Consider the following 71,900-nt stretch of genomic DNA (forward strand, 5'->3'; position numbering starts at 1 on the left):
TCGAATAAAAGTCAGTCAGGAATAGTGGGATAGTCCATCTCCACACACTCGACCTCTACATCTGAATGAATGCTGTAAAAATACGCCCTCGCGTGACAGCAGGGAGCGACATCCTGCTAATCTGAAATGTTGGTCCTAGAAGAGATGAGAACAACCACTCAGCAGGTAAAGGATCCAACAACCACTCAATGCATCATACAATACAATCACAACGTCATATATGTCACTCATGCATCCAAGCATACTTACCTCGAAGCCATGCATATACCATCCTACATCTTCATCACAATCATAACACATACATGTCATCATGTCACAGGTGATCATCATCATATCATATATGCATATCATCATGCCATAGGTGATCATCATCATATCATATCATATATGCATATCATCATACCATAGGTGATCAATCATCATATCATATCATATATGCAAGTCATCATGCCATAGGTGATCATCATCATATCATATATGCATATCATCATGCCATAGGTGATCATCATCATCATATCATATATGCATATCATCATGCCATAGGTGATCATCATCATATCATGTCATATCATATATGCACGATTCAATTTCCACTTTTAACTTTCAATTGATCACCACATCACTTTCCGGGATCATCAATTTCATCCCATACTTTACACTCGCACCCCATCCTGGCATCGCGAGAAAAACCTCCGGCATTCAGCCATTTAAGGCCATCGGGCATCCGGCACCCCACATTCCGGGCATCTCGCATCCCAACTGGCATCACAAGGCATCCTTGGGCAAAGACCTCCGAAAATTATGAAATTTTACCAGGTTATAGTTAAGACACTGAAGTAGATTTTTCATGAAGACTTCTAGGCCAGATTCATTTTAGATAACTTCCTATAGTCGTCCGAAGCTTCTGGTCCTCATACCGAAACGTCCAGTGTAGTCATCTCCAAAATACCGAGTTTTTACCCATTATACTTCTTCGTTTCCTCTGAAATTTGGATATGTTTTAACTCAAGAGGTCCCCTACAACTTTCATGAAGGGATCTAAGTCAAATTTCCAAAGAACAGTCACCATATGGGTCCATGAAGTCTCAGGTGTCCAGTACCACGTCTCCAGATTTACCGTCTTCAAGAGTAAGTCGATTCACTAGGCTATACTTGTTAATTTTACTTCAAATTTTAGTATGTTAGTCTTTAAGACGTTATCTACAAGTTTCATGCAGAAGTCGAAAGAGATTCTTGATAAAAATCAACATTCAACCACAGATCTACCACAAGGTCAGCAAACTCGTTCCAGATCTAGTGTCTTCGTAGGATGAGAGTTTGACCCATTAAATCTCCATAATTTTGTACCAAATTTTATTACGTTGTATTTTAAGATGTTGGCTACAACTTTCATGAAGGAATCAAAGTCAAAATCGAACTCAAAACATGCATGCAAGCTCTCACAAGATTCTGGCTCAGGCGTTCATGCGAAAACAGCAACATCACTCAAGAACAAGTCATTCTAGCTTCGGTTTCTCCCTCCTAATCACTCAAAATTCGACACTACTCCAAACATACATGCAACACACACATGCAAGAGTAGAAAGCAGCCCCAACTCTGCCTCAAAGACCAAGCGGACAGCGGCGCATGAACGGCACCGGCGACGGACGGACGGCATGCGGGTGGCGACGGGCGACTCCTTCTCCTCTCGGCCTCCCTTTCTCACAACCCACTCTCTCTCTCTTTCTCACTTGGCTGAATACCACCAACCAGCCACTCTCTCTCCCTCCTCTTCCCTTTTATTCCCCCAAATCTCCATCATTGGCAATGATTACTTGCCACTTCCAATGGCCAATGCATGAAGGCCTCTTTGCCACTTGGCAACGCCCATGCAATGGGCCATGGGCCGGCCACCCCTTTTGGGCCTCACTTGGGCCGACGACAGCCCTCCATGGGCTTCTATTGGGCCGGCCAACTTGGCCCATCTTAGGCCCATCCATCTTGGGCCTAAGACCCAAGCTTAATTACCCTAAAATCAACCCTTTTAAAATTACTTAAATCCCTATTAAATTGAAGTACTAAATTACAAATTAAGATAACTATACACTTGAAATTATAATTCCATAAGTTCCAATTTATCACACACACATGGCCAAAGATAAAACTTCATTATCCATTAAAGGCTTGGCCATACATCTCATGCAACTCATGGACTAAGAGGCTACAAAATACAATAGCGGTACTTTTATCGCCTATTCATAGCTCATGGCATATTTAGGGACTTTTATGAAATTCCAGCATGCCACAATTCTCCCCTCCTTAGAGAATTTCCTCCTCGAAATTAGACACCACTCGTGCCTTCTTGAAACAAATAGGGGTACTTTTCCTTCATCTAATCTTCACTTTCCCATGTGGCTTCCTCCATATCATGATGTCGCCATAGTACCTTAACCAGAGGATCTTCTTAGTCCTAAGAATTTGTTCCTTTCGATCCAATATCTATACAGGCTCTTCCAATGTACCTCACTTTCTCATCCACTTTGATGGCTTCATGATCGAGTATGTGACCAGGATCCGGCTGGTACTTCCTCAACATCGATACATGAAACACATCATGCAAATTTCCCAACTTAGGAGGTAGCGCTAAGCGATAAGCTACATCCCCTAACTTTTCGAGTATTTCAAAATGTCCAACAAATCTTGGGCTTAACTTACCCTTCATCCCAAATCGAGATATCCTTTCATTGGAGATACCTTAAGGAATACATGGTCTCCCACGCTAAATTCCAAAGGCCTCTATGCCTATCGCGTAGTCTTTCTCCGCCTACTTTGAGTTGTTTTAAGTCTTTTCTGATAATTTTAACAGCTTAGGTGGTAACTTGTACAGTTTAGGTCTTGTCAATTTCCTTTCACCTACTTTTCATTGCAACGGACAGGAGTCCTACATCTCCTTTCATATAATGCTTCATAGGGAGCCATACCTATACTTTTCTGAAACTATTATTATAGGCAAACTCTACCAAATGCAATCTTTCATCCCAATTTCCTTTGAAATCAATTACACAAGCCCTCAACATATCCTCTAATGCGGATTACTCTTTTTCATTTTTCCATCTATCTAGGGATGGCAGTATGAAATGTGCTTAGTTCCTAATGAATTTGAAGACTTCGCCAAAGTTCAAGTAAATCTCAAATCAATCCGAGGTAATAGTCACTAGGACACCATGTAGGCGTACTACTTGACCTACCTATATATCCGCATATTTATCCATTGGGTAGTCCATGCGAACCACTAGGAAATGAGCCGATTTAGTTAAACGGTCCACTATTACCCGGATAGAATCATGACCACTTGATGTCCTTGGCAGTCATTGCACAAAGTCCATTGTTATATGCTCCCATTTCCATTCTGGTATGTCTAATGGTCTCAAGAGCCCTGCGGGTTTGCGATGCTTCGCTTTTACTTGCCGGGCACGTCAAACATTGAGAAACATGCTTAGCCGTATCTGCCTTCATGCCATTCTACCAAAATTGCGCGTAAACTCTTGTACATATTTGTACTGCCCGAATGAATACTATAATTACTCTTATGTGTCTCCGACAGAATTTCCTTCTTTAATTCTTCGTTATCGGGGACATAGAGCCGTCTCTGGCATCTTACCACTCCATCTTGAGAGACATGAAATTCCGGTCTTTTCCCAAAGACCAAAGCATCTTTCACTTTCAAAATCTCTCGGGTCAGATCCTTGCAAGATTTTAACTTTCTGAATAATTTCGGGTTCTATTCTTAATGCACTAAGCATACATTAAGACAATCCATTTCAATTTAAATTTGAGTCCTGGGACTTTTAACAACCCCCATTCTGCCATCCTTAAACTAGCTATTTCCACAGCCGACTTACATTAAGAGCATCCGCTACCCTATTCGCTTCCACGGATGGTATCTTATCTCACAATCATAATCCTTTAACAACTCCATCCACCTCATTTGTCTCATGTTCAACTCCTTTTGTGAGAACAGATATTTCAAGCTCTTATGATCCGTATAAATCTCAAACTTCTCCCCATAATAGTGTCTCCATATCTTCAAGGCAAACACTATAGTTGCTAGTTCTAAATCATGCGTTGGGTAATTCAGTTCATGGGGTTTCAATTGTCTAGATGCATAGGTTATAACCTTGCCATGTTGCTTATTTATTTGTAGTTCGTCTTGTGGAAAACCTGGCGTTTCACGCTAAATTGAACCGAGCATGTGGAGGTTTTGACCCCCAGCAGTTCATTTGTTGGTGGAACATAGATATAAAAGAGGACAGGGGACACAGGATCCTTGTCTCTTTGCTAATGTCGAGTGTCACTTTGTTTTACGTATATCAAATCCCTATCCACACTCTTATCTACCCGTAGACCGTATCCAACGGAGGGTGCTGGTTATCCTATACCTTTAAGATGTGTGCATTCTAAATAGATAAGTGATCCCTTTAGAGATATTGATACAAACTCATAGTGCTATATATTGTGTATAGGCACCTAAATTTTGATATAAGATGTGACCCAAGTTGACCGAAAATATTACTTAGTTAAAGTTCTATTGAAGAGTACGTTTGGATCATTACCCATCAAGAGTTTTGCAATGATATCCTATTTGCCCGCATTGGACTGCCAAATCTTAAAATACCATATCTTTTAACTACCACCATCTTATCAAGAATTGTATGATCTAATCCAATTGATTAGTTACACTTGTTGACCAACTCATAAACCTTTGATGTCGTAATTATGGCAATAAGATTTTTAACAAAGTACTTATCATTACTTTTGATGACGGTTATATGCTCAACCCGATTTTCAGAATATATCAATCCTAAAATTTTCTCCAAAATCCAACTGCATTTTTTGAAAATTTCACTGCAAACTTTTAGAAGAGGGGGACCCAAGTCGACGGTCAAGACTAAGCCCAAGTAGTGCTACTAGGACTTAGGCACGACTATTGAGGATCCACGAGCGTCAAGGTCTCGGCCCGAGCACCACATACCTAGCCTAGCTGTTGTGGATCAAGTTTGGGCACTAGTGTCCAATCATATATTAAAAAATGATTTTTAATTTTTAAAATAAAAAGTAAATTTTCTTAATTTAATCCTATCAATTATGAAAGATGTTTCGATAACTCATTTTTCTTAACAATTTAAATGTCGGAAAATGAGAAAAAATATTTTGTAAGGCAACAAATTTTCTAGAGAACAAATGATCCCAATCACCATAATGCAAACTTCATTTGGCTACTTTATCTGCACGTTGACCCAATCGTTTTCTACAAGCAAACGTGCATATATATAGGTTTAATACCCCAAAAAACTCCAAAATGATACACACATAACAAATTTACTCCAAATTAACTTTTTTATCATAAAAAAAAACCCCAAACTGATACGCATATAACAAATTTACTCCCAAACTAATTTTTTAATGACGAAAAACCCCAAACCCATACACTTATAATAATTTTACTGCAAACTAATTTTTTGACTGCCAAAACCCCCAAACCGGTATATTACCTTCCGTTCAATTATATTAATACCACGAGAAACCACGAAACTGGTATCCGTGACAAATAGATTGTAAAACCTTAAATTAGTATATCAAGCAATCGTCATGTATCATCTAAATCAATAGTTTGATAGTAAAATTTGATGGAAATAAACATAAAGTAAATTTGTCAAGTATACCAATTTGAAGTTTTTGAGGTAAAAAAAATTATCATTGGGTAAATTCATCATTTGTACACCAGTTTGAGTTTTTATATTATATTAACTCTATAATTTAACCACGCATCCTGTACGGTAGAGACGCATCTTCAAATCCTTTCAGTGTAAGAGTAAGGGCCCTACAAAGATCTCCCTCATTTGTGCATAATTTATTTTTGGAAGGTGAGCACTTCAAAAAAGAAAAGGTGAGATTTCGGTTCTCTTTTCAGCGTTTATTCACACTTGGTTTTATTTCAAAGTGTAGGATGATACCCACTTCTGCAAAAGAATGCGCATTCAAAATCACAAGTGGAACATAATCTTCAAGAAATTTCAGATGAACAACTTCGGAAGCTCACTACAGGAACACGCTTCGGAAGCTCGCTATAGGAACATGCTTCGGAATCTCGTCCTTGCAATCAAATTTGGTTTTTGCGAGTCGAATGAAAAATACTAAATGCAGGACCCACAAAAATATTGCATCGATCCGAGCTTCTCGACCGGGTATGAGTCGATAAGTTAATCTAAGAGAACCGAAGAAAAGGCTCATGCCCTTTGATTTGATCGAAGTTGCCGTCAGAAACCAGTATCTCATTGTCGACACGCTTGAATGATGACAGGTTATGGCTTCCCTTGGTAACCATAAGAATTTAAACCGCATCCAGGACAGGCATAACTCAAGCGACTAGCAAACTTTTATTGAATCTAACGCGGTTACATAAAGCTATCACTAGCCAAAAACCATGAAAAACATCAGGGGTGAAATTAGGCAGCCATGCGTTTCAGGACCATGAGAAGATCGATAGAAGTATCGGTTCTATTGGCAAGGTTAAATCACATACTCTAAATATGGACAATTGAAAGATTCCCTCAGATCAAATCAAAATAATTTTCGGAAAAATGACAAGTTACAGACAAAAATGAGCCGCTCTGTGTATCGAGCAATGTTCACCAACAATTATGGTTAGCAACATCTGAAATAGTTAATTAAAATTCACTGTTGTAAGAACCCAAGCAATTGAAAAGGTCATCATCGCTTTCATCAGACTTCAAAGAATTATGAACCTCAGCATCACCTTTACCATCTTCATCTCCTATTTCCTCATCTTTCTCTAGCTTTTCTGCAGGCTTTTCTGCTTCCTCCTGCACCCAAGAAGCATATCAATAAACAGCCTGATTTACCAAAGACAAAACTGCAGCTTTTACGGCATCGATATTTGAACTCCAACCCTGTGGGCTCAACAACCAATTGCTAGGGTTGCTACCACTTAAGATGCACATACTTCACCTTTAGTGTTACATTTAACGACTTCCCTAGGATTATGACCCAACTAGGATTGAGCAATAGTTTAGCAGGTCAAAAAGCAGACTGATTTCGTGGCCGCCTGTGCATCCAGTGACAGTAAATAGTCGAACTTATTAAACTGATTCACTGATTTTTTGTCATGGAATAATGTACAAGTCAGCGATGAGCCAGGGGAACCAATCCCTCTATGCAATGCAAGTGATAATAACAGATGCCACTCACCCACCATTCCATTTGTTGTATGAAATATGAATTCATCATTTACTGTATCAACCAGATTGTTACCTAAAATACGAAACTTGTACAGCGTGAGACGCAAACCTTAGCCCTCCACTTTTAAATGTGCACACTTTGCATCTGACCTACATGATTTTGTGGCAACATTTCATACGGGTATACCATTTATCGTCACTGTTTTCATCAAGCCATCAACAACCACACAGATGGCGGACAAACCATTAGAACAGGTTGAACTGTCAACTCAAACAATTACTTGACCAAATAGTCCACAGATCTAGTTTGACAGCTGTGCACAGTTCAGTTTAAAAGCTTTTTCCTTTATACATACATTGGATTCAGGTGATGACTCCCCATCCTCTTCCTCAGCTGTCATGCTTGCCGAAACATCTATACTTGACTCTTTCCCTGCTCGGGCAGCAGCTTGGAGACGCTCAATCACCAATTCAAAATGAGAATGATCTGCAGAAATAACATGATATAATGGACATTCGCTTACCTAACATCTGATTTCCTGCTAAAATAAGAAAAAGTATACCGAAGGTCTAACTGAACAATTTGATTGTGGTCGGTAGGGGAATATCACACATTGACAAGTCAACGCCTGACGAGCCAAAGAAGAAACTCCAACATTGCTTAAGACAGGCAACCCATGACATTTTTAGACAAGCACAATTCTAACGCAATAGAGAAAGACAACTAGTTTTCAGTAATGATTGTCGATGAGAAGTTCCTGAATCTGGTATATCCCATGCAGCCCACAAAGAATGACTAAAACCGGGGGAAAAGAGCAGTGTAAAACCATTTCAATTCACAGCTACGCTAATGCACAAAGAAATTGCTCTAGTAATGACATTATGCTTGAAGAAGATCGTGCATAAAGATTCAAGAGAATGGATCTCTACTTGCTGTTCCAAGTAAAACAACTGGCAATAATGTCAAACGTATTATCGTTCCAACCATCCACATCAAAATAAAAAATCCCCGCGAACAAATACAAGTGGAGTGGTGTGAAAATAACGAGAGACTCTGCACCAGGACAGGGAGGTCAAAGAAATTACTTGAAAAAATGAGCGGACATTAATAATGGCAGAGAGAATGGGGAGGTTATTGTGATAATCTGTTATACAAGAATATTATGTCTGAAACTAAAGATGTAAGAATGATAGAATTGACATGGCTTACTGGCAAAAAGATAGAAGGTGTCATGCATGCATTGCCATTATCTTCACTGTGAGGATTTTAGTTGAATAATATACTATGAAGCGCACATAGTTTTAGTGGTTTGTCCATTTTTACAATAGGAAGTCAGAAAATTATATGTGTCGGGTATAGTTAGTTCACAGGGTATATATAGTAAACATAGCTAAGCTTGTTTAGATTTGATTAAATGATTACTACATATATAGGTCAGTGATTTTATAATTCAAAGTTTAAAGGATCTCTCTATTGATGATCTATCAAATTTACTTCATATATTCCATTTGGTTTTTGAAAAATTAACTTTCCTGGTTAAATCGGTTTTTTGGTTTCACTGATAAAGGTAGAGATATCAATTTCGACACAAAGATTAAGGTGTAAAGAGAATAAATAGTTCAGGACCATCCATTATCTTGTCTTCATTAATGCCACGTCATTTTCTAACATTTTTCTCTGATAGCTATAAACAGGGAAAAAGAAAATGGACAAGGAAGTGGGAGATGTCTCACCTTTTGCACGGCTGGCCAAAGCTTCAGAAAGCCCTAACCGATTTTGACGTTCTTCTTTCTTAAATTTCAACTTTATTTGCTGGCGTGTCAATTTGGGGAAGAGTTCCTTAATCATTGAGAGATCCGTTCCAAATTGCCTTATACCCTGGAACAAGTTGTGAGGCATTGTGCTAAGTATCGAACTGGTGATCCAGCAATGGGCTGCATTTATGTCTCAGATATAAAGGAACTCTAAACCCTAATCAAAACTGACAATTTTGCTGAAGAAATAATGTACCAATTCTCAATTTAAACAAAAGCGAGAAAGAAAGAGAAAAAACAGAATTTATTCCAATAAAGATAAAATAGTCTTACTCTCTAGGTGCTGATTTTTTCAAATGCTCAAGCAAAGAGGGGGATTGGGGAAAAAAAATTACCAGGCAGTTCATATGCAACTAATTCCCTTCAGAAGATTTCGATTTACAAAGCAAATAGAATGTGTTGTAATTTGATTCCACGCACCTTATAAAACAATTCAGTGTCTTGCTTTGACCACCTAGTGCGAGGTGTTTTCTCCATGAAAGACTGGTAATTGAAAAATAGAGGAGCTGGTTCAGCACTACTGCTGGCTTCGTTTCCTTGCTCAGAAGGAAAACTCTCACCTTCCTTATGAGAAGCATCTCCTTGAGTTGATTTGTCAGAGCTGCATTGATATGCAATTAGACTCCTAACCGCAATGTACTCAGCATAATTTCACTAAGCGCATAATCAATGCAAAAGCCATGTTCCGGGTTTCTATTATCTCTATTTTGGCCGTTTAGCATATGCACTACAATCAAGTCAACTTAATTTTTCTGACTGTTAGTCTCGGCATAGGACTCAAATTAAACTGTAGAATCTAAACAGACTCCAAAATTTCTACTTTCAATGAAGAAGTGGCCCCGTTAATCAGCTTTTGATTTCTCTTCCATTTACTTGGCATTTTGCTAGACATATTAATTAACACTCAAATCAGATGTTATCATTATTATACAATATCCTGCTCTGAAAATGCATCAACAGACGATTGCGTACATCAGAAATTAAAAACAGTATATGCAGCTTTTGACTCCTTCCAAGATCTCAGAAGGTCGCAAAGATATTATGCATCATGAGGGCATGATGCATCATGTTCACAGCAGACAACCCAGTGCCACAGGGTAATGTTCACTCTCTTAACACAAGCTGCCACATATTTTGTTTCTCAATCAAAATCTGTTATTGGAAAAGAAATTGCCAGAGTTTATCCAATAAGAGCTTCCAAGAAACTATGTATAAAAACAATCAGCTAAACCAATTATGAACAAACTTCAGCAATAACTTATTGCATTGTCAAATAAAATAGTAGAGGCAAATATCACAGTGGATTCAGATACCTCTGATTGCTTGAATTAAGTTTTGATGGTTTTGCCTTTTTGACCTGCAAAACAACACATATAAGCACCAGAATGAAGAATAGCAACAAGTCTCTGGATCAGAATTCAAAATAACCATTAAAAAACTAAAGAATATTATTTTATACCGTTAAACGCTCCTTATGTTCTGCAAGAAGAATTAGATCCTTAATGGGCAACTTTCGATAGTCAATTTCATCCTCCGGGGTTTGAAGCAGAACCTTATCCACTATATAAGAGGTAATGATATGCATGTGGTGAGAGGGAGAGAGAGAGAGAGAGATATCAAACAGGAAATTCTCAAACACCCATAGATGTTATTACCACATCTTTTGCCACGTCGAGTAGAGTGAGAGAATTTCTTGCGAGGTTCTCCAGTACTTTTTTCAGATGCTTTATTGGCCTCTTTCTTTCTTTCTTCTCTCTGTTTCTTAGCCAACGGTCTTTCTGGCTTTCTTGGAGTATTTCTCTTCTGAGAGGAATTCCGTGGCCTATATTCATCGCCTTCATATGGTTCATCTCCATTGGAGGGACTATGAGAATGAGCTTCAGCTGAGTTGTTGCCATCAGAGTGAGCCTCGTCATCAGATGCATCAACAAGTTGGCTTGGAGTAGGACGCTTTCTCAACTGCCTTGATGACATGTTCCCTTCACTCACGGTATTAGACATACAGGATTTATCTTGGATCAAACGAATATCTGACGCAGCCCAAGTTTCTATATGGTGGTCACTCTGCACAAGCCAGTTAAAAGATTAAGTAGGGCCTGAAGATAAAATCAGATATGCACGTTAAAGCATTTTAATAGTAAACTAAATCTTCATCAAATAGCTTAAACTTTCACCTAAATTGCATGTATTATATTAATTTTTACATTGTACCAGATCAGAAAGTTGTGATCACTTAAAAACTAGAGGTATTATAATCAATTTCAATGGCTTGATCCTGACCAAATTCCAGCTTACATGTGAAGTGAAGATTTAAAAGCATGTCACCATTAAACCATGCCTTCATAAGCCAGCTTAAACTTTGTGCACTCATGCTTTCTACCGTAGAGATGTATGCTCATATGCCAGACTCATACAAATAGTATCAAAAAACAAGACTCCTGTATAGCTGAATCACTAAATGTCTACATGCCAATGTGCTTCATTGCTGTCTTGATACAATTGAAAACCAGCACTTCAGTCAAATGATTACCGAATCAGGAGGCACATCAGAAACATCCACCGTATTTGTTGAGATGAGTGTATCTGAGTGTGATGGTTCATGAAAGGTTGGATTTCCGAAAGTACTACCTTCCAGCATAACGGATGAGTAATCGAAAATATCATCAGGTATGGAGGCAGGAGCTGAGCCTTGATCAAGATGGGTTTCACACAGAACTAGATCCTGGGGCAGATTACCAGGCTCAACTTCTGAATTAGTGATGCAAAAAGTACGTTTCCCTTCTCCACTTTGTAATTCAGTCTCCAATATATATTCTCTCTCAGACCTTCCTAGAATTAGCAATTTTGCATAAATTAGACAGCAGATGCAGCAAATAAGTGGCAAGTGAACTGCACTCAATAAGCAAAGCCAATACCAATGCCTGATGCAGTGATTCTCTCACACGAACCTTCTGTAGGTTGCACATCAGGAGAAGTCTTTGTTCCCTGCACAGAACCAACATTTATTCACTAAATTAAGATCAATTATTCCATGTTAAAGAGAGAAATCTGCAAACATGTACAGGTAGTCACCTCTGTTTCTGACCTGTCCTTGTCAATACAAGAATCCCCACTAACAGAAGCAGCACCTCGCCCATCAATTGCCATGTCTTGGGTCTCCTTTTCACAGAAACTAGAATGGATGTGAGGTTGTGCAGCATCACTTGCACTGGCTCCGATTGATTCAATGTAATTAGAAGCTGGATGATCTGAATCTCTTGTTCCATTTATGTCCCTTGAAGGAAGAATGGCTGTTGTTTTCTGACAGCGCTGTTGTATCCACCTGACTGGTGTCACTAATATCTGCAGACACAAACTTGTTTCTATGATCAGCATCGGCATCAACTTTATTGTGGGACTCATTTGCCTTGCAGTCAGTGAATGAAAAAAAGTGATATGATCACCATTATTTCAACAACCACAGGGAAAATGAGTCCCACAATAGATTTGATGCTAATGCTCATCATGAAAACATGTTTCTGTCTGCAGATATTAGCAATACTAGTCAAGAGAATGCAACCTCACAAAACAAAACCCAAAACTCAGCTAAGACATGGGCATTTGTAAAACATCAAGTGTGATAAAATTGGGGCTTAGGCTTGGGTTCAAAACTTGCCACAAGCCTTGAGCGTGATAAAATTGTGAAAAGTGCCACTTGGTTCAGACAAACATTAACTCAGTTTGATATACAGAAAAATGACAAATAAAATACATATCATAGTTCATACCACTGGTTGCAAGTGGCTGGGGGAGTATATCGCTAATGAGATCATCATCCATCCCTGCATCCATCTAAAGCCAAAAGCATCTTCTAGGTTAGAAATCTATGAAGCATTGTAGTGCAACACATTTAAGTCAGTTATATTTTGTCCAGCTCACCTCTCCATTAAATTCTTCAAAGACAAAAGAATCCTCAACATTTTGATTTGGCACGACCACATCAGAAGGTAGGGCATCTGAGGTACCAACATCCAGTTGAACAAGTTCAGATGAAGTATTCACCAGTCCCATGTGGTCCACTGCCAGTTGTGAACTTTCACTGCTCCTAGGCACCATTTTCTCAAAGCTATCAAGTGAAACCAAAGGTGAAGCATTGGGATCTGTCAACCTATCATCTTTTGGACCAATGTTCTCCGATGACTTTGTCGTGTCTGACACGGCAGTACTTGGTGATATGGCCTCTTTCTGGTCTTTACCAGGAAGGATTGAAGTCCCGATGAAGATGTTGGCTTTCTCAATGCCAGTCTTCCCTTGGGTTGAAACTTTCCAGCAGCAGTACCTAGCAAGAACTTGACATTAACCCCCAAAATCATGCTAGATATCAACATAAGTCACATTAAAGACAAAAACCTTCTTACCTCGCTTTACTGCAGGTATAGGAAATAAATCTTCAAAAGGATCCATTTTGACAAGCTTCAAGTCTGTTGCCACAGTCAGAAATATCCTATAAACTAGTCAGAACTTGCATTTCTTAAAAACATAGACAAGCTTTCTTCAAGAGGCTCTGAAAATAAGCATTGGATGACAACTGGAGAAAGACCATAGACATAAACAAAGAACGTTTCTAAAAATTCCCAGAACCATGATTCCACCTGGAACATATATATTTTTCATTCTCTGAAAATCCCCAAGAGACAACCAAAAATGGCCATATATTGCAATTCCTCTTAAGAATCACCAAAAGCATAATGCGACTTACCAGTAATTTTCTTTCGCAAATACCTCCTATGTCATATAATGGAAACAACCTCACAGAGCCACAAGCACGAACAGAATTAATCTCAGAGGCAGGGCAAGCTACCTCGGCATCAGCAAAGAACAGACACAAGAAGCTATTTCGGGTTGCCAAATGGTAGAACACCTCGAAACCCAATTCAACAATGCCCTTGCCTCGCCACAACTAACAGAACTTCCCCGAAACTCACAAACCGACTTTCCAACGCTCGATCTCAAGCTCTCGATTCAACCTTTCTTATTCTAGACAAAAGAAAACTAACACGGTACCGCAGGCCACGTCAAGTCGCATAAAGCCCCCAACTTTCTGATCCTAGGTATGCCAAGCCATCATCATCACCGCTCAGTCTCAAAACCCAAAAAGAGAAAAGTTGGCATTCGCTCAATGAGGACAATCCAAGACCTCCAATTCCACAAACCATGACTACAGACAATCCATAACATCATCGCTTCCCCCCCACCCCCCAAAAAAAAAAAAAAAGCTCTCATCGCGCCTAACGAATGCATCATACGTATATCGACTTGGCCAGACTTGCCCAATTCTTGCAGAACTTTCTCCCTTCAGACGCGTTTTTTTTTTTCCTCTGAAAAAGCCTCAGAAACCACCAAGAAATACCATACAGCGAAAGAAGAAGCGAGAAACCGTGTATCGGAATTTACCTAGCGGAGCAGAGGTGCGCGGTGAGTCGTGGCTAGGGTTTTACGCTCGAAGCCGGCGGGATTCGAAACGAAACCTGGACGTGGAAAGAACAGCGGATGGAAACAGAGCTGATTCCGTGCACTTCCCGAAGAAGTCGTCGTCGTCGACGATTGACGATTGACGACCGCCGGCGAAGACGAGCGGCGTACTACGGCGGCGGCGGCGGCGGCGGCGGCGGCGGAAAAGGAGCTCCTAGATTTTCTTCGCCCGACCGTCCGTCACCGCGCGCGCGCGCTCCCCCCTCGCTTCTCTACGCGGCGTGCGGGTTCCTCTTCAGTGGCGTTGAGCGAAGGAAGGAGAGAGAGAGAGAGAGAGGAGGGACCGAAATGGGCTTCTCTAAATGTGGGCTGTGGGCTTCTTTTGCGCTTCATGGGCTTTTCAGGTTCCTAATTGCTACTCATGGGCTGAGGTTTGCAGTAAGTGGGCTTCATTATCATCTCGTGGCTTCTTTGGTGAGCAAGCTTGTGGGTGTAAATTGATGGGCTACAATTGCTAATTATATTGAAACATTAAGCATATGTAATCAATAAGTATACGAACTTTTTGACTAAATAAAAAATTAAGGATCCCCAAGGCTAATTATTATAAACAAACATTACAAGACAAAGTAAAAATCCTAAAATTTTATAAACATTAGTAGCAAACATGGATCTAATATTAGTCTCATTCCCACAACTGCTACAATAAGCCATTCATTTATCTAAAACAGTTAACAAATCTTTTTCTAACACTAGTAAAAACCGATTCCAAAACTGGTCCAATCGATCTGATTCCCGAGTGGGACTTTACTTGGAACTGGGAATTAGACAGGTTTCAACCAATTCCTAGAAAATGGAACACATTCCTAGACCGATTCAAACACGAGCCTATTCCTAGATCTATTTTCCAAGTGGTCTGGTCTGGTTCCCAAGTAAACTCAATCCGGTTGCACACCCTTATTCAACATTACTAACATAAATACACAATATCTTGTGTATGCAATATATTGACGTTTGAAAGTTTAAGTAAATATGTTATTTCAATGTAATGAACACGACACGATCATTTTCCTATATTTGTTGTCATATTTTATCGTAATTACTGGGCTAATATTGGCAGTAATGTGAGGTTATTTACTGATGAACATGGTGAAGACGTGTGCAATAGCATGTGCTTTAGATAAATCAATGGTGGACTAGAGAGAAAAAAAGATAAAGCCGTAGGGAAAGGCCTACTTGCAGGTATTGAATTACGACTCATATCAGAGCACTCACCCAATTTATGGGTCTAGTCGGTCTACAGGGGTCTCAATTTTATCTCTTGGCATATGTGATGGGTCAATTGAGAGATTGACATATGTAGAAAGAAATTAGACAGTTGTAATTTTCAACTAACGGGCAAATTCATGAACATGAAGAAGAACTTCAAGGGGGCTAGGGAAAAAATTAAAATTCTTGAGTTGTTGCTGGAGATACCTGGCGAAATAAATGTGGAAGTTTTAAACGAAGTAGAACCATAAAGGAGGAGGGAAGAGCACTAGCAATAGCCAATGTGAAGATAATGCGGAGTTTGGGAGAGAATACTTTGAGTGCAGTAACTATAATTGGAGTTCTATCATGAGTGATAAGTAGTTAGAGAAAGAAGTGGCTGTAAGAACTAAGAGCACACATGATGAAACCCTGTAGACACTTATTGGATGGGAAAATTATCCAAATAGTCCTAAACATATTGTACTTTTGTCAATTTAGTCATAAACTCTTCAATTTTCTCAATTGATTCATAAATATTTTTATGTTTTGCTAATTGAGTTCATCAAGTTAATTTTAGTCGGAATCGCGTACGTAGCATGGACGATATGACGTGGATAATTTTTTAATAATATTTTTTTATTTTTTATTTCTTTTTTTATAACCCTAGTGAACCCTCATTGGCTGTGGGTGAGGGCTAGCAACCCTCTCCTAGTCTGAGTGAGGACACCGTTGCCTTCGCCGGCCACGGGCGAGGACCTCTGCACCCTTGCGTAGATCCAAGCGAGGGTTGCAATGCCCTTGTTGGCCAAAGGGCAAGGGTTGCAGCCCTAACTTGGATTTGGGCGAAGGTCAATGCCCTTGCCTATGGTTGAGAAGAGTTGGCCCACGACCTTGTTGGCCTAGGGTTAAAAAAAATAATAATTCAAAAAATATTAAAATATTATTAAATATTATCTACATTAGCACTAGCCATGGCCTATAAGATGGTTGGCTTTGACATGAGCGATTTCTAATTAAAATTAGCCAGATCGAATCAAACATGAATAGGTTTAGGACTTTTTATATCATTTTCCCCCATTTGATGGCCTTAAGCAATTTGAGGAAGCCATCCACAGATATGCCGTCATCGAAAGAGTTAATAATGATTTTATCAAGAACAACAACATGAGAATAAGGGCCAAATGTAAGGTTAAAAATTGTGACAGGCTTATTTATGCTGCTAGAGATAACAACACAACCTCGTTTGTGATAAAAACCTTCAAAGATGAGCACGTGTGCACCTGATCTCTCCAAGTGAAGAGGATTGCACATACATAATTGGCACCACATGGCTCAGAGTTTCCTTTCTCATTGGTTAAAAGGGGAGGGGAGATCAGCAGTCACGACACCTTTTATGCGTTACCACTGATGTCCTACACTATCTATAGAATATTCGACTTAAACCATAATTAATCCACACCACATAAGATATGAAAGTTCTCAATTAGCGAGCTTGTCATTATAACCTCATTAAAATGCTAATAGTTAAGAAATCTCTTCACATATAAAAGTTCGCTCACAGTGTGACTTAAACTCACGACTTTAAAAAAAAAGAAAAAAAAATAGGTGGTTCTGTGTTAGGCCAATCACTTTGGTGGTGGCGTTCTAATTCTGGACTTGGGAATTGCCTGCTATGTCCGTATAGGATATATTATATACAATGCTATATTCCGACAGACAGATGCTCAATGTGATTAATATCATAGAATCAAGAGAATCTCGGTGACTTCATTTATAATTACACGACAGATCTCTGTGTAAAAATATTAATCTATAATGTTCAAATCGGGTAAATTCATGAACCCTGACCTCATATCTGTGCATGCACCTCCTTACTTCACGGGAATCAAGGACAAACAAAGAATCATTTCAAACCGTGTCCTCAATAAATAAGCTTGAAAGTACATGATAGATCATCGATCTCTTGTCTGGGCCTAATATTGTTAATTTAGACTAACCATTCCATGAAAATATTTAGGGTATTTTTTTTTTTTTAAAGGGGGCGGGGGCGGGGAAGATTTTGTTATAATTTATTTATTCCACGTCAACATTGAGTTGAACAAATATGTGGGATTGGTAGTGGTGTTGAGGGAAAATGTACATAAAAAAGTCCTAAACCATTACATTGATATCATTTAGTTCTAAACTTTTTAATTAGATCAATTCATTCTTTAGTCTTTTTACATTGATACCAGTTGAGTTCATCTGACAAATTTATGCAAGAAATTGTTGACATGGAAGTCAGCTATCCTACATTGCATAACTAGTGTTAATGTGGACATTTTATAAAAAATTTCAATATTTTTTTAACTTTTCATTAATTTTCTTATTATCTTTTCCTTCTTTTCTTTTTGGTTTCCTTTCTCTTTTCCTTTTTCCTTATTTCCTTTTGCTAATTGCCAACCTCCGTGATGGTCGACACAAGTCACTGGTTGTCGGTGAGGGGCGAGGGCCAAAATGCCTTCACTAGTCTTTAGCAAGGGCTAGAGAGGGCTGGGCAAGGGTCCCTTCACCGGATCCAATGGGAGGACCTTCACCCGACCTTTGCCATAGCTCGCTAAACCATCGCCATTGCCAGAGGTCCATGAGGGCATCCTAACCCTCATCATGGCCTCCTCAACCTATGGTGATGGCAAGTGGTCTTGCCCAAGCTAGGCAAGCCCCTCCTGTGGCCGTCAATCTCCACTTGCCATCATAGAGAGTGGCGACTAGTGAAGGAAAATAAGAAAAAAAGAAAAGAAAAAAAGGAAAAAAAAAAGAAGGGAAAGAGGAGGAAAAGATAAGAATAAAGGAAAATAAAATAAAAGTTAATAAAAGTTTAAAAATATTTAAAATTAATTAAAAAGTCTACATTAACGCCAACCGTTCCACGTATGACAATTGGCATTTACATCAACAATTATCGCAAACCTTGGACTTTTGAATTACGGGTGATATGGAGTAGCTACAACTTAAATTGAATATTTTCATAGCAGGTCAAGGACCTTTATGGTAGAGTATAAACGAAGTCACTAGTGGTGGCCACCCTTCTTGACCTATTAATCTATCCAAATATAAATATTTCGACAATTGTTTCCTTCAAAGTCAAGTATATAAGCATTATTTTGTGTATAGGTATATAATTCGGGGGGTTTTACTCAATCCATTGCATAGTTGGGGGAATATGTGGTGCCAAGTAGTGGAGGCATAGTGGAAGAGTCGTGCGAAGTTACATAGAAAGTAATGTGAGCTCTAGAAGCAAGAATAATGGAGGAAGTCGTGGTGGTTAAGTTCACCAACCGAATCCCATTTTGCCAAAATAATGAATCGATGCTTTGCTTTACTTTGGTTTGGATTGCTACTAATGTGCCCTACTACTGCCGATGCTGGCGTCTGTCGTGACGATACAAAGCTCTCCTGCGCACCCTTGAGAGAACCTCACTTAAACATAGACTCTCCAATTTCCATTACCACAAGGAAAAAAAAAAAAAAAAAAGGAATCGAGAAAATCCCAATTTCTCCCGGCTCAGTTAGAAAGACAAGAGAAGTTACTGTTCATGTATTTTTCAATGGCATAATTCTGTTAAGTCCAACCTCTTGATCTATACAGGTAATTCTGATTGAGAGCCAAGTTAACATAGTCGGTGGGTTTTCCTTTTCTTTTTTCTTTTTTTTTTGGTCAAAATAGTTGGTGGAATTTGAATAAATGACTTTCAGGTTTTAAATCGAAAGTTTCTCAAGGATGCTTGGATAAATTATGTCAATCCTCGAGGTTCATAGATATTATCCAAATAAAATCAGCTATAACGCTGATCGTGAATTTAGATCACAAGAATATATTGAAACTGTGAGCAATTTTTGTCTCTAGAGACGCACAACATAAAATTAGCGGGCTAACTTCTATTTCTCTCTATTACCATTGAAGAAAAGGACAAAAAAGAGAACAAGAAAAGTCAATCTTGCTGTTAGAAGACAACACAGGACACCAGCCGAAGCATAAATGCACATGTTACTTGAAGAGAGAGAAAGAGAGAGAGAGACAGAGACAGAGAGTGGAGCTCCTTGAAGCTGCATGTGTATTGCTGATGGAAGTCAAAAGCCCATTAAAGATTGGGAAGAAAAAGAATCAATCTTTGTGTGTTAATGAAGCACCCGGACTTTTATACACACCCTCGAATCGACCTTACAGAAAAATTACTTAATTCTTTTTAAATAACTATACACATACAAGAAAAATTATGCCGTAATATATCTAGGTAAATTTATAAAATAACTTCGTGAGCATATCATATATGTCACGGTACACTAAAATTGCTAGATATGATGATGAGACAAAGATGATATCTAGATAAAACTTTCACAATATATCGATACAGATATAGTTTATTGTAATGTAACAAACTTACTGAATAATATTATTATGTGATTTGTGTTGAAAACTGCAGGATAACTTTCCTAATATAACTGATAAAAAAAGCTCCCCTGATATAAAGTGGATGGATGAGTGTTAGATTAATTCCTCCTGGTTATCCAATCCATCTGAACATGCTTCTGTGGTCCACTAGATTTTTGCTGCTATGCTCTCCAACAGCAAGCACGTGTCCATATGTTAGTTCTTCCCCTCAATGAGTGTCCTTAATTATTGGCAGATCATAGAATATCGTCACCATTATTGGATGTTATTTTTGTATTGGGAAGACAACCGGGTACTATCTTTTACAAGCAAAATGAAATATATAAAATGACAAAAGTGAAAGGTCAACTGCCCATGATTTCACTGGTTAACTAATGGTATCTTTTGTAAGAAAATCAAAGATCTAATACCCTTATATAGTACTTAGAATACCTAGACTCAAACCAAAAGCACATACCTTATTTAGCCGATTGTCATCTCGATCGATACAGATGAAACCGTATGAGTCTGACTTAAACTTTCTGTCCCATGGATGGATAAACCATAAGTCTTTCAGCCTTAGAATTGGAGAGAAGACCACAACCTATATGTCTCTCTAGTAAAGTATTATCCTACACAAACCGTTCAACCGCGTTTTTTTTATTGAAACCAAGGTGTGCTAAACCAATATAAGTTGATCACTCGAGTATATATGACCTATCTAGTATCGTCTCGTATGTTCTATTTACTTCACAACAGTCTATCTATCACAAACTTTAGATGTTATGCTGCTAACCCTTATAAGAATTTCCAACAATCTCCATTAGAGTGTGCCCTGTTGCATCTGTTTTTTTTTTTTTCACAACGAAGTATCATCATCACTTTACTTTAAACTTTATACTCTAATACAGGCATGAGCTAGAACTCACTAGCGCGAGATGGAGTGAAAGATGTATCGCAAATATCTAAATATTAAACTCAAGTACAGTTTTTGCATGAGTAATTTATCATTCTTTAATATAGATGGTGTGCTTAGTTACGTCCCTATCGGAAAAATTTAGCAGGTCGCATTGAGATCTGCAAGAATAGAACGGTCAGCTAGCTAGCTTCCGAGTTGGTAACTTGGTATTAAATTGGTGGGACGAAATGGGTGGCCAATCAAGCAGGAATTGGCGAAACTGACTGGAACCATTTATAATATAATATAAGCAAAGAAGGAAACGGAAAATGGAGTGAGGAGCACATATTCTGGTCGGGGGTTCCAGGCTTGCAAACCAATCCTCCAGCGAGAATCGTTGGCCAAAAGTAAGGAGCTTGCTTCGAAGCCACCGAATAGTCCCGTCCCATGCCCAGAAAACCAACGAATAACCCACCGCCCCCGCCGCCGCCGCCCCCCCAGTTTACTTGTAACCTTAGAACATCGCTGAAGTACGTCAATTAGTCTCTTTTATATAAACCATAAAATGGTATCTGACCCGGTATTCATCCACCTTGACTAGTTGACCTTCCCGAGCGTTCTAAAAGGCAATACCTCGTATCAGCGTCTCGATGTATTTAAGATTTTACTATTTAAAATGCTTTAGAGGGATTTTAAGCTTTAAGACCAAGAAGATGAGTAAATGGTATCAATCATCTAAACCCAAAAGAGAAAATACTAGAAGCGGATGCGATGCGATGTAACCAATCAATGGAATATGATATAATTGCACACATGCTCATCAAGTATGATGAAATTCATAGCACGCAAAAAATAGTGATGATTTTGACTATATCTATCGCATAAAATGCTACTACCCGAGCCAATACCCTGTTGTTTGGTCTTAAGATGGTAATATCCCTAGTTGATTAATATACTTTTTGAATTTGTACTGTCTCATACGTCGGCCTTATGTAATGGATATGACTTCCAAGGTTGGTAATGCGAGGTTGGCAAGGCAAAAAAAACATATTTGCACCGTCTCACTTGCACCGAAGAATAGAAAGCGGCTTTTAGACTCAAGCTCACACCAATCATTGCCAATATATATAAATCAACCCCACCACCACCTTTACAGGAACTCTCTCTCTCTCTCTCTCTCTCTCTCTCTGGATCATGACGATGGAAGTTCAGGTGTCCAACGAATCGCCGGATCGTCACCAGACAAACACCGATGCCACGACCGTCAAGTTCAAGGGCAAGCGCACCAGGCGCCAACGCCCGCCGTCTCCCCTCGCGTTGACCATGGCCTGCAGTAGCAGCTCCGATTCCGAAGCAAGGACGGCCATCACCCGCCAGAAGCTCGACGACGACGAAGACTCCAATCCCACCACGACTGCTACTGCTACAGTGTCGCGCCACTCTCCCGAGAGCACCAAAGAAGAAGAGGAAGACATGGCCAACTGCCTGATACTCCTGGCCCGCGGCCAAGGACCGATCGCCCCGAAAGACAAGGTCGAAGCGTCATGCACCTTTTCGTGCAAGACTTGCGGCCGGAGCTTCCCGTCCTTCCAAGCTCTCGGCGGGCACAGAGCCAGTCACAAGAAGCCCAGGCTTAACGACGAGGACAAGAACAACAAGCCCATCCACGTCACGATGAAGGGCAACGATACCGGCGACAAACAGCGGATCGTTGATGCATGCACGGCTCTTTCTCTGCAAATCACGCCTGCCGGAGGCCCTGCCATGTTGAGCTCCGGGAACAAGTCAAGCAACAAGGTACATGAGTGTTCGATATGTGGGGCCGAGTTCAGCTCGGGTCAAGCACTGGGGGGTCACATGAGGCGGCACAGGCCGGTGACGTCCGGGTCAGGAGCCAGCAACACGGAACCCGAGATCAAGAAGGGAAGACAGGGCCAAGGGTTGCCGGATTTAGATCTGAATCTGCCGGCGCCGGCCACAGAGGAGGAAGAACGGGAGGCGGCCGCCGAGTACGCCTTCGCGTCCAAGGAACAAGTTCTCGTCTTCTCCACGTCTCCTCTGGCCTTGGTGGATTGCCATTACTAACAAGCAACTTTGTGTTATTCTTTTCTTTCTCTCTTTCGCTTCTCGATCTGCCTTTTGGCACCAAAACTCCGCTGTGGAATTGACGTGATTCATTTATTTATTCTTTTTCAAAGAAGAATTAGCACGTCTTCTAACATTGACATATACACTCTTGCTAGAGATACAGCACGCTATGCTTTTTTAATTATCAACAAAAAATGGGATGATACTAACAATACTAGGAAAACTGAAGACCCGTCAGCCAAAAAAAAGGGATTGGGCCTGGCCTGGCCCAGGGGACCTGATGGGATGGTGCAAGCCCAGAATTTTTTTTTGGAGTGGGCCGAGTCCAGTACTTGGGCCCACGTAGACTAGGGCCATGTGAACCTAAAAAGAGATCCCATGGTCATTGTGTTAGAGTGCGATTTATAACTATTTTATTCCTAGACATAATTTCTGCCTGGACATAGATTTCCTAGATGAGTTTTTAAACAAACATCATTGAATAATAATACAAAATTATATGTTCAGAAGAAAAGTTCATTTGATAATGACACAAAATTTCTCCCTCGCGGTTAAGTTATAGTAAACAACGAAGGGCAACAAAGGATGATAGATGACCACTGGAGGCGGCGAGCGGCGATGAGTGAGTTGCCGGTTAGTAGCAAGAGCAAGTGATGAGAAAAGTTTTTATTTTTCAATTCTACTTTAGAAATAGAAAAGTATAAAATTTTTACTTTTTATTTCTATTCCAAACATATTATTGGACTAAAACTTTGTTTCCAAAAATAGAAAAATAAAATTACTTACTCAAACGAATTTCTATTCCTAGCCTATTCTTGGGAATAGAAAAAATAGATCTGGTTAAAAAGAGAATGGTTATCATGTGCGCCTTTAATAACCATAAAAGAAAATTTGAAAAAATTATCGAAAAAGAACACCTCTCTCCTTCTCATTTTTACTGCTCTCTCACAAATTATCACTCACTCATGAATTCTAAAAAAATTAGAGTTCCTAACAACTTTTCGCTTAGTGTATATGATCTCCCTCGCTAGTTTGATCTTGAAATGGAACACAATCGATAGTAAACCCGCTTCCCAAATGCTTCCCAAATGGCGAGCCAATCCCTCCAGGTTGGTAGTGATACTTCAACTCCTCCGCTGCCTTGGTGGCGCAAGGAACCCCCCCTACATGCTCACTCCATTTGAGTAACAAAAAGAATGCTACGACAATTACCACGGCAAGACGCAATAACTAGATGATTATTCAGAAACACAGGGGCAACAATGGGCCACCACCCCCTCTCCAAGGTGATGCCGACACCCTTCCCCTCGGCAAAACCCTACTTCTGACGTTGATTATTGACAAACCTCAATTGATGTCTCGTAGACTTCGCAACAACAAATGCTTCCGTTTGGAAGAGACTTGAAATCAAGGCCCTCCTTGATGGTATGAAGTTCGCGGTATGGGCAATTTGTGGGAATAAATTATCCATCCAAAACAGGAGGTGAGACATGCCATTTGATGAGGCCCCAATAGAAACATAACGCTCAAATGTTTGAGCTCAACACAAGTTTAGCTAGTGCAATGGGACACGCCGGTAGCTTGTTCAAAGAGCTGAAGATTTGAGGTTTGTGTAGTATGTGCAAAGCATACTGCCATAGCATTTTAAATTTATTCCGTAGTTAGTGAACACGAGGAATTACGAGAGACTTCGCAAAGAGAAAAGAGTATGATTAGTGCATCTCCTATCCACAAGTAACTTTTGAGTCTCATTGACTTCTGATTCACGAACAAGTCAAATTGGCTCCGCATATTCTTATGTCCCAGTCCTACTGGATCTGGTTAGTTCAGGAATTGAACCATCAAACTATGTTGTTTAAGATTTTGCCATATCCGCATAATTCAAATAATATATGCGCAAAATTCATGAGAGCAATCTATGACTTTGGCATATCAAATGAAGTTTTTTCCATTACTTTAGACAATGCTAGTGTGAACAGGGCCGTCACTAGAACTATGTTCACACAATTCATGCCAGTTTGCAAAGATATTTTCTTCAGTGCACGATCCATGTGCCACTTAATTAATCTTTGCGTGCAAAATAGATTGCATGAGTCGCACGATTCCATACATTGTATACAGAGGTGGGGCAAGTATATTAGCTCCAGCGCATCATGGGTACAAGACATGGAGGTGTTGTGCATGCAAAGTGGAAAGGAACAAAGAAACTGCCCGCAAACGCGAAAACTGGGTGGAATTCCATTTATTTGAGGGAAAATTATTGAAAAAGTTCTAAAAATATTGTACGATGACCAATTAAGTTATAAATATTTTAATTATGGCAATTTGATCTTAAAATTTATGATGATTTGCCAATTTAAGCCTAAACTTTGCAATTGTGCCAATTTTTTATGGAAAATAATTGTGCCAATTTTTTATGAAATAATTCTGTCAATTTAGTCTTAAATATTTTATATGATTTGTCAATTCAATCCTAAACTTTTTGATGATTTGTTAATTTAGTCATTCCATCCAATAGTGATTGTAAATCACTAAGGTGGACGTCGATGTCCTACGTGGCACAACAAATATCGACGTGGACAATTTTTCACATTTTTAAATTTTTTAAAATTTTGTATAAATATTTTGAGTTTTCTTTTTTTTTTTTTTTTTCTTTTATTTTACCCTTCAACCTCCATTGGTCACCAAGCCTTGATGGTGGCTGGTGGAGGAAGAAGGGAAGAAAAGAAAGGAAAGAAAATTAAATATTATAAGAAAAGTCCAGAAATTTATTTTAAAAAATGTTAAAATTTGTTCATGTTAGCATTGATTGTGCCACGAAAGGACAGTGACGTCTACATTGGGACATCATATTTCTAATCAAAATTGATCGGAATGACTAAATTAGCACATCATCAAAAGGTTTATAACTAAATTGACAAATTGTAAAAAAAAATTAGGATTAAATTGGTACACTTGAAAGGTTTAAAATTAAATTGGCAAATAATCAAAAGAGTTATGATTAAATTGATACAATTGAAAGGTTTAGTATTGGAAGAATTGCCTTATAATAGTTTTAGGAGTTTTTTAACAATGTTCCCCTTATTTGATGTTGAAGAAGGCATGTGACCAGATGAAGGTGCTAACGTTATATTCCACCTGCTATGACGGAACTATCGGCCTACAACCATCAATGTAGTCAAACTCTAGGGTAGTTAAAGTCTTTAGGAACTCAATGAAAGTGTTCAATGATGCAACGGAGGCTAAATCCATAGGTGTTATCCGCAGTTAAATTATCCATTGAGAAACCAAGCATTATCATTCTTGCTCTTTATTTAGCCCTAAATCCGCTAATTGATGGGTATGAAAATGGGGGTCATGTTTTCAATTGAAACCTAATTTAGCCCCAAACCCCCTAATTGGGGCGAGGATTGAGCTGAAAGAACGTTGTGTAAAACGTTTTTAATGACATCGCTCTACGAGCAAAGTCATATCGGATGGTATAATCTTAAATTAAGGCCACTTAAGTTTCTCGATTAAAGAAAATCACTAATGTCACTTAAGTGAATGTTTTTAAAAGTTTTAGTACTTAAATGATCGTTTGAAAAATTATGATCACAGAATGCATTGGTACAAAAGTTATGATATGTTACTATCTTTTTCCCCATGTTAAAAAGGAAACTGCTAGCTCACTCACAAATAATCAATCCACAAGCTTTTTTGTTTTTTCTTTCCCTTTTTTTTTTTCTAGTCAAAGAAGTAGCTTTGACAAAGTTTGGAAACAGTATATAATAAATCCCATAGTTGGCAATGGGGATCAGTTAGCCAATTAACGGAGAGTATATTTTTCCAATGAGCTTTAACTATCCAATCCACAGTCAGATTAGCTTTACATGGCTCATATGTCACGGGCCTAGAAATGGACGACCCGAGAGGTTCCCCAAGGTCGACCCCAACTCGCCCGTGGACTTCCTGCTATCACTTGGATTCCCACCGAGCCTTCTCCCCGAACATTGCAATGGCGGGAACAACCGTCATTAAGCTAAGATTACGGGAGTCTGTTCCTTTCATTTATGTCGGTAGATGGTAGACGACATTATGTCGGTAGTTGAGGCGGTGCGATCTCGTCCGCCGATAAGATTCTAGATCAATGGATGTAATCCGAGGCCCTCAACTATAAAAGGGGTGTCCTCCTTCATTTGTAAACATCCACTACTTCCGCAATACAAAGCAAGTCTTCTATCCAGAGCTCTTCTCTCTAGATACTTTCTCTCTCTACGATCCGGGTAAGGCGAGCGAGTGAGCGTTCGACTGTGTAAGGCTTGGCTTAGGCGCTTTGGCGATCCATTCCGATCCTAGAGTGCCTGAGTCGCCGCGCGGTCACGATCTCAATCGATCGGCCCGTGACAAGTGGTATCAGAGCAGGAATCCCTCCAGTAAACAAGCGAGCAAGTCGGAGAATCGGACTCCTCGCTCAAGTGCGGGTCAAGCAGATAAGTCCTAGTGGATGGGTGCTAGGACGAGTCGGCTTCTCGTCGAGCGGAATGCGGGTTAGAGAAGAGGGCGAACCTTGCTGAATGGGGATAACGTTCTGGATCGATCGGTGAATTCGAAGAAGAGGTCTACTGTCACGTTTTCAACAAGAAAAGAACCTCCATTGGTCTGCTGGGGTCAAGATGCTGATTAGGCTGAAATGGTGCTGCCAAAAGATGCGGTTGGCGAAAAATGCCACACTTGCCGGAAAGCGAAGGTGACTGAAAGGCCGAGCGGCTGAGATCAAAAGAGGCCACCAATGGAGCAAAACCTGTTTTGTTGGGCGAGTGTGACCGTTCGATGTGAATTCCCAAAAGTGGCACATCAATGGTTAATTTACGCAAGGAAGCGACAGAGCAGAGATCGCAACGAGGGCGTTGCGAAATGAGTGGGGGAGAATGTCACGGTCCGTGAATCCTCCCGTACTCGTGACACTTGTGAGTGGCGCTTGGGGTTATCTAGTGAAGAGTGAGAGGCGGAAGGGTAAAACACAACTGGTCCGTGGGAGTGGCGTCAGGACGGTTGGTGCTAGGAGTTCTAGGTTAGAAGGTTATATCACTTAGGAGCTCTGAAGACGGGGTAGGCCTCCCGTGCACAAACTGGTCGAGAGCGATGCCGCTCTCCCGACGAGGCCATGGCAGCCGAAACTAGTTGTTGTGCCTAAAGAGAACGCTGCCTTACTCGATGGACCAGACGCCCGAGCGAAGCCGGGCGTGGTAGGATCTCGCACGAAGAATCATTCACCGTATCGTTCGTGGAACTTGACTAAAGAAAGGGCTGGCTGGCGAATTCCGCTCGCTAGGCGCCCGCGGGTTGTTTCCGAGGCCAAGGAAACTCTCGGCCCGTGACACATACCTAATCGAAACTCCATTGAATTGGGCCAAAATAGATTGCAATCTTCAATAATCATTTGCACGGTCCATTAGCTTTGAACCCGACCTAATAAGCACTCCATAATTGATAAACGATTTGTAACTACTTCCACTTTCACGCACAGATCAACTGAAGTCTTCAATTTGTGTGTCTTTGCCAGCCTCGACAAAACCACACAAAACCACACAGAGGGCTAGGGTTTTGATCGCAAGTGCTAAAGAGGCATGATCTTTCATGGCGAACCCATTGGTGATAATACCTTCAAAGTTCCTGCAGATTTCGGCTATGGACCCCTTAAGTGAGTCACTGGACCATGAGCCATCCACGTTATATTTCCAAACTTTCCTCTCAAGTGGAACCCATCACACTGGTAGCTTGATTACTTTTTTCCTTCAATTTCTTGCTTGTGGGTTCCATCTTCTGAATGGTTTGTTTTTTGCAAGTGCTGCTTCCATTATATCACTTGGATTTGATGGCCAGCCTTTGAAGATCAAGGCATTTCACTTCTTCCAGATAAACCAAAGGGTCCCAGCTAATGGCTCCATCGATGGTGGGTCACAACCTTGGGTGAGAATATCTAGTATCCGCTTGTCAATGCTTTTTAAATGCTATGGGAAGGAATCAATTTTGAGTCTTGGATCTAACCATATATCTTTTGTCCAATGAGACAAGACCAAGAGATGCTCTAGGGTTGCCAAAGCTTGATGGCATACAGGGCAAATCGGGTTAGGTAACATTTTCCTCCTATATAGGTTTTCCTTCGTAGGAAGTGCATTATTGCATAAACTCCACATAAAAATCTAATTTTCGAGTGGGTATGGAGATTTTGTATCACGTTCCATTGTGTATTTAGAGGCTAGTATGATGTGGAGGCCTAGTTTTTGTTGGTATGGGTGTCTTCTGTATGGATTTTGTTATATCCACTTTTGATCGAGTAAGATCTCAATCTATTCCCATTCCAAACTTGCTTATCAGTTCTCACAAAAGGGCCAAGTGGAATGGCAAGAATTTCATGCACTAGGTTCTCTTCAAAGAGCATTGACATCTTTTATATAGGGAGAATTACCAAAAAAGTCCTAAACCTATTTCAATTGTGCCAATTCAGTCCTAAACTTTTTTTTTTTTGCCAATTTAGTCCTAAACCTTTTACAATTGTGCCAATTCAGTCCATTCGGCCAAAATTACGGCCGTATTTATTGACGTGGGCGCTGGCCGACCGTGAACCATTTTTAATAATTCTTTTTATTTTTTTCGATTTTTATTATTATTATTATTATTTTTTTCTTCCTATCTTCTTCTTCCTCTAGCCGGGCGCTGGCCGGCCGGCCGGCGAAGGTGAGGGCCGGCGAGGTCAACCTCGCCGGCCACCGGCGAGGCTCGCCCCGGCCACCGGGCGGCGGCGAGCCTCGCCCGGCCAAGGCGAGGCTCGGTCTCGCCCAGCCATGGCGAGGTCGAGCCTCGCCGGATCTGGGCGACGGCGGCCTCGCCGCCACCGGCGGGGTCGACCTTCTTTGCCGTCGCCGGATCCGGCAAGGCTCGACCTTGCCATGGCTGGCGACGGCGGCCTTGCCGTCGGCGGGCGAGGCTCGCCGCCACCGGCGAGCGGCGAGCCTCGCCCGGCGACGGCGAGGCCGCCGTCGCCCGGATCCGGCGAGGCTCGACCTCGCCATGGGCCGGGCGAGGCCGAGCCTCGCCTTGGGCGGGCGACGGCGGCCTCGCCGTCGGCGGGCGAGGCTTGCCTTCGCCGGGTGGCGGCGGGCGAGCCTCGCCAGTGGCCGTCGAGGCTGACCTCGCCGACCAGAGGAAGAAGAAGATAGGAAGAAAAAAAAAAAGAAGAAAAAGAAGGAAAAAAATTAAAAAATCGAAAAAAATAAAAAAATTATTAAAAAATCGTTCGCCGGGCGGGCGGCGTCCATGTCAAGACCGGCCGGCCAATTTTGGCCGGATGGACTGAATTGGCACAATTGTAAAAGGTTTAGGACTAAGTTGGCCAAAAAAAAAAGTTTAGGACTAAATTGGCACAATCACAATAGGTTTAGGGCTTTTTTGGTAATTCTCCCCTTTTGTGTATCCCATTGTTTAGATTCCTGATTGATCAATTCAGCCACAAGATGAGGTTCCCCTCAATTTATTGAGCCTCCAAAAAGTCCCCAATTCAACGACTTGTCTTCTTTAATTTTAATCTTAGTACCATCTCCCACTTACCACATGACTTTTTGATATAACGACTCTTTATCTTTTTGTACGCTTTGCCAACCCTTTGTTTGCATTCCAAAAATCCCCACTTGGGAAATATAGTCCTTTTGTCAATTGACCCCATTAGGCTAAAAGGGCTTGTATTAAGTCTCAACGCCTACTTTCATAGCATGGCTTTGTGAAAAGCAACAAGGTTTTTAAAACCCAAGCCCCCAAAATCTTTTCTAACTTTCAATAGCTCCTATTTCTTCCAGTAAACCCCAACTTTTGTATTGCATAAACAACTTCACCTAGAGATTCATGAGCATTGCTTTATCACTAGTGAGCTGTAGTTTGGACAAGCATAATTGCTGCCACCTCTCTTTTAATTCCTCCATCTCCAAAAAGTCGATCATCCCCATACCAATCCTCACAACTTCCTTGCCTAGCCCCATGCTAATCAGCTGCAATACAGAAGATTCGTTGGCCCAATTGCTATCCTCAAACTCCTTCAACGACTTTGACAGGTGGTTAACTTTTAGTTATTACGTGTCTTCAATAATGTAATAGTGGAGTCCTAGTCAATAGGAAGTGGCTTGTTTTTTTTTTTTTTTTTTTTGGTCAAGTGGCTTGCTTTTAGGAGTTAGTTTCTGCACATGTTCTAGTTAGTGGGGTATGTTGGTGGGTCTTTGTTGTTGTTGTTGTTGTTCTGTAGCTATTTCCTTGCAAAGTGGTTTGGATGTTCTGCCTATTTAATAGGCTTATGTTCTGTTGAATTTTGTGACGAGAGTTACAACAACAACTCTCTGGTGTGTTTTCTTCTTTGAGTCTATTTGATTAAATTTCAACAGTGCTCAACAATTATGCCAGCGCTTTCCAAAGCCTTAATCTTCTTCAAAGACAAGTGCACTTTCACACTGCCATTCCCACCATCCTAGAGGACAAGGGAATGTTTAGAAACCTTCTGATCATGGGGCTTCTTCCACATACGCCCTACCTTACACCTTGAACTTGGCTTTCACTTTTCTAATCTTGTTGAAGATTTGCGATTTGCTGGGAGAGAAGTCAAACCTCACTGATTTCTTGTCAATAAAATGTTTGAATATGTTGACGTTGGTCAAGGGCTCTAATTGCTTCTTCTTGCGGAATTTGGTCATTCCTTTAAGGAGCTTGATCTCATCATTCTCACTCTAGAGGTGTCCAATCGTCACCAAGCCCTCTTGATATGTTGCGTCGTGGCCCTAGCCCTGGCTCCATCGTTAGCGTCGCTACCCTTCCTTCGCCTCTCCGTGGGCCACTTCTTCAACTCTTGAGATCTGGTCGGCTCCTTCATCGGTGTGACCTCTTTGTCGCCAGCAACAGCGTTGACAATGCGAGTCTTGTCTTTAGACTTTGATACATAAGACGACTCCGAGTCTGGAGTCGGCTTTTTCGTTCATGAGAGTTTTAGGAATTTGTGCTTTATTGCTTCATCATAGGACTTGAACGGTCCGGACGATTCTTCTCCTCCTTCGACGTTGCCATCCCTCTTCGCATGCTGCCTATCCAACTCTTTGCCGACGATGTGTCCTTAATTTTTGCAGCTTGTCTGATGCCAGATTCTCTAGCACTCGTCTTTTTAACTTCCTGTTCATATCTAATCGTACTTCTTTTTGGTTGATTGGTCATAAATTCTACTGAATACCCTGACTCTGTTTTATATTAAGGCCAAGCTTTGAGAAGGATTTATTTGACTTGAAACATTTATGATGTAGTGTAAAGTGTATCGAAAAAATCGCAACATTAATTGAAGTATGATCAAATTGAAAAGAAAATTTACAAAATTTGAGGAGAAACAATCCTATTCTAATTGAATTAGGCCAGTTAAACCACATAAATGCAATTTATTGGCTTTACATTGACCTAATTGATTGATCATTATGAAAAATAATGGACCTAGACCATGGGTACACATAATTGAATATCATAGGTTGAAATGGATAATTTTGTAATTCCTTGCTCGAAATTGCAAATTAGGTGAAATTGAATTCAATTAATGTTGTGATACACCTATTCGACTAATTGCCCATACTTAGGATAATATGTTGTATCCAAATTGACCTTGAATTGACGTCACAACTTTTAGACCAAGAATGAAGTGAGGTCTAATATCAAAATTGGACCTTGATTTACGAAATTAAACTTTAGTCTCGAGTAGGTCTACTTGAATTTCTTCAATTAAAGCTCATCAACTCAGTTTTCCTATATTCAAGAGAGTGAAATTCCTTAAATTGGGAAGTTCTCAAGTGAATTTCTCAAAATTGACCCTAAATTTGAACTTATCTCAAGAAAATGAGTGCAACAAAAGTGTCCGTTTTCAAATCATGAAGGATCGATTCGGACCCCCTAATAGGACTAAAAATGGTAATCTGCCTTTCAAAATGACCGTTCTCGAAATTGAGTGAGCGAGTGAATGAGAAATAGTCCCTAGATCAAATGTCATAAAAAGAACTAGATTTCATTATGACCAAAGTGAAAGTAAGTTTTTTTTGTCAAATTCGAAAATAAAATCGAAAAATTTGGAAAACAAGGTCCTTCATTAGTTTTGTTAAATTTTCCTCACTAAAGTGAAATTGACACTAAAATAAGGTGTTTTAATTTTTTCAATTTTTTTTATCAAAGGTTTGACCAAAAGTCAACAATTTAATTGATTTTTCTTAAAATGTTGATTTTTAAGTCAAATCTTTGAAATTTTTGAAAATTAACTTGGTTAAGATTAAATTAAGACTATTTGACATCTTTTTCGTGCAAAAAGCCCGGATTGACTTTTGGTCAAGAAGTTGACCAAAAAGTCAATCCAAAAGTCAACCTTTCGGGTTAATTAGAAATGATTTGGAAATCAATTAAAAATGGCAAAATCAAAGAAAGAAATGAAAAACGACAATTTTTATTTATTGAGAAATGGGCTTTGTCTCGATTGGAGACCCTAATCTTGACTTTTTATCTTTTAATGACGCCTCAACTAAAAATCATGTATCAAAACCTCTAGAAGTCAATCAATCCGACCTCCTCATTCCGTCATACAAAGCTTCTGCACATTGACAATCAATGTACCATTGGCCAGCTAGTCAGTAAAATATATTACTAGTATTACATCATAAGTGACTAAAGTGCAATGCAGCTACTTGCTTCTTATCGAGCAATAAGTAACGAACTGTTACTAACATCATAAGTAACATCTGTTATTGATATTACTTGAGCAACATACCTTACTTGTTTCTCAAAACAAAGCAAAACACATGTATTTAATGTTTTCAACCATATACATTCATCCTATTTACCTTCACTACTAGCGCACCTTATCATGCCATGGGTAAACCTAGGCTCTAATACCAAAAAGGATTATCACATCCAAGCTATGGCATCATAGTCTACCACCTTTCTAACACAGACATATTAATCTTTCACTTTTTAACACGTGCATAAGACGAAATTAATCATCAAGCATACATTAATCATCAAGGATGAACATTAGAGAAAACACAGGCATCAATTTTTTATCTTATTTATTATTTATATACAAGGGTGATCATAGAGTTATACTAGGAGATTAAAAGGGCACACTACTCTCACCAACTATCCATATGGCCATCAACCATGCCCTTAAACTATCTATAACCTGTCACCCAGGTACACACGGTTTGATCTCAAAAAGTGTCAAAATTGTGCCTCCAAAAATGGATCCCTACCACCTCACATAACCACTCTCACTTACAACTTCCCATCGATACCATCATCAATGGTGCTACCGCCATCGTCCTACATAGGGAAGGGTAGAGGACCACTTAGATATCCTCTAATATTGGTGTAGAGCACCATAAAGTAATAGGTGATGCCATTGGTTGGTGGACCTACAATAGTGTGGTCGTGTAGCAAATAAAAGAAATAGTGGGAAAATGAGGGTCAGTGAACTCGAACATCTACCCCTCAATCTCTACTAGGGCGTTGTAGTGTGCAATGGGGGCGACAGGAATCACATCCATGGCTAAAGATCTAAAAAATATAAATAACCACAAGAGTGAGCTAAAGCCCAGCAATGGAATCGTCCAAAGCACTATACCATACAATCAGCCCCTCACACGTATGTCCGATGGATTTCAGATGCGCAGTAGATTTCGAAAGAATTGATGGATTTCGGCTATTAATAAATGAATCACATTTGCATAAGTTCCTCATATTATGAAATAGATTTTGGTTTATGCATACATATGATTAAGTGAGGTGTGAGTTCCTTATGTTATGCAATGAATCTTGACTTACACTTGCATATTATTGATTGAGGATTTCTCATGTTCTAATCAAGACACAGCTTTTGTTTTACTATTGATTTGCCATCAATAAATGTTTTGGACAAGTTATGTGCTCGTTGAAAGGCGAGGCATCCTCCTACCCGAAAATTAGTGGGTTTACATAATGAGTTATACTCTTCTATTGTCTTTTTTAGACATGTACATATAGATTCACCGTCCACATGCTTCATGCATTTTGGGGTGCCAATGAGCATGGAAGTTGCAATTATGGATATTCTTAGGGAGGATATCATATACCGAAGGGTCGCTACTACTATTTGGGTTGAGGAAGGCTACGACAACCTTGTTCCTCACAACTATTGAGCTTGGCATGTGTGGTTGGATGGGGACCCTGTCGGACCTCTTTGAGGATTCCGTGGGCTACCGGACTAAGGGAGGACACTGGCCCGCCCAACAATCTAGTAGATGACACCTAGGTAGCCAGTTCTCCTAAGGAATGAAGCTTTTGTTAATATCTTGCTAGAGGAGATAGGCGTCCCCCGAAGCCTTGTGAATTTTTGGAAGGGATTGATTTGCTTATGTAGTGTCTAGCTTGGCCCGAGCACATAGGCTTGTAAATATGGGAAGTGAAATATATAAATATAAGTAGTTTACCATGTATATATGGTTGCATATTTGTTTTCCTACTACTTATTGATGTTATGGTGATTGGATGTTGTTGTATTGCTTCAACGTGTACATAACTCAAAGATAATAATAATAAAAAAATATGGGTCGGTGACATGCCTAGGATGTCATGAAAGTAACCCTCGTCACTTGTCACAACCTTGGGAATGGAGTTGAGATTGTATAACTCTAGGGATAGAGTTAGGATCGTGACACTAGTTGTATTGACTATGCATGATGTCAACATTTTAATAAGGAAAATGATAATCATAGCATGCATCGGAAGTGTAATCAAACTAGGAGTGTTGCAAAAATTTTAGACACTATCTATAGACAGAATGTCAGACATGATTCTCCTAGAAAGATGCAATCTTTTGCTCAATCACTCTGCAAATTGAGATAAGGATCTTGAATATGGACATTGCATATTATGGTAGTGCTTGCACTATTGTTTTGATAAGTATTTCATTTCCCCCTTTCATTATTAGCTTTACCTTCCACCCCTTAGGTTTTATATTCACTCTTGCTAGGACTCATGAGAACATTTCTTTCTTCAATTGTCCCCGATCTAATAGAATACCGATATATTTTCCAAGCTTCTCAATGATCGAGAGTCTAAATTCTGCTGCCATGTTCCTCTTTAGTTGTTGGGGGTAGCTACTATTGAAGAATATGCCTGACTTGTTTAGGTTAATAACTTGCCCCGATGCAAAGCAATATTGATTCAACAGGTTTCCCAAATTTGGCATTCCTTCACCATTTCCTTCCGAAAGGATATTGCATCAACAACGAAGAATACGTGCAAAAGTGTTGCAATAGCCATATCTTAAAAAGAAGTTTTGAGGTGGCATTGGTCTAGAATGATTATGAACCATTGACCTCAAAATTGAACCCCGCGATCTCATTTGACCATAGAGTGAATTGGTTTGCGATCAATCCGAGATTGACATCCTCCCCGAACGAAGAGACGGGGGAATCTTTGATTCAGGGTTTTTTCGATCCGCTCGGATAAATTTCTCCTTCTTACATGTGAGTTCCATGTGAAACCCACCAATCGAGGCCCGGTTTGGGCAACGAGAAAACCAAATACCCTAGTCCTCAAACAACCAAATGCAATTAGGGCCCAACCCGATCACTCAGGACCATAAACCTGGCCCAAAAAGATACAAAAAGTGAGCAGATATTTAGGCGTTGCCGTGGGGAGATTTTTCACCCTCCTTGTTTTCTCCAATAAGAAGAAGCAAGAAAAAGAGAGCTCTTTTTTCCCGTTCGAACTGCAGAAGCGAGCCTCTCTGTCCATCCATCCATCCACTCCGGCGGCGAAGCGGCGGAGGGAATGGCGGTCCCGGGGCGGCGCAACGGCCTCATGGAGGACGACGAGAACGAGGACGACCAGAACTACGCCCTCTTCGAGCAGGACGGCCTCCTCGACCCCGACTCCTACACTCCCCCTCACCTCCGCGACCTCTCCGCCGCCGTCCAGGACGGCGACGTCGACGCCCTCCGCCTCGCTCTCGGTCTCTCTCTCTCTCTCTCTTCTGCAAATTGGGTTGTTCGCATGGATATGCGGGTCGACTTGGGTCTTGCTTGTCTTTCCGTTTCTTGGGTTTTCTTTTCTCGATTGTGGGATCCTCTCTCTCTCGCTGGTTTAAAAATTTCGCCTGCTAATTGATGGATTTTTTCTTTTGGCTGCTCGATCGATTCTGGGAAATCACGTAATTCGTTTCCCGGCAATTGCGATGGATTAGTTTCGGTAGTTTGTTCTAAGCAAATTTCGTAGTTTGCTTAGTGTGTCCGCGAACCATCTTTTGATCGAAACCCGAGGCCCGTCGTACTTGTGCGAAGATGCAAATTGTCATGCTGTGTAGATTGGAGGGGGTTTAGTGGTTGCAGTGTCGCATGTCGGAGTTGGATGCACCGGTGAGAATGGCATGGGCAAGGACAGAGTTCAGTGCTCACCGTGGCAAAAGGGCTATTGTAGGTATTGGTTGGTGGTGTTGCGCCCTGCAATGAGATAACAATCGGTCTACTGAATTGCAGTTCAGAAACATGCCTTGGTAGTTATGGTGAAGATGCTGTCCATAGGGTTTGAAGTTCAGCAGTCAATGTTGGCAAGATTAGTTGTTGTTGGTTGCACTGTCGGTATAACTGACACTAAAAAGATCATGAAAAGGTTTAGGAAGAATTTCTCAAGCCAAAGCAATGTCTTCTTGCTGTGGAAAGTTATTTGTGATGTGCAGATCAAAAAGCAGTCATAATTGTTGGAGAATTAGTGGTGCAGCTGGTCTTTTATGCACGGTGCTCTAGGATGAGGTCTTATATATGAGCTGATTCAGACAGATTTATCCATGTTCTTCTGAAGCTGCAGTTCTAGTTTGCGGGTAGATGCGACAGATCATGTGATTATAGTTACTTATCATTTGTGTTATTGTCATCTTATTCCTTTGGGTGGTTTTGCATGAACTACTTGATCATTATACTGGTGTCTGAAAGCCCTCCTAGCTGAATGTTTTTTCACATTTATGCATAGACAACTTAAATGGCAGTATCGATGAGCCAGTGGAAGATGGTGATACAGCTTTGCATCTGGCCTGCTTATATGGACATCTACCTTGTGTGCAGGTCGAAAAGAAAAAGTTCTTTTGTCAATTGGTTTTTGTGTTCCTTATCTTTTTGTTGTCCATTGTTCCTTGAGTTCCTTAAGCTGAAATTAGTCTGCTTGTCTAGTTACTTTTGGAAAGAGGCGCTTGCTTGGAAGCCAAGGATGAAGATGGGGCGATTCCTCTCCATGATGCTTGTGCTGGGGGTAGGATGATCTCCTAATATGCATGTACAACAGTTCTCCTTGAAATTTTCTGGCCTTGTTTTCATACTTGTTTGTCTGTGGTACCTTTCTTTCTAATGGTCCAGGATATGTCGACATAGTTCAGTTTTTAATCAACAGAGCAAGGAGTAGAGAATGCGTGAGAAGGATGTTGGAGACAAATGACGACGAAGGAGATACAGTAAGCTCAAATCAACTAGAAACTTTGTTTTGCATGATGTCTTTGAACATAAAATCGCTGAGGCAAACTTTAGATCTGCATTCTTGACTAAGAGAAATAAGAAATCATGTGCTGTAATGCTTCTTATCATAGTTAGAAATTGATGACAATTGTTATAAAAAAAGAACTGAGAAGCTGCTGTACATTTTTCCTGCAGCCTCTTCATCATGCTGCGAGAGGTGAACATGTGGACGTTATAAGAATATTGCTTGCTGCTGGAGCTGATATCACAAAGACAAACATGTATGGGAAGGTATGTACCTACATGACTTTTCCACTTGCATTCCTCTCCCTCAATGTGTTTCTGATATTATCTATTTCCAGACCCCTGGTGAGCTACCTGAACCAGACACTGAAGCTAAACGAATTTTGGAAGCTGCCGGCGGTGCTACGAGTTGTCAGTAGTTTCTTGTGATTCTCCATCAATTTTCACTTTATTTGGGCTGTGGTAATTGAGGTTTTCAGGATGCTTCGTTAGGCTTGACTGATTTTGTTATTGGGTCAATCAGATTAATGGCTGATGCCTGGAGGTCCTTTCTTCTGTATATGTATCTGAGTAAGTCTGACATAGGTTTTTCTGCCATTTTCTGCCATTTTCTGCTATAGCATGCATGCTTCATGCTTTTCACTCATAGAATCCTATTTACCTCTCTTGGCGTTCACATGGGATTCAGTGACTGCTAGATTCAGGTTTGTTGTGGGGTGGATAATCTACCTACCGTAGGATAGCCAGTTCTTTAATGAAAAAGATCATCTATCATAATCGCCATTTTCAAATTTTGTGACTCGGGGTAGTGCTGATTTTGCTATTCGACAATCCCTTTAGATCGATGAATGAAGTCCGCATTCGATGAGAACTTCCTTTTCTTTTCGATGGTTGTTCATTCTAATTTTTGTTTTTTTTTTTTTTTTTTAGGGGGGGGTGGAATTTCTCTAATGGTTACTATACTATCTTTGCAATATAGTGCGAGTGCTAATCGATCTTTCTCGACTGTATTCCCTGACTTTTGTTGTGAATTGCTGAGAAAACTATTCCAAATTCTGCGAGCTCTTTAGTTTGAATGCTTTGCTAAAACTTGGTTATTATGATCTCAGTTTTCAAAACTGTTTTTGCATTTAAGTTGCTGATATATGATTGTTTGCGATGCTGCATTTCATGCCAATGCATTTCCAGTATTTGAAAGGAGTTCACCGAAGGCATAATCTGCACAGGTCTTTCTAATGTATAAACAGATGCAAGGCCAGGATCCTGATCATCATTATTACATCTGCCATCAAAACTTCATATTATCAATATTAAATTTATTTATATGATGTTAATGCCAAACAAGTCTTGTGCAAAGATTGCATGAAATCAACCGGTTCGGTTCCTGTTTCTAATCTTTCGGGGTCATAGGTGAATCGGAATTGGCCTACCTTGAAACTGATCATTCCCAGTGTGATACCCTTTCGTTTATTTTGTTCTAAACTAATTATTTGCACCCCTTGTGCATTGAGTTCTGGGACTACTCCATTCATAGTCGGAAGATCCAACACGAGAAGTTTGAATATTATCATCCCGTTTGGTGGACTCACAGAAACCCCTTCGTATGATGCCACAATCTGTTGTGCGGACAATAATGTGTTGTACTACAGGTCTGCGCCTAAGATATCCAGCATTTGATGTTTGTACAGCACTATCTACAACTCTTTTATCTATAACTCTTTTGTGGTCTACATAATATATTCTGTTAAAAGATTGTCGTAAATTGCTTTAAATGGGTAAATCAATAATTTGTGCTCAAGGATCTGATATTAATTCTCTCATACCTAGTAATTGGTGTAGTTGGGATGCATTTCCTCTAGCTCTCAAAAAAGACATTATATGGATTGGATTAAATGGTGTTGTCATCCTAAAATTAGGATTCATTTCTTGTTGCAAATCTTCACTCGTAGCATACCACACCTCAGTGGATTGGCGTAATTTTTCTGCTGCATGTACATTCCCATTATGATGATGATTTTCCAAAATCAAACTTTGTTGTTTAGCCTCTCCTACTAACTACCCCTAGAAAGTATTGTTAAAAGATCATCAACCCCTAATGAAATGGATGTAGTGGTTGTTTGCTGGAAACCTAAAGTCTTAACTTAATCCAGAATTTTTGGTGTGTTTGCCATTCCGAAGTGAAGTTTTTTAATGGGAGTTCCATCTATTACTTTATTATGAAAGACTAGAAACTCCATATTCTGCTGAGCGGAATGGACAATGAATTTGAGTACTTCATTTTCTCGATCTTAATTAATATAGAAATTCAGGCATTAAGGTCCTAGTTGAACTAGAGAGACCTGAATTTGCACTGGTGTCATAAAATTACTTAATAGTCATAAAATTACTTAATTTAGGTACCATATGATTAGGTATCAAATGAGCAGGTCCGACAAAACCCTTGTATAGCTATCAACTGTTTAAACCAATAGGATTTCAGTGGGTCTAGAATGTAATCAGTTGGGAGGGGGTGTGGAGCGGAGCCGGGGAGGCTTCTCAGCTTTATTGAGGGCAGGAAAGGCATGAAACCTTTGCATTGAATGGAAAAGAATTTATTCCTCTAAGCTTTATTCAGGGCAGGAAAGGCACAAAACCTTTGCATTGAATGGAAAAGAATAATACAATGTACTTGTTCCTGCGGCATGTCGCATCGATGCAGTGAGGCAACAGAGAGAGAGAGAGAGGAGAGAGAGAGAGAGAGAGAGAGAGAGAGTTCTCAGCTTTATTCAGGGCAGGAAAGGCACGGAACCTTTGCATTGAATGGAAAAGAATTTATACATACAATATACTTGTTCCTGCGGCATGTCGCATAACCATGATCCAGTGAGGCAACAATGTACACGAGCTAACACACGAACAAGTATCGATAGAACAACGGTACAACTAAAGCCACTCCACGACGGCAGGGTTAAATTACAAGAGAAGAAGGGGATCAAATATGAAAAAGAATAAGGCAAAAGAAAAGCAGCAATCATTTACATAATCAGATCATAACATGGCCAAGGGTGAATCTGCAGATTCCTTTCCACTCAAGTTGTTTGATTTTTCACCTTCTATTGGAGCGCAACTAGAGCTTTGGCACAGAATCTATTGCCATGCAGCAGCCTACTAAGAACAGCAACTGCCATTAGCAGGTGGTCGGTGTTCTTGTTTCTGCTTCAAAATTTTATTCTTTGCAGCAGTTGATCCTTCTTCCAAGAGACTGGGAACCTCCATAATCTGGCAAGAGGAAGATGATAACATAAATTGTTCGAATGTAGAAATCAGATGTTAGTCCCGCTAGAGGTTCGTGTGTCCAGCAACAATTAGGCTTAGATTTATCTGGTTTTCTTAGATGCGAATGTCTCTCTCCGTGGACAACTCCAAGGGTGCTCAAGGAGTCGTTTGTTTGTTTGTTTGTTTTTTTTAAAGTGAACCATGGTAACCTGCTTAAGGTCGAAAGATTAGATTTTATTTCCCATTTAGGATCAAATTTTAACTTAATTAATGAAATCTCTTGTGGTTTCACTCTTGAATACTATAAGAAATCGGACGAGGCAAAGATAAGTTAGTCAAATGTTGTACAAAACTCCATCTACCCAGACACAAAATCTGGGATTATTTGTTGGCTGATCAGTAACACTGTTTTCAGCACATCAACCAACAAAATAACTGCTCATGCATGCGCGTCTTAGCTATACAGGTGCGCTTTCATACTTAGACACTATCCATAAGAGTGCACAGAAACAAGCTGCGACTACAGGACAAATTAGACCAACTAAGCGTGAACCCAAAAAAGATTGTATCCCTAATCATTTCCTTGCAAGAGGAGCTTCCAGTATTTCCTACATTCCCTTTTCACAGAATTGACATGCGTGAAATTGTGAATCTATGGTAAGCAGTATCTTTCAGAGACAGCTCCTCAAACCCAGTTACTGCAGTTATACTGGATCTTTCACATTTAGAACCTTTCACAGCGAAGCTAGGTAGGATATAAGGTGAAAATGACAAGTTAACTCGACTCTGTGAAAACCATCGGTTTTGCATATTTATTTAAAAAGTACATGATATTCAGGGTCACCAAGAAGCGATATCATGCAAATATATCACAGCAATGCTGCAGTGAATTGGTCTAGAAGAGATTATCAACAGACAAGAAGGAAACAAAAGCAAAATTGTATAGTTATAAATAAAAGTTTATTTTCCTGCTTGACACATTAGATGTGCAAATGACAAGCATATTACCTTTAAGGCCAGTTTTTCAAAGCACTGCTCCACGTTCTCTCTAGTTTTTGCACTACATTCTAGAAATAAGCAACCAAGTTTTTTCGCCAGAGCAATTCCCTCCTCTGTACTCACAGCCTTTTCAGAATCCTGGAGGCACACAGTGAACAAATAAATAGTTAAAGATATACCTGCATTAGATTGACTAATGGCATTTCCATATGAATACTGCAGATTAAGGAAAATGGAAAGCCACAAAGCAAAGTATCAGAGGTCTCTCAAACAAGAAGTGCAATGACTCAACGATGGTGCTAGAGGGTTTCCACCGCTGTTTGTCATTGAACTTTGTCATCCATTTACATTCATATGAAACACAATATATAACTTAAAGGAACCAATACGAGAAGCACATTAATTCCATGATATTGATGTTGGGAAAACTAGAGGAGACAGATGAAATTTCAGAATTTACCTTGTCAACTTTATTCCCGACAAGCATCTTAACACAATTTTGACTAGCAGAATGGAGTTCCACTTCTTTTGCCCATACATTGGATAAGTTTGCAAAGGTCTCTTTTCTTGTCACGTCATAAACTAAGCCAAAGAGAGAAAAAGTCGACAAGAATCAGAATAGATCTACGTGAGAGGCTACAAAAGTCAACAGAGTGCATCATTTCTTCATATCTAAGAGCATTTTCATAGGCCGAGTTCTAAATTTGACTCAACTTTGAGCAGTAGAGAAGAAGATAGCCGGCGAGTAAAAACCAAGAAAATAAGAGAGAGAACCAATAATGAATGATTGTAATAAAAAAAGCTTTCCCTGATCAAACAGGGTCAACATACAATATATATATCTGTGTGTGTGTGTGTGTGTGTGTGTGAACTGCCATGTCATCTCATCAATTGGCCAGCTACTTCAGATGTGCCAAACATAGGCAAAGCTATAAACTAGAGTGTAGACAATATATCGATACATCTGTAGGATTTGGGGCTTCCTTTCTTCACCAAATCTAAGTTGCATATCTTCTTTGTCCTAATTGCCACATCCATTTGATGATGCTACGTTGTCCAATAGCTATTTCATCAACAGCTTCCTTCTCTAATTTGCCCGATTTGGCATTGATGAGGACATTTCTGGATCTCCAATCCATGAATTTCATTCAAGTTTTCCCAACCCACCCCGATAGGCAGTGCTACCATTGCAGAGCCCATTGTCATTTAGCAGAAGAGAAGGACTCTAGTAGAGCTAATTAAAGAAAAAATTTATACGATGCTAGACTGCCAATAGGAGGCCATAAACATTAGTGAGGAACAAGCAGATAAGCTTGTCTTCCCCACATCAAGCATGTAGCAGTGAAGGCCCTTTTTTCAATTAGTATGATGACAGGCATCAATGCAGAGGGAGGGTAAGTTTCCAGCATTTTGGTGCTTTTGACGATTACATAGTCCATAAAAAATAATTTGTGTTGCAGCAAAATATAACACATGCTGAGATGCAATCAGGCTGTTATTTGCATGTTTAGTTAATCACACAGGAATTTCTATCTAAGGCATACCAAGAATGATTCCATGGGCATTTCTGTAATAGGAGCTTGTCAATGTTCTGAACTTCTCCTGTCCAGCTGCAACAGAAATCAATGTTTTGACAAGATATTTCTGGACTTTGAATTAAATCTTGACAAGAAATCAAATACCACAACATTCCCAATATTGTCTGTCCAATATCAGAATGTAACACCGACTCTGAGTAAAAAGCTAAAATCTATCTAGCATTTGAGTTCATTTACCAGTGTCCCAAATTGTCAGCTTTAGTCTCTTCCCACCGACTGTGAGCGACTTTATCTTGAAATCAACTCCTGTCCGAATTTCAATCAAGACCGTAAGATAGTATTGACTCCTGCCGATCTCAAACCACTATTAATCACCCAACCAGCAATGCTAAACCAAAAACTACAGCAAATCACCACGAAATCGCCGCACAAGTGGATAAAACAGGAAAACTGGATAGTCACATTCTTGAGGTCATAATCACAGAAGCCAACCAACTTAAGAAATTTGAGCCAAAAATGGGAGCTTTTATGCGATCTTATAGTAGGCAACATCAGTTAAAAACTATTACTGAGCATGCACTCGCTCAAAGTTTTGAAATTTAGCCATAGATCCAACTTCTCTGTTGCTAGCAGCTGAAGCCAACAAGTATGATCATCAATCCATCGGAATTCTAGTCTCAACGTGGCGTGCTGCAGCAATGAAACCGAAGCTCCATTGCCCAGAAATTTCTCAGAGACATGGAAAAAGACTGAGGAATCAAGAGACGAAAGCATCAAACTTTATTCTCTTTTGAGTGAGTACCAATGGTCGGGGCGAGATCTTCAGCAGAAGAAGAGATGAAGCTGACAAGAAGGCTGCTTTTGCCGACGCCAGAGTCTCCGATCAGCAAGATCTTGAACGACAGATCATAGCCACCGCTTTGCCCTGAAGAACCCATTATCGTTTTGCATCCAAAAACCAACTTTAAACACCACGAAGACGATGACGGACACCCTCTGTAAATCCTCTGCTGTCGTTGAACGATGAAGATGATGCGTGTTCCTGAATTGGTGGGCAAGTGTTTCTTCTCCCTGTCGTCTCTCTCTCTCTCTCTCTCTCTCTCTCCACCTTGCGTCTTTGGCTCTAGTAGAGTGAGAAGCAATGCAATAACAGAGAGAGAAAAAGAGAGGGGAGGTGAGAGGGCATCAAATGATGCCTTAGCGACATAAGCTAAAGAAAACGGCTAGACTAAACCGAGACCGCCTGACAACGTTAACGTATCATTCTTTCCTTTACTTTTGCCTACGGTCTTTGAGGTCGTCGAAGGACATACGAGAGACTTTTGGGAAAAAAAATTCTTGCATGGCTATGGTCATGAAGAAGATCCCTTTGGACTTCTCGTCATCTAGAAGTTATTCGCTTATGTACCTTGATAGGCTATGTCCTTAAAGTCAATCGAATAGTGTAAAACCCACGGTACATTGCACCTCACTATGTTTGATTGAAAGAAAGATGCCATTCATATATTAGAATACTGTTCAAGAGGCACATAGAAGATTTCCAAGACTAGTAAATATCAAATAATCGTAGAACAAAGCAAAATGGCGTATTTAGCCTCTAAAACCCCTTGAAGAAATGCTGGGGTATTTGGCAAGTTTCCCAAGGGGCTTTTGGTCGCATGCTAGCCTTAAGAAAGCTGAAAGTGGGCTTTCAACATTTGGCTAAATGCTAAAGCTAGTTTTCTTCTTCTAAAACTACCCTCACCAATTCCTTATTTTTCGATTTTGCCCCTTGTCAATATTCATCTTTTTTGAGCAAGGACAACCAGTGAAGGTGGCTGGTGAGGCTAGATTGGGCCAGTGAAGGGCCAATGAGATGTCGGCAAGGTCGCGTGACGGCTATCAGGGTCGCATGACACTGTGCGGTCATCACCTGTGGTCATGCGACCTTGGCTAGCTACCTACCTAGGTACACCTAAGGTTGGACAACCCTCATCAGGATTGCATGACTTTGGGCAATAACCACCGATGCTGGAGCTAGCTTGCTGGAGGGTTTGATTTTTTAATTAGAAAAAGAAAAATTAGACCCAAAAGCCCTTTGTAAAAAATAAAATAAAATTGCCAAACATTATTTAGGACAAAGTAACTTTACAAATGACTTTTTACCAAACGCAATTTGCAATTCCCAAGGCATTTATATTTCCCCAATGCTCATTTGTAAATTCAAACCATACCACCACGTGACACCGTAAAAATAACAAAGCACGGTTTGCAATTAGAAACACACTTTTATCTCTCAAAAATTAGATCCCACACCATAAACTAGCGGCAACCAATCACTAGATTCAATGATAAGCATACGCTAAGATCTCCCACTTCATTTGTAGCGGCTTTGGTGTACGTTTAAATTTAATGTCCTTATTGCCATCTTCATGTAGATACACCAATATCAAAATGTTGAAAAGAACACAAATCAAATTCCTATAACTATAAGGAGTTTCTAGATCTATATTTAGATATAGTACCCTTGACATGGCGCAGAGAAATGTGGCAAATATAGTGATTCAAATTCAGCCTTTGAGCAATTAAAAAAAAAAATGAACACTCTTGCCATTGGAGCAGCCCCTTGGGAAAATTATCCAGTAAAGTTCATTTCATCATTTGACAAAGGATGTTGATTAAGGTTGATCACTTTTAAAGTCATTACAAAGTTTTTTTTTTTTTTTTGGGGTGGTTCAAATTCAGCAAAAATATGTAAATATTGAGTTGATCATGCTATGTCAATTCGGGATCAAATTTCTCTCACTAAATTCATATCATACTAAAGAAGTGGAGAAAATTGTCCAAAATTTCCTAAGCTGATTTACGGCAATCCAGTCCTAAACCTTTCAATTATGCTAATTTAGTCATAAACCTTTCTTTGTGTTAATTTAGTCTAAAAACATATTATTTGCATAGATGCCAAGAAGGGCTACATTGATAAATCTTTAAAAGGTTTATAACTAAATTAATAAATTATTGAAAGGTTTAGGAATAGATTGAAATGATTGAAAAGTTTAATTAAAGTGGTAAATCGTCAACTTAGTTCTAAATTAGCACAATTAAAAATTTCATGACTATATTGACCTCTTTATATTAAATTTAGAACTTTTTGAATAATTTTCTCATTAGTGAATGATTGTCACATTGATATTTTAATCAACAAGTCTTTTCAAGACACTTGCTAAGCAATTAAATAGAAAAAACTATTGATATTTGACGTACTTGTCATCGTAACCCACCATTTTAGTGAAAAATTCTTATTGTATTTAACATTATTATTGGGTGGCGTTTGGCCCGGACACACTACCCCATCTCCCATGAATGGCTGCTGCTTTATAAGCTTTTCGGAGGAGTTCCAAGGCTCTCCTAAGCGTGAATATCATCACAAGCATCATTACAGCATAGCCCACCAAAATTTTTCAAATTATCTTCCTGCTTCTTCCCTGGCATCCCATCAAAAGCAACATTCTGGAGCCTGATCAGCCAACCAACACCATCATTTTGTGTTTTTTTCACTAAATAAAATAAGACCCTAATTCATCAGTCCACCTTTCATTTTTCAAATTCTTTATGCAGGGGTCTCTTCTGTATGCAATGATTCATGTGTGAGTTCCTCCTTTTCCGATGACAGTGCATGCCCGGAGCACTTCTTTTCTCGTATCTAGTTTTAGGGTTTCTCTCTCTCTCTCTTTCTTTTTCTTTTTGTTTTTTAATAACTTTTCTTGGTTTCTCTTTTTTCGGTGAGGGTCAAAGGAGCACTTACAGGCATGTGGGATTGTATTCATGTGTTAACTAGTTATTGTGTCTTCTAATGACCAGTGAACACCGACCAACATGTGGGATTATGTCCATGTGTCAGCGATCGTTTTCTAGGTTTTGTCTTTGCTCCCACCAGTGATTAGTCTCACATTCATGCTCTGTTAATTCACGTTATCTCATCACATGCAAAATTTTCAGTTCATAATATAATCCTAACCTGCGTTTGACAGTCCAGATTTGAGTCCGGACAGAAATATAAAATATCTTATCTAGTATTTAGCAACGTCCTTCGGATCAAATAACTCCACAATGCGTGTCCGCCCATAAAATGTGACAAAAATATTATCATCTCTGTTAGCTTTGGTGATGAAAATAAATTAGTCCCCAAAAATTACAACAATGAATCGTTGCCACCATTGGTAATCTATGGTAGCACGACAATAGTGACTTTTTCTCTTTGGCAAGGAATAACCTTGCATTATCTCTAGACCCCAACTTGCCAAAACAATCGCAAACCCCTCCATTAAAACCAAATCTAAGATATTAAGTGTACGTAAATTACAAGTCAACAATCAAGAATTTTCCAGATTTTTAGCGAACCTCACTACCCCTAGATCGGCTCCGATGTCAAGTGGCCTCTGAGCTTTGAGTGCGGCATCATCCACCACGCCATCGCCACCCTTCACCTTTGCATTGTCCGCTAACTCGTCTATCAAATTGATCGACTGGACATCTCCCTTGGTCGCTCCTGATGCCCTCGGCGACTCGAAGGTCATCTTTGCTGATGCCCGAAGGTCTCCGACGCAGTGAAGTCAAGCAAGGAGTACGACCTGCAGTGGATTCTAGTGAAGCTGGTTGCGAAGGAGACAAATCAGAAAGAGCTGAAGAGAGTGGGTCCAACGAGTTGGTGAGGAAACTCAAGAGGTAAGATTTGAATGTCACAGGAGATTACACTAGGTAAATGAGATTTTGAAATATTTTTAATCCTAGCTTGAATTGCACCAAACATATGATGTGATTTTTCTTTTTTAAATTAAGATGATTTCCAAGCCTACCTTATCCTGTTCTATCTCAATCCGAATGCGGACGACAAACACAACCCTAAGGAAAATTATTCAAAAGTTTTATCCTACTGTACTTTTGTTAATTGAATCATAAACCTTTTAATTTTATCGATTAAGTCTTAGGCTCCGTTCGTTTCGCGAAAAACATGGCATTTCTGGAAAATATTTTTCAGGAAGTCATTTTTAGGAAAATTTAATTATTTTCCGGTATTCGACTAAAACACGAACTTTGAATGGAAAATATTTTCCACCGTTCATTAACTAATTTAATTGTTTGGGATAAAATTATAAAAAAAAATTTAATTTAAATATTTTTAATTGACCAAAAATTAGTTTTTTTAAAATGAATTTTTAATTATTTGTATTTTAAAAAATCAAATTATTTATTTTTTATTATCTTTTCTTTCTTTTTCTTTTTCTTTTTCTTTTCTTTTTCTTTTTCTTTTTCTTTTTCTTTTTCCTTTTTCTTTTCCTTCCTCTTTCCTCCTCCTCCTTCCTCCTCCTTCCTCCGTCGTGGGGCCGGCTTGACAATGGCCGGGCCGCTTGGCCGCCAACCAAGACGTGGTCACCGAGATCCAAAGCAAGTTTGAGGCTTAGCCAATCACACCCGAGCTCGCCGAAGTTCGCCGGGCTCTAGTGAGCCGCGCTCTGGTGAGCCGCGAACTTGTCGGATCTAGTGGCGAAGCTTGGGCTCGCCTAGATCGGGAGCCCGAGCTCCACCACCAAATCCAGTGAGCTCACAGCTCACCAGAGCCCGGTGAACCTCTGGCGAGCTTAGGCGAGGCTTGAGTCCCACCTAGCTCGCCGAATCTGGCGAGGCCTGAGCTCTGCCATAGGCCGGTGATGCTCCGCCTCACCCGATCTAGTGAGACCCGAGCTCGCTGGGCCTAGGCGAGCTTGGCTTCCGCAGAATGGGCTAGGTAGAGCCTCGCCGGCCTGGGGCGAGGCTCGAGCTGGCTCGTGGCCGGTCGCTAGTCACCGCCGTGGCCAACGAATGGCCAAGGCCAAGGAAGAAGATGAAAAGGAAATAGAGGAAAAAAAAAGAAAAAGAAAAAAAAAGCATAAAAATAAAACGAAAATATGTTGGTGAAAAGAAGTAAGGTGGAATAAGTTATGGAAAAGTGGAAAATATTTTCATCACTTTTAAATGTTCTTTTTTCCAATGATGGAAAACATTTTCCTTGACTAATTCATTTTCCGTGAAACGAACACTAGAAATCCGAAAAACGTTTTCTTAGAAGTCATTTTCGGTGAAACGAATGGAGTCTTAAACCTTTCATATTTTGCTATACTTCATTTATTAGCCAATTTTGGTAGGAAATTGCTAACGTTAATCTTGGTTATCTTATGTGACACTGCTTTCGCTAAATTCGACATTTTTATAATAATATCAAAATTTTTGAAATTTTTATAATTTTTTGGCTTTTTTCTTTTTTCTTTCCTTTCCTTTCCTTTTCTTTTTTTTTTTTTTTTGGATGAAGGGATGGCAAGGTCATCGACTGACCCATGCTAGCATTGGGCGAGTATGTTGTGGCCCTTGCTGACTTTGGGTGAGGGCCGCAACTTCCTCACTTTGGTTGGCCAAGGTTGCCAAGCCCTTACCTAGTGGCCAACAAGGGTGTGGCAAGCCTCCCCCAGAGCTGACGATGGTCGCGATGCCCTTACCTGGCCCAGATCCAACTCTCGCTAGATATGGGCGAGGGCTTGTGTGCCCTTGATTTGATCGAAAAAGGTGTCACGACCCTCACCAAGCCCTCAATAGCCACAGCGAGAGCGTCACAACCCTTGCTTAGTGTCAATGAGAATTGACCGGCGACTTTTAGGGTGAGCATGATACTTGGGTAAAACTTGGAACCCAAGAACCGGGTCAATGGGAATATATACAAGGTATGCAGGGTAGGTTCCAGGTTCCAAAATATGAGGAACTTATTTCAATAAATAGGTTCTAGGTTCTTAGTTGAAAGAACTTGAACCTAGAACCTAGAACCTAGAACAAAATTTTAATGTTTTTCTTAGTTCTTGTCTTCGTGTGAACCTGTGATGTTCTATGTTGGTTGATAATGAATATATAATATGGAAGCACTAGTCTGAGCTTATAGTTTATGACTAAGACTTTTACTTTATTAATGTTCCTATTTTTTTGTGTATTTAGATAAATTATGGTTAGCGAATTGTAGTAGTAAGTGGTGATCATTAAAGATTTTAATACATTGCAATTGTTCAATTAATAATATAGATAGAACCTGTGTAGACTCTGAAACCTATCCTAGAACATGTGACAGAGTAGGTTCTAGGTTCTATGATAAGCATGGTAGGTTCCAAGTTCAAAAAAATGAAGAATTCATTATAACTTGTAGGTTTCGGGTTCTAAGTGGAATCCGTATAGAACTTGGAATCGCTTACTCCTAGCGATCTTGCCGGCTCTCTAGAAACATAAAAAGTAAACAAAGGAAAGAAAAAAATAGAAAAAAATCGCAACGTTATTAAAAATATTATTAAAAAAATGTTTACGTCAATGTTGGTTGTACCATGTGGAAGAGCACAGCATCCATATCAATAGCTTCTAACAAAAATTGACCGAATAAACTTAATTTTCAAATTGTCAAAATTTTTAGGACTTAATTGGTAAAATTAAAAAAATAGAATTGAATTGACATGTGTGTGTCACGGGCCGATCGATCTAGCGTTCCCTTGCCTGTGCGGCCTTAGGAAACCTCTTGGACATGCTTTCTTTCGGGCCGTGACATGTGCATACATGATTTGCCTTCCTCAAATTATTTATGATATAGAGTGCACAATAAGTCACTTATTCCCACCCTCATTCTTATTCATTGAAATGCGTGAAATTCATCTGTGAGTAAATTGATTACAACCCTCATTACTAGGGTCTTGGACAATCAAGCCATCCATAATTGCATTATAGAAGTGTTGAGATCATTCTCCTTGGTCTTTTTATAAGGGCACAAGTGCAGAGGTCCGGTGACCCAAAAATTTAGGACATCTCACGCAAGTCTATGAATCAATTAAGTTCATACCTTTTTGACTAGTGCAAGTGGCCCTGATCTAGATGAGATTGCACACAACTCAGTGGCGATTCGGGCAAAAGACCTATTTTTTTACCTAGATACTTAGTAATGTCTCGACCGATTATGCCGATGTCGAGGGTTAAACTTATCGCTGTAAACAGGTGAAAAACTTCTTGGGACAACAAGAGTGCTAAAGACCAAACCAGACATGACAAGTAGCAGAAATCGAGGAAGCTGGAGGACAAGGCGAGGGGAAAAAGATTATTGGGTTGTCGCGATGCGCGTGTCATGCGGACTCTTTTAACTCGAGTAAATGCCTGGCCAACGTTGTCCCGACCGTCGGACGTCGAGCTTCGGGTCAAGTGTCGTCGTCGATGCTTTTGAAAAGAATAGCGGGTTGGGTCGAGATCACGAAGCTTCATTTAAGTGCTAGAGAACACACGACCGATCTCCCTTCATGTTGGTGGATGGTCAACATTAGGACATTGTCCATGTGCTTGTGTATGTTTGTATTCTTTGGCTTCTCTCTCTCGTGTCTCCTTCTTCGGAAACTTCTCTTCAGCTTCTCAATGGTAAAGTTGTGCGATGTTGATTGATTTTGATATTTAGCACCCAATTTAGATGGATTTGCAAAATTGTGACGTCAACACGGTAATTTGCACCCAATTTAAATGGTTTTGAATAATTATGGTCTCAATCTGGTATGGTGTTTAAATAACAATCCCTTTTACCTTCCACAAAAAAAAGAAAAAAAATATGACAGTTTGCAAAGAACTTTTCTTATTTTTATATTATTTGAGAAAATGAGTTGATGGAAAATATTTCTGTTGTCGATAAAAGTGTTTAAGTATAAATTATGTGAATAATGATAAAAATTTTCATTGGCTTGTTTTTTAAGCAATAACAGCGATAAACTAACAAAATATTTTCCAAAAGTTCCCAATTTTCACCCAAACAACGGAGTCGGCAAGGTGACATCTTGGAATGGCTGCTTCCGCACATCGGATCACTAAATTATCTTCATCACCAATAGAAAATGAAGCCATTCACACTAAAACCAATAAATTTATGGAATGTTACTTTCTTATTGATTGCTTGGCTTCAAAGATCGTCATACGCGAACTGTTACCGTTTTAAACTCAAACCAAGTTGGCTTCCTCTAGGAGGATTGACCAAAAATAATTTATACAATTGGACTTTGTTAGATAAACAAGGATGCACCACCGGTGCATTGGACCATAGTTGGATGCTTGGTAGTCTAGCCAACTAGATGCTCTTCAAGAGCCCAGGACTACTCCCCAAGGCTTAAAGTGTAGAAATATGTAATTGAGGAGGTAATAGGAATGGAAAAGTTTGAATTTAGAATCTCTTGTAGTGATATTATGTGAGATTTTGTGAGATCACTGTCAATTACTTTAAAAGCTTAAACTGATATAAAAACATGATTTGATATTTAAATATTATAATGCCCCATTCTCGTTCTAACTCTATATTCTTGCATTTTAAATCATTCCGCCCATCAGTTCGAGTATGGTCTCCACCAATCATGCTCAAACTAAAGATAAAATATCATCATGCGTGACCTTACTTGCATAGAATAAGATTAAGGTACGTTAATCCTGACTAATCGTAATAGCATTTCTATAGTTAGATTATTCAAACAAGTTAGATGTAGTGAAAGCCATTGTTTTGTTAAGAGCCGGTTAAATCGGTCACATCTCGCTTTAGCGGGAGAGGACGAGGGTTCAAGTAGGAGACTCCATGGTACTGTTGTAGGATAAAGTGCCCGATCCAAGAGCAATTGGTCAGTTATCTTATATCTCTCTTTTCAACTTCTTCTTTTTTTCTTTACTTTTTTTTGGGATGATTTGGACCTCGCCCTACTAATTCGGGGATCCGTAAACTCCCTATTAGCCCATTGTCAATTAGGTCGCGGGCTTCACATAGGCACGCGACCCATAAGGAATTGGTAGCACTGTACGGATAGTATCTCTTATGTCTCAATTTGGTCCCTAATGTTACTACGATATTTTTACAAAGTAAATGATAACTATTTCATTAGGGGTCTATCGTAGGTTGACTACTTATTATGATACTAGTTTACAGTATTAGCAGCGTAATCCCTATTATAGTCAAAGCAATAATAGTTACAACATGATCCTTTAGATAAGGATAATGCGGCAAAATGAATTGAAAATTTTATTCTTATTTTGATTTAAGAGCCACTGTTCCTGAGGAAACCCTAAAGTGCACTAGATGGACATCGCACCTGATGCATCCTGATACGTGCCCAAATAATTTTATCCCCGCTGCTCAATAAGTTTCACCGGTCGCGCACAAGTCTTTAGGAAAGCACTTAATCGAGTCTATTCCATGATGGTCACGTTTTGATGCCAATCGCATCGCCTCAGCCGCCTCACCTGAGCCGTAGTCTGAAGTTGTGATAACTATTAATAACTATTATCAAAATATCGCCTTTTTCCCCTCTCTCTCTCTCTCTCACTTTGTCGATGTGACATTGGAATAATTATAACTAATTTAATAATACATTACATAAATATTATATTAATAGTCGTCATTAATTAAGAATATAAAGATAGGTAAATAATTGAATTTATAAATTGTGGAGTCTTGGCAACATTAAAAGTCATTCATAAGATAATAACTAATATTATAACTATTCGACTTAAAAAAATAATATAATAACTAGCATAATATTAGTTGTTTAGCATTAGATAATAATTATCAAAATTTTCATAGTTGAATATTATATTATTCACACAAGAATGATTAACTTACTTACTTACTATTTTGGTAATTATTGTTCACACTTTTTATATAATTATGTACTAATGTAACATGTTAAATATCATCGCACATTATGTGACTAATTTTTAATCGTCATCCTACACGAGTTATTAAATAATAGATAAAATCGAGTGCATATAATTGTAATATCTCGATATTATGTATGGGTATTATACCAAATGTTGTGTGATATTTATTTTAACATAATCACATGTTATGTGCTAAACTTCAAGAATTTATTATTAACTACTAAATTGATCATAATTATATCCTTTGCAAATCGATTTTGGGTACTTTGATGCTATTCTTCCCATATTACATATACTATTCATGGAATCAAACAATGTGACTATATTATATTACTTAAATTAAAACAGTGTGGTGTTTATCACGACTCTATTTCATTACGACTTTATCTTATTTCATCAATCAAATGAATAATCAAAGTTTGTTTTTTTCACCGAACGCAAAATTACTTAGCTCATTACTTAGTATGTTTTGTTAGTATGATGCTTTCTCGATCAATATATGGTTCCATGGGACAAGTGACAAAAAAGAACTAGTCTATGTGACTTAAATGTCGGAGGAAAGCTATCACTTGGAGCGGAAGCCAAATCTAGGTACTTGTCCTTTGGATTATTAGAAATATATATTGGAAAGAGCGAAAGGTAAAAATATATATTGGAAAGAGCGAAAGGTACGAGAAATTACTAAGTGACCAAATTACGAAAGCATCCTTGAGGCTCAACAACTCATTTTGCAATCATGCAAATCACGAGCAGAGTTCATCCTCGATAAACGTAGAGAATTCCCTTGATCATCGTTCTAAAGTTAAAATTTTTGGAAATATTATCAAAAAAGTCTTAAAAATTATTATATTTGTACTAATTCAATCATAAATTTTTAAATTATATTAATTGAGTCTTAAATATTTTTACTTTTTGTCACTTGAGACCATATAATTAATTTTAATTGAAAGTCGTTAATATGGATCCGATCATTTTAAAAGGAAAGGCCGACGCTGGCAATTTTTATAATTTGTTTTTAAAAGTTTGTAAATTTTTATTCTTTTATTTTTTTTCCTTACTTTTCTTGCTATTTTTCTTCCAAGCCCAACAAGGGTTGTTGGCCAACTCTTGTGAGTCATAGGTGAAGGCTATGAAGCCCTTGCCTATGGTCAGCAAGCGTTGGTTGGCCTTCGCTTTTGACTGATGATCTTTGCCAAACTTTATAGAAAAAAAAGATTATAAAAATTTATTTATTTAGTATTATAAAAATTATTTATATTAGAGTCAATTGTTTTACGCAGTATTATTGGCAATCACTTATTTTCGGTTAAAATTGATTAGATGAATTTAATTGACAAAATATTAAAAAATTATGGTTGAGTTGATTTAATTACGATGGATATATGACTTGCCTTTTTTTGTAATTTTTTCATCTAGTGGAGCATTTATTGCAGTGCAAATCTCAGGAAATCCCCGAAGGGTGGGGAAAAGCTTCACGTCGCCATCACAAACCCCAAAAGGGGAGAGGCAGAAGTGAGTTGATGATGAGTGGCGCATCATTTTCACGGCGGGTCAGGCGTGGGGCTGGCGGGGAACCCACGACCCATTATTGTCCAGATAAAATTGCGCTGTACGATGTATGACGGGCGGTGGGAAGAATTCGTGTTTGAATTGCTCTTTTCCTTGTGCCTAGAACTTCTCAAAAGGAGGTGCTTTTCAAAACCTTCTGTGGAGAGCGACTTGCACTGAAAATGATGAGTCAGAACCCCGCTTAAAATCATATTTTCCAGAAACTAATCTCTCTGATTGACCGGAGAACTCTCATGCTGACCCTTTGAGAAGAGCCACTCAAAACTCTCCTCAGTGGATGCTCGAAGATGAGATGAGAGATCTTGGTATCTATACAACCGAAGGTCAGATCAGTGCTCAAATTGAAATAGGCGAAGCCGCCACGGGAAGGCCGAACAAGGCTTAAACGAATCGAAACCGAAATCTTTTTAATGCTTTGGTAACAGCAGACCGTCACTCTGACGAACCTTCATTAGACTGGCTCATTACCATATGGTAAACTTATCAGGAGATACATTCATATTGGATTTTTTCCCTTCTCTTGGGTGAAAGACAAGTTGTGATGGATTTTCCAGCTGAAAGCACAAAGTCACTGTGTGAAGGGAGACTACAAGCATAGAAAGCCCAATTACTCCGAGTTTGATGCGATCTCGCCACATAATTTTTCCTGTCCTTCTGTGACATGCCGAGCAAATAAATTTGACAGGGAAGAATGTAAATATGTCACTGATTTTTCTCCCAAAGGTGACGGTAGAAAAGAAGTCTCTGTCAGGTAAAGGGGAGGGAAAAAATTAATGACAAAGAAAGAAAAAGAACTCTGCTTGTGGCAGCCAAAATGGCCTTTTGGTTCCCAGTAGTTATAAACAGAAATTTCACAAAGAAGCTCGGGAATGTACCGGTGAACCTCACCACATTTACGGTCTATCATATCCAAGAGTACATCCGACAAGTCATGCTTGCATCCCCTCAACATGTCTAAGCAGTGGCATTCGGAGGGAAGACCTTCTTGATGAACTCAAGGAAGCGATGGGAGTAGAACCTTGGGTCCACCGCAGAGATGGACAAGGAATCGAACTGGAGGGACTTGTAAGCATGCTCAATCTTCTTGCTCATATTGTACTCCTGCAGTATATCGATGATTCCCAGGTAGAGGACAACATCATACGCTTCATGAAACATTTGCTTCTCCTCTTTTCCTGGAATTTGCTCTGCCCTTGCAGGCATGTTGACTCCGAGCTGAATTTGGAGTCTGCACAGAAATTAACATGGAATATTGTTCAACTATTGCACAGCAGCTGAAGAAGTACAAGAGAATCATGGCCTTCGTCAGATTCAACAAATTCAGGTCCAATCTCAACCATTGGGCTCCCATCATTCTTATCGAATTAACTCTCTAATCTCACATTAAAGACTTATTATTTTGCAGCTGCAAAAGTGTTGGATAAATAATCAAGCACCTCATGTGATGTAATGTCTATACCACTTGAAGCATTCCTAATCTAGTCTGACATCACGCGTTGATCCTTTGTAATCATTCAATCATTGACTCGAGGTACTCAGAAACCATACCTTGCTGTACCAGGAAGTAGGAGATCCACCTCCTCATCACCAGCAGCGGATGATGCCCGCAACCGGCTACCTCTAATATGAGGACCCACTACTATACTATCATCTTCTGTCCCACGAGGGACCAAAACCAGGCCTTGCGGGTACCTTTCATCCTCTAGAGTATCTGTCATTGGATCATGACAAAAGTAACATCAATAGACTAGTTTTTAATCCTTCACAAGGGTGAAAAGTGAGACTAGACATAATTTGAATTTAAGTGTATACAAAGGATGATAATCATGCACCAAAAATCTTGTGATTGTGTGTATGAATAAATTCCTTGCTGAGTCATCCGATACAAGGTAAGGCAAAGAAGACTTGCAGATGGTTTGAGAATATTTTATAAAAATAAAGGCAGCCTATAAGAGCCAAAAGCAGAGCGTCCGGCATATACCGCTTACCTTCCTCAGCAAGAATTCCCAACCCATCTGCTGTCATTCCTTGATTATAAGAGACGTTAGGACGTAGGTGCTGTGGAGCTCGATAATGTACACCTAACAAAAGGCTATAATCCATTATGTGCTGCGCTTCCAAGAATTTGGCATCAATCTCTATCTGCCTGCAGAAGACAGTGTTAAATGCTTAAGTTGATGGAATAGTGTCTTCAAAAGAGCTAGCCCATTCTGAAACCTAATACATCATCATACTGTTTATCATAATACTTTTTTTAGGTTATTTGAGCAATTAAAAAAGTTCAATCAGGTGGTTCTTTGCTTTAATCATGAGATTCAAAACTGTTTAAAGAGTAAAGACATTGATACAATTACCAAAAAAGAAAAAAAATTCTTTATTGAAAGGAACTGTCAAAATTAATGTACTTTAGAATGCTGACTTTTTAACATGATTCAAACAAAATATGGAAAAGATTTCAGTGGTTGAGAGAGAAAAACTTGTCCTACAAGTGCCAGATGCTCTGATGTAGCTATGCTGAATGGTACTCTCTCACAGGGAATTCGCCTAAAAGAACAAGGTATCAGAAGTTACACAATTTTTTTCTCATAGGAAGACTCAGAAGACGTCAAATGTTTTGAATTAACTTTCAAATATTGTCTGACCAGGCGCTACCTGATGGAGAAGTTGATAGTCAAAATCAGAGAAACAGGCTTACAAAACGAGCACAGCAGACATGAGGATGCACCAGACACTCTTTGAAATACTCAAAGGACTGTTTATATGAATTGCAAATGCACTTTTAGGAAAAGGAGGTCACATGTTTTGAATCTAATGTAAAGAGTGAGTTATTTGAAGGTTCTTCCATGTAAGAACTGGAAAACAGTAGAGAGATGCCCTGGTCCTTAAGAGTGAGTAGACTGAAGAAGAAGGAATATATCAAGGAATTAGGGCCGCTAAACTAATTAAGGCATCGGTTAAAGTAATACATTGCTTTGATATTACAGAAATCTAAAAAGAGCCTCATTTTGAAGAAAGCTTTGTTGAACTTAGCTGATCTGAGAAAGGATGCCTGGATTTAGTTAAGTTGAAATACTATTCACTTTTTCCCTTTGCTAGTGTGTGTGTGTGTGAGAGAGAGAGAGAGAGAGAGAGAGAGAGAGAGAGATCTTTCATCCTTTAGTTTCTCTACAGGAAGATATGTCAATTCTGATGTTGGGTCAGAGTCTTAATGTGAATTACTAGATCTACTGTTACCTATTTAAAATGAAGAGACATTCCAAAATACAGCCTGTGTTTTTTAACCTAATGACAATCAGAGTGTAATACCATCTGTAGTGAATTGTTAATAACTAGAATCCCATGCTCCAACAGAAAATCTGAACATATGAGGCAATTATATGGAAATCAAAGTAGAAAATCTACATCATGTATTAACTTTAAACATTTAATTTTGACAACTCATCATATACTCTAGCCAATTGCACCAGAATAAATCAAATATTTATAATGTCGATATCTCTTTATCTAGTCAATAACCTAGCATTGTGAAAACAAGTGACAAAAAGAACGATTACAATAGCATGATTAAAGTGCACTTCATCACTTACTGCATTAAAGCCTCCTGCCAAGAAGGTTGCAAGTAGAAACAGTAATTTAGGTCCAAATCTTTAAGTATTGTGTTTTCATCTATTTCAACTTTATCTGCAGAACGCCCAAGCGAAGACCCTTTCAGATCAAATCTTCGATGGATCCTCAACTCTGTGCAGAACATGTTTCCCATCACTACAAAGCGAAACTGCACAAAGAATGAGCTAGATGATTCTAATTATGTTAAGAAAAATTAGAGTTCATACCCGCCACACATTACACAAAAGATTTTTGTCCTATTTATCACGTAAAGAGCATTCTTTGACATATGATGCTTGTAGAAAAAGTTATATGTAGAATAATTAAGACGAGCAGAGATGCAGAGATAGTCATAGTTAAGTTGCATATTGATGCTTACCTTTTGACCGCTTGATGGCTTAATCCTATGAAGACCAAAGAATTTTGTAATAAGCGTATTATCATATGTCTGCACGTGATGATAGTAGTTTGGAAGCATTCTCAACAGAACCTGCAAATCACACAAAACTTCAACAACAAAGAGAGTTCAAAGCATACAAGTTTTATACAGTAAAAAGGTTGTAGTTGAGAAAAACAATGACAGAAAGATAAAGGATGGAGAGCAGAGAAGGATCACTGGTATGAAAGACTGTACAATTGCAAGTTCGAGCAGTTGATGCTTATCTTTTAGCACATTCCTATTAAGTAAAAAAAACTTCTCTTGACAGTGCGCTTGAATTAATAGGCACTCAAAGCCCAGGTGAAATGTGTGAACACTGAAATTACTAGAGAGGACTTCTCAGGCATGGTGTCAGCAGTAGACTTCTTTTTTCCCTACATTCTCAGGACAAAACAAAAGCAGTCTTTTGCAGCAGATGGACAAAATACCTCCATTGTCTCAACGAAAAGTAATCTTGTGGTTGAACTACAAATTGATTATATCTGGTAGACATTCCACACAGCATTTATATGTGACATTAGGTGCTTACGCCAATTACATAGACCAGACAAGACAAAACAAAATTGCAAACAAGGAATAGAAAGTATGAAAAGAAGCTAATATGTGAATTTTTAGTTCATAAGATGTCAATCTGCATCCCTATTTTCAGCTAAAATTACGAGGAGAACACATGGATCCCAGGACAAAGAATTTTTTCCATGTAAATTATAATTTAGGTGCTTTCTCACAGGCTACTTGTAATTAGAGCTCTGCTATAAATGGTAAAGAGGACAGACCCTAAAAATATCATTGTTGGTAGATCAAAGGTCAACACCTAAAACCGTGATATAGGGGAAAATATCTCATAAAGAATATACTAATCTAAGTAGTACAGATCTAGAGAAAACTCTTTCCAAGAAGGAAATCAAACTTCTGATTCAGAACCAACCAAACTTATCACTAAGAAAAATCAATCCAAGTAAAGATGGCAAACCTTCACTTCGGATTTCCGAAGGGTCTTAATCATAAACCGGTCGTCTTGAGACAAGAAAAAAACACTACCGCTCTTGCCAGGTGAAGAAAGCTCCCTCAAGGCATCATTTCCACAAATGGAGATCATATAATCAGCAGCGTCAATTTTGAACATCTCTCTCAAATTCCTATTAACAATTTGACAGAAAAATTTGATTACTAGACAGATAAATTGTAGTTAGCAAGCTGAAGCTATAGGTATGTCAAAAAAAAAAAAAAAATATATATATATATATATATATATATATATATATATATATATAAAATATATATATAACTTGAAAACCACTGTCTCTTGCATAACACGTTAATGAGATTGAAAAAGCTATGCTAAAGGCACATTATTAACTATAAATAAGAACTAAGAGGTAAATTACATGTTCCTGATAAGTTTGACAAGTCCTATACTGCAATAACATCCAGCAAAGGGCACAAGAAAGACAACCGAGCATCCAGGACAGAAATTGCACTCTTCAGTGAATAAGCACACAAGGTGGAAAATAAATTCATTTATGCTTGAAAAAATAGTCTGCTCTGCAATCCTCAACAAAATTAATCCGATTCAAAATCTACAATTCGACAAGGAGTTTTGTTTGAGTAGGCCCTGCACTTAAGTCCTTGCATAATGAAAGAGAAAAACAAAATTGAATTAATAACGTGGCAGGCAACATGTATAAGTATTAATTGGACTTGACTTTACAGCATGCTTAAATCAAGCAGTCAAACATTGCATGCTTCTTCACATGGAGGATACACATCGATTAAGAGGTAAAGTCCATAAATGACTTCAAACTATATCTTGGACAAAGTAAAATAGTCAAATAATTAACCTGAAAACCATAGGACAATAGTCCTTCCACTTGAAATCTTCAGACTGGTGAGGTGGTGTCAGTTGGGAGCCTTCTCTAGGAAAGTTCATCCAAAAGCTTGCCCTTGGACCAAAATCAGATGCTCGAACTTCCCGTTTCTGTATTGGCGTGATTTTCCCCACAGTGTACCTGAAGGATAGAGCTACCATTTAGCATTGATGTTTTCGGTGAAATTAACCTATTGAAAGTTTGCATGAGATTACATTACAGCCATGTATCAGCCATAGTAAACTAATGCAATATTTTAGGTACCACATAAAGCAAATTTGAGTCACATCACTATTACTTCTTTTTTCTTCTGTCGTGACACCATCCAAGTGGACCATCTATATAGGTGCACACTCTGTAGTCTTCATCTCGCTCAATAAATTTTTTCACTTTATGTTATGCTGTTCAATCTTCAGGCAAAGGACTAGGAAATATAAGTGATCAAGTTAAAAAAGTGAAATGATGAGTTTTTGTCGTATAGAGACATACACCAGAAGTTTTTAGTACACGAGATTGAGGAAGTTTCTTGCAGCTTATTAATCTTAGTGACTTCAAGTGTACCTGATACCAAGCTGCAGACTGAGCATCAGATCATAGCTCCTATGGCCCTTAAAGATTGCTTCTCCTAGCATTATAGCCTCTTTGGCAAACTTCTTTTGCCGCCGTCTTGCTCTCCTAGATGAAGGCGAGAACTTGTTATCCAACACAACCTCGCTGATCAAAACACCTTGCATATACTCCCTTTCCAATATAGGGATGTCTGCCTCAGCCTCTTCGCCTCCATCTAAGAAAGATTCAGATGACCCCAATGAGGAATCATGTCCGATTACTTTTTCGATTGATACCTCGAGACTCCAGCGCCTTTGTAGGGAAACATTACTCCCTCGAGACTGTTCCAGATTAAGGAGATTACCCTTGGACATTTTGTCGGAGGACGAATGTCGATGGACCCCCCAGTCCCCACCGACTTTCATGTGCCCCATGTCCACAGATGAAGCATGATGGATATGTGAGTGATTCGGCTTCTTCATATCCGGAAGCAACCCTCTTTTCCTCATGGCATTTAGGTAAAGTTCCTGAACAGGTGGAAACCGACTTCCTTTAGGATAGAAAGATCCTTTCCCATCCTTCAAGCCTCGTGTCCATGTCCCGACATAGCAACCGCCGTCATTCCAAGTGTAAACTCCAAATCCATGCATCATGCCATTCAACCAGCTTCCTTCAAACAAATTGCCATTTACCCATGTAAGAGTTCCCTTACCAGACATCTTGCCACCTTTCATGTTCCCAAAATATACATTCCCATTAGCCCAAGAATATTTACCAGGCCCTTCGGCCATTCCCTGGATCCAAGAGCCCTCAAATACATCTCCATTGGGAAAATTTGGTATCCCAACCCGTGTTTCAAATTTAACCTCCACCGTCCCTTATATGTCAACTTTTCAATGCCAATATATGTCCCTTCCCCGTGTATATATCCGCCAGAGAACTCCCCTTCATAAACAGTTCCAGAAGGCCAGCTGATCTTTCCATTCCCATGCCTCATCCCACGTCTCCAGTCACCCTCATAGATGCACCCATCCGACCAGACATATGTCCCAAAGCCCTCAGGTGCATTGCCAAGCAATGACCCGGAATAGGATTCCCCATTAGGAAGCGAGAGATTCCCAACTGTGAATCTGGCAGACTCTGTTTCGCCATTAAATGACATGGATAGGCATTGATTGTCATTGAATAAAGTTGTATCAAGAGATCTTGTTCTGTCTGTGGAAGAAAGTGCCCCTTCAGCATTAGCAGCAGTGACCACAGGTCCTGACATGCATAATGCCGAAGAGCTAAAGATTCCTCACAAGGAACTTAGGAACCAGGAGGTTCTCATAAACCAGACAGCCAAATCAGGAGATATGACAAAGATCCAGTGATTCCCTCAAATCCTCGTCCTTCAATATAGCTGATGAAGACAGAAGAGAATACATTACACAGTCGGCTGATAAATTTTGAGAGCACAAAGATGGATTTATGAAACGATAATAGTAGTAGCAATGGATCTATACATACACTCTACGGCAAAACTCTGGTTTCATATTTTTAGGTCAAGACTGGCTCTAATATCCCAAAACCCAAATGCTAGATGCAGCAAGCAAGCGAATACAATATTGCAGGTAGTGTTGATATATGCACATCCTCTCCAAATTCCGGAAATCAACATCTAATGCTGAATTAGATAGATTATACAAGATTAGTCAAAGGACAAAAAGCAAACGGACAGCAGAACTCAGAAAGAACTCCATAACCAGACTAACAAATTTTTTAATATGAACTGCATCTACTCTAAACCCTTCACCATACATTTTCCATTTTCCAGGCATTTAACAGCAAAACTATAGGCACAAAACTAAAATGTGCTTTATTCCTACCGATTGAATTTACATTTGAAAAAGGAAAAGGAAAAGAAAAGCTCTGCTACTGGACTGGCATACAGCTGATTCATGGATCTGAAGATGAACTCTTTCTCCTTCGGCCATGAATCCAATTGTAGCTGGCACAACGAGGAGCTCAAACCAAGACACTTAGCTATTGATTAAAGCAATTAAAAGAGAAAGGCAATCAGTTGCCTTTGGCCTTGCCAATTTCTCAAGTGTCAAACTTGCCTTTTGACTTCCCAAGGAACCGAGAATCTCGCCCTTCTCAGCTCATCTTCGCCAATTTCCAAAGCAACTCAAAAGTCAAAATCGGATGATAGCAAGGAAAGAACCTGAAACAAACCGCATTAAACCCATTTGGAACAGCAGCAAAAAGAAAAAAAGAAGCTTAAAAACCCAACAAAAATCTGAAATTCATTCCTGAATGCATCAGACATGGTACAGAAAACTAAAGCAAGCCATGATAAGCTCATACAAGAAGAACAACATGGACAGGAAGAGAGAGTACCCAACTCCAGAGAGAGAAAGAGAGAGAAGAGTAGTTGTGGGGTAGTTACAGAGCAGAAGAGGTAAGAGGGAGCCAGAGGGTTCTGTGCTTGTCACAATTTGGAAGCTTCTGATGTGGAAAACTATTCCCCTATTGAGGATGACTGCAATGGGTCAGAATCTCCACGCTCATCTAAAAGGCTTCCCTGAGGCCAGAGATAGATCGAGCTTTCCTTATAAATTTCAAAAGATATGACTTTTTTTTTGTACTTTGACAGTAACGGATTGCTCAAATTGAAATAAAATAATTAGATGGGTGTTCTGCCCTGTATTTCCAAGATGAGGAGCAGAGGCAGAAATATTAAAGTAAAATGCCTTTTTGTATTTCTTTTTTGTCCCTGTCTTCCCACTGTTTGTGTGGGATCCTTTCCCAAAACCGACAAGACTGCTAAACCCATGTTGGGTCAACCCTCTCTTTCCCAAATGGAGCGTTCGGATAACTTCCTACTTTTATTTTTATTTTTTACTAACTAAGAATTTTGTCGGCACAAAAGCATTTAAATTTTCGATATAAAGTACCCTAAACTTTTATAATCTGTAGGCGTTAATGCATAACGTAAGTTCACATATAATTTCCTTACAATTTTTAAAATTTGGATTAAATTGTGAATTTTTACTAATTGAAAGCTAAGTTCGTTTTTTTTTTCTTTTTTATGTTGAGGATCCGGTCTAGCTCACCGGCCTAACTCACCTTTGAGAGCACAGCATCGGTGCTAAAGTGCTACATTTGCTTGATTTTGTCTTATCATATGTTTCTTTGAAGTTGCCAAGGAAATTATTTTCCAACACTCATTTGGTGTGATTTTTACTTTTATATTATATTTATCTTTTCGAAATTGGTGATGCATGTACTTTGACTTATTCTAAATTTTTCCTTATGGACTTTCATAATATAATCGAATTTACATATTGATTTACAAATATATATTTTTTTCAGATGTAAATAATATTTTGTATTTTAACACCTACTAAGTTATATTTTTTGCTTTGGGAAAGCAAACCGGCTCTTTCCTTATGTCTTTATAAAAAATTATGTTTTTAATTGACATATATTTAAAGGTTTTTCTTTCTAGGTTCTGTATTGGTTTTAACGGCCTTCAATCTTAGGCTCTGTCTTATTTATCTCCCCAAGATGTGGTCGCAAATAGAATTCAAGAAGCTGTTTTGCATTTTAATACTTAATACAAAAATTACAATAAGAGGTACATCGATTTGATGAAACATTGTTCTTTGAGGAATGGCTCGATTAGAAGGAAAAGAGTTTATTGCCCTATTTAAATATTCCCTTTTTCTTTTTATCAATTCCATTGCTGTATCGATCAAACAAAAAATTTCTTGCTTGATCATTACCAAATATGGCCAACTAATAAATTTCTAGGAGCTGCCTTGCCTTGCCTCATAAAATGGAATGCAAGAAAGGTTTATATTGTAGCCCTTCTTTTGGTCTCATTTTCACCGATTGGATCTATAAATATAGCAAACATCTTACTTGAATTTTGATTCTACATGAACTCTATCTATCATAACCGTTGATTTTATGAATGTTACATGAATTTTTGAGTAAATCTCATTTAGGCCCTAGTTTTTTTTTTTTTTATCGAAACATATAAGTATTATTTATGCATTCGTCAAAGTACATCCAGATACTATTGCATCAGCAGCAACAAGATCCTGCAAAATGTAAGGAGTAAAGATGTTCCAATTATGAGCTAGGTCAAGTCTACCATGTTGGATCCCGTAGAAATCAAACAATTTTGATTGTATCGGATCGAGAATTTCCCACAAACACGTGGTTTGCCCAATGGCGGCTTTTGTGACCGTGACGGCTAAACTATTAATTGCCTAAGGTTCCGCAAAACGTTAAAAATAAAAAGGGCCAGTCATTATCTTTTGGGAGATCAAGACAATGACAACATTTCTGTGGCAGTACTATCCACCACGTCATTTCTTCTAATATTCAATTCATCATATGTTTTGGGTGAAAATAAAACAAAAACAAAAAGCTTTTTTTTTTTTTTTTTTTGGTCGAAAACAAAAAGCTTCAGAGGTCCATATATCATACTGAGGAGCGCTTTTTTCTTTTCTTTTTTTGAGAAATTATGAAAAACCCCCAAATTTTAGGAATGATGCGCCTTTGGCACACATTTTCGATCTGAACTTTTATTTTGTTATGGTTGTTGACACTCCGGTTAATTTTTCCATGTGCAATGAACATTACTTATTTAAGGAGTAAAAAGTATAACTTCATCTCATTTTTCTGAAGAAAACAAAAGTTGCAGAAGATTGGAGAAAACTAAAGTTACTAAAATACTAATAATAGAAAATAAATAAATCAATAATAATATGTATTTTGTTAGAGTCTCATAAATGTAACAACTTTAATAGAACTTAATAAGATATTTTGGGAAAAAGAATAAGCACAACTAAATAAAGGAAGAAAATAGCCTCGATAATAAAAAGATCAAATAACGAAAATTGGCTATTGATTATATATATATATATATGGTAAAATCATGTAAAATTGATTAATCAATGAATATAAAAACTTGTAAAAGGAGAAAAGGTCCTCAACTCATTAAAGCAAATGATTAACCGAAATCATTGCCGTTGCTGGTGAAGAATGCCATCTTGCGCATTTCGACTTGAAGCAAAAGTCGATGGATGCTAGTACATAAGTGCCGAGATTGACAATCCAATCAAAAAAGTGTTGATAAGTTAATAATGATATGTTTGATGTATAACTTATTTACTTTTAACTATTTAAGTGAGGATAAATTCAATTGATATGTTAATTAGCTCTAGTTTACACTCTTTTTTGAGAATGTCTCCGGATCCAGATGTAGCTCATCTCTTTTTTAGTATAGAGTATGGGTGAACAAGATGGACCGACTAGACCGACTCGGCCGATTTGGTTCGATTCTCTAAAGTACTAGTAGGGTTCTCAGTTCTTAAAAGTAAAACTAGTGTCTGGATGATTCAGTTCATTATTTTAAAGGATAATTAGATTAAACCAAACTAGACTGTATCTATATATATACACATATATGTGTATATATATGTATAGGAAGAGAGTAGTGCGAATGATCTCATGGATTTGCTCCAATTAGAGCTTAAATCTGTTGCTCTCTTTCTTTATATTCGTATTTTCTTGTTATTCCTACCTTGTGGACCGACCTCTTCCATTATCTTCCAAAGAGAATATCCCTCTCTATAAGCTCTTTCCTTGGCAATCACATTCCCTTGCCAATCTGTTGCCAAAACAAAATGGAGACAATCTCCTTTGCTTCCCTCTTCTATCACTACCGCATTTGTTGCCCCTTTTTACATAGTCTGAAGGATTTAATTCCTTCAATTATGCTTTCCAAAATTTGCGGGAGAAAAGCATGTAATATTTGTCTAATTGATTGGTTGGACCTCTTTTTTTTTTTTTTTTTGCTAGAGAAAGGTCAAAATCTATCGCCCTCTTTATTTTTTTTTTTTAAAATTTCATCTTCATGTTAAATAAGCGATCGGTTCCATTGAACCGAACTAGACTTTTGATCCGGTTCGGTCCCCAATTCCCAATTTTGGGAATGAGTCCTCTTGGTCCGGTTCCTGATTTCTTAGTGGAATCAAATCGGAAAGGGAACTAATCATCATAGTGTAGAGATTGGTTTATGCCATGTATGCCTACTGAAAATATGTAGATTCCACACCTTCTCATCGAACATCTCAGTTTTTATTTTTTCTCTTGGAGATGTGCCCGAATTAAAATAAACTAAAACGAGAAAACTAGTTTAAAATCTAAAATCAATCATAAAGATCGGACACAGCCGCAGACCAAAAGTATCAATTGCCTATGACCCTTTTTCTTTTTCGATTGTTAATTGCATATGGTGTTTTAATAGAGATGGATTCAGTACATCTATGTTTAAAAAGGATCTCTTCTTTAATCGACATGTGATTACTATTCAGCATCGGCTTATCGTGTTTAACTAATTACCATGACATCAACCACTTCAAAGTCATCTAAACAGAAGGAAGGCCGACATCTTGATAATCAATTTGGAAATGCTAATGTTGGACTTAGATCGATATTGTAACAAGTACAAGAATATAAAGATCGGACGCAGCAGCCGAAGACCAGAAGTAGCTATTGCCTATGACCCTTTTTTTCTTTTCCAAGTGTTAATTGAATATGGCGTTTTAATAGAGATGGATTCAGTACATCTAAGTTAAAAAACGATCTCTTCTTTAACTGACATGCTATCACTATTTAGTATTGATGTATCGTGTTAAGTAATTGTCATGACATTAACCACTTTAAGGTCATCTAACCGGAAGGAAGGCCGACATCTTGATAATCAATTTGGAAATGCTAACGTTGGATTTAGATCGTCCTTCTAACAAGTACAAGAATAAATGGGAAAAAAGGACCCCCAAAAGGAGAAGCAAAGAAAAGCAAAAAAAAAGAAACCAAATAGAAGAAACTGGATGTATGGCGCACATTCAAGTACGTCGCATTTGTAATTACCAATTTGCTTTTCATGAAACAGGTTACCCGAAACTTGCGATTCTGTTTTGATTGACATGTCCTTATAAATACACATAAACCATTTCAATCCACATGCGTTAGATAACACGCTTCCATCTATAGAGGGAATAAGCGTGACCCCCAAAGATTAATATGAGTGGGTAATGCTGTGATCGGATGATAAAATTTGTCGAATTTAAATTAAGCATTTAATCACTGAACCAATCTTTTGAGAGCCGTAACCACCATTTCTAGCCTTTACCCCAAGTTCGAGATGCTGATTCATGCGCCTTTTGTAGCCTTGTGCTCTAACATCACATCACTAATTAATTTGCCATTAAGGGAATATAAGATTTGAGTATGTTCCGACGCCAGCTTTCTGATTCAGCTCGAATAGCGATGCTTATTTATATCACGAAACAGTATTGGGTCGGTAGCAACTTATAGCGACAGGTGACAATAAGAACAAATGAACAACATATAAAAAAAAAAATAATCTGAAGCTCTTGACAGCCATTTATATATCTATCTATCTATATATATAAATATATATTTCTAATTATGGCGATGTCGGTTAATTAATCTATAATATGGTGGGTCGATCAATATAATCTACGACATGAAACGTCATTTTCAGTGCCTATTGATAAGCTTTTCATTTCCAACTTGGCGACCATCTCATTAGTCTATATTTCTTGCCAGCAACCGCCCACTTCCATCCAATGCTAAGTGCTCTTATTTATTTATTTATTCATCAAACTTAAACACAGATTATATCTCGAGGGTTTAGGTCTGAAAAAAAGTGGGAAATATCTCCCTAAAAAAAAAAATCAACTTTATGAATGGCAAAACCTAATTTGTACACGACACTCCTAAATTCACTTTACAATGCCATCTGCCCGACTCAACACAGGCGTGGTGAATTGTGACCATGTGGTGAGACTTAGGGTTTCGGGTAATACTTACGTGAACAATAGGTACAAAATGTCTTTTTGGTTTGGTCACTTTAACGTTTTATGTTTTAGGAATATTCGCGTGCTGCCCATGTTAATGCAATCGGTGGATGTTGTACGTGCGTGTCGGGAACGTATTTGTGGACCAAGAAATCAAGGAGATAAATGGATGAGAAAATGAGGCACTAGCCAACCAGGCTTATTCTAAGTGCCCCTTCAGTAAAGGATTAAAAATAAAAATTGAATGGATGAGATATAAAATCGAAATAAAATGGGGAAGGTGGATAAACCCTGTGCACTAGGTCCAGATTATTATAGTAAGTGAAGCTAGTTTTATTTATAATATCTCCATCACCTTAAGTATTACAAAAGTTGTATTGCCCCTAGATATTCTCTATCCACCCACTCGTGTCGGTTTAGTAGACTTGTGCACATTTATTTCAAACTAATTATCGTGTCATTAGAAATTCAAAATCGATACACTCAAGACAAATCTACTATCTGTTAATTTTCATCCAATAGCCCTGTTAATTATTTATGCATAAATAAATGGGGCAAACAATGGCATGTAATGTGAATCCAACATGAAAATTCAACATAAATGAGTATCCTACACAACACCATTTTGGAAAGCTATATCTAAGAAAATAGTCTAAGATTGGGAAATATAGTAATTTTGTTTTGAAAATCTGCTAAAATCCCTTATTTTATATTAAGATTTCAATAACTTTGAAGCATTTGCAAAGTGGATGGATAAATACTCTTAATTCAGTACACACAAAATGG

General features: G+C 38.9%; 5 protein-coding genes across 9 annotated transcripts; 2 read left to right on the top strand and 3 right to left on the bottom strand.

The window, feature by feature from the left end:
• Positions 1-6,520: 6,520 nt before the first annotated feature.
• LOC104439057 (hypothetical protein) lies at positions 6,521-14,803 on the bottom strand. 5 transcript variants are annotated; one of them, XM_010052193.3, is made up of 14 exons: positions 14,488-14,803; positions 13,452-13,514; positions 12,973-13,372; positions 12,822-12,885; positions 12,127-12,344; positions 12,003-12,039; positions 11,585-11,883; positions 10,710-11,118; positions 10,514-10,614; positions 10,368-10,411; positions 9,475-9,655; positions 8,974-9,118; positions 7,596-7,726; positions 6,521-6,864 (listed from the first exon to the last, which is right to left on the bottom strand). In XM_010052193.3, the coding sequence occupies exons 3-14, from the start codon at positions 13,147-13,149 to the stop codon at positions 6,709-6,711; spliced, it is 1,962 nt and encodes a 653-aa protein (XP_010050495.2). In that variant the 5' UTR covers positions 13,150-13,372; positions 13,452-13,514; positions 14,488-14,803; the 3' UTR covers positions 6,521-6,708. The 5 variants fall into 5 exon arrangements, with proteins under 5 accessions (XP_010050495.2, XP_010050482.2, XP_010050488.2 ...); XM_010052180.3 differs by having other exon boundaries at positions 11,970-12,039; XM_010052186.3 differs by having other exon boundaries at positions 11,970-12,039; positions 13,452-13,537.
• A 7,396-nt stretch (positions 14,804-22,199) lies between these two features.
• LOC104439048 (zinc finger protein ZAT5) lies at positions 22,200-23,280 on the top strand. Its single transcript, XM_010052173.3, has one exon. The coding sequence runs from the start codon at positions 22,260-22,262 to the stop codon at positions 23,148-23,150; it is 891 nt and encodes a 296-aa protein (XP_010050475.1). The 5' UTR covers positions 22,200-22,259; the 3' UTR covers positions 23,151-23,280.
• A 13,597-nt stretch (positions 23,281-36,877) lies between these two features.
• LOC104439038 (ankyrin repeat domain-containing protein 1) lies at positions 36,878-39,374 on the top strand. Its single transcript, XM_010052166.3, has 6 exons — positions 36,878-37,185; positions 38,199-38,290; positions 38,396-38,474; positions 38,579-38,673; positions 38,870-38,965; positions 39,037-39,374. The coding sequence occupies exons 1-6, from the start codon at positions 37,005-37,007 to the stop codon at positions 39,115-39,117; spliced, it is 624 nt and encodes a 207-aa protein (XP_010050468.2). The 5' UTR covers positions 36,878-37,004; the 3' UTR covers positions 39,118-39,374.
• Positions 39,375-41,462: 2,088 nt separating this feature from the next.
• LOC104439028 (ras-related protein RABC2a) lies at positions 41,463-45,710 on the bottom strand. The gene is made up of 6 exons (XM_010052160.3): positions 45,293-45,710; positions 44,728-44,796; positions 44,497-44,562; positions 43,413-43,534; positions 42,962-43,090; positions 41,463-41,956 (listed from the first exon to the last, which is right to left on the bottom strand). Exons 1-6 carry the CDS (start codon positions 45,426-45,428, stop codon positions 41,846-41,848), a joined length of 633 nt encoding a protein of 210 aa, XP_010050462.2. The 5' UTR covers positions 45,429-45,710; the 3' UTR covers positions 41,463-41,845.
• Positions 45,711-57,455: 11,745 nt separating this feature from the next.
• On the bottom strand, positions 57,456-64,498 carry LOC104438996 (phosphatidylinositol 4-phosphate 5-kinase 9). The gene is given in 9 exon segments (XM_018874929.2): positions 57,456-57,994; positions 58,315-58,477; positions 58,755-58,912; positions 60,354-60,541; positions 60,752-60,862; positions 61,785-61,950; positions 62,653-62,820; positions 63,241-64,063; positions 64,066-64,498. Coding segments are annotated over 9 exon segments (2,484 nt in total). The 3' UTR covers positions 57,456-57,720.
• Positions 64,499-71,900: the final 7,402 nt, after the last annotated feature.

This window comes from Eucalyptus grandis, chromosome 1, assembly GCF_016545825.1.
Source record: "Eucalyptus grandis isolate ANBG69807.140 chromosome 1, ASM1654582v1, whole genome shotgun sequence".
Lineage (NCBI taxonomy): Eukaryota > Viridiplantae > Streptophyta > Magnoliopsida > Myrtales > Myrtaceae > Eucalyptus > Eucalyptus grandis.

What these genes read in the sequence shown, in the direction of transcription:
- LOC104439057 (XM_010052180.3), bottom strand. Translation starts at nt 13,149, where the DNA reads ATGGTGCCTAGGAGCAGTGAAAGTTCACAACTGGCAGTGGACCACATG. An exon ending in AATCACTGCATCAGGCATTG is followed by an intron (nt 11,884 to 11,969) that starts GTATTGGCTTTG and finishes TGCTAATTCTAG; the next exon opens with GAAGGTCTGAGAGAGAATAT. An exon ending in TCGACGTGGCAAAAGATGTG is followed by an intron (nt 10,615 to 10,709) that starts GTAATAACATCT and finishes CCTCTTATATAG; the next exon opens with TGGATAAGGTTCTGCTTCAA.
- LOC104439048 (XM_010052173.3), top strand. Translation starts at nt 22,260, where the DNA reads ATGACGATGGAAGTTCAGGTGTCCAACGAATCGCCGGATCGTCACCAG.
- LOC104439038 (XM_010052166.3), top strand. Translation starts at nt 37,005, where the DNA reads ATGGCGGTCCCGGGGCGGCGCAACGGCCTCATGGAGGACGACGAGAAC. An exon ending in GACATCTACCTTGTGTGCAG is followed by an intron (nt 38,291 to 38,395) that starts GTCGAAAAGAAA and finishes CTGCTTGTCTAG; the next exon opens with TTACTTTTGGAAAGAGGCGC. An exon ending in AGACAAACATGTATGGGAAG is followed by an intron (nt 38,966 to 39,036) that starts GTATGTACCTAC and finishes ATCTATTTCCAG; the next exon opens with ACCCCTGGTGAGCTACCTGA.
- LOC104439028 (XM_010052160.3), bottom strand. Translation starts at nt 45,428, where the DNA reads ATGGGTTCTTCAGGGCAAAGCGGTGGCTATGATCTGTCGTTCAAGATC. An exon ending in GCTGACAATTTGGGACACTG is followed by an intron (nt 44,563 to 44,727) that starts GTAAATGAACTC and finishes TTTCTGTTGCAG; the next exon opens with CTGGACAGGAGAAGTTCAGA. An exon ending in TGCCCATGGAATCATTCTTG is followed by an intron (nt 43,535 to 44,496) that starts GTATGCCTTAGA and finishes TCTTTGGCTTAG; the next exon opens with TTTATGACGTGACAAGAAAA.